The following is a 72,089-nucleotide window of genomic DNA, read 5'->3' on the forward strand; positions in this document are numbered from 1 at the left end:
TTATACGGTGTCAAAAGAACCTTTAAAGAAAGTCTACTTCTTTATTTTTTAGGTCAATGATTTTCACTGAGTCTGAGCATTCTTCCAATTGCTTTCACAATCAGGAAATGACGCTTAGAAAAAAATGTTCTATACCTTCAAATACTTTAAATAAAAGTCATTGACAATTTGCATATGAAAGAAAATATTATAAATATTATTTCTAAAGAACTTATACCCTTCATGTTTTAAGAGGAAAGTCAAGTTTTCTTGAAATGATAACTTAGTTTTTTTCACCCAGTGAAATAATAGGAAAACACAGTGACATGATTTCATTCCACTCCTTCTTTAGAACGTAAATAAGGAAACCTACAAGGAATATGAACACTCCACACCACTCCTCTAATGCATACCAGTCAAGAACAAAGAGAAAAAAATCACATTCTGTGGCATTTCTTTCCTGAGAATGAATGAAGCTGAAGATGCTCAGGGCAATGGGGTTCAAAGACTCCTCGGCGCATTGGTTCAACTGATTTTTAAGATTTGTGCCACTAGATGGCGATAGAGATTATAACTGCGCAGTCACTGTGGGCCGTGGGATTTTTTTCTGTGCTCCACTATTGATGCATTTCGTTTATTTAAATTCTTGATTATATAAATATAATTATTGCTCAGGTAACTGCCGGATAGTTTGAGTTTATAGAGTCCTGTATCTATTTCTTCCTGTAACTGAGGTAAATATTATATATTTTTTAAGTGCTGTGTATCTAACAAATTATATACAATGCTTAAATAAAAATACCACATAAAGTTAAGGGCTAAACAGCAACATATGCACCTTTTTTCACATTCTTATAAAATGTCATCTCATGACTTGCTGACCTTCACACGTGAAGAAGGAAGTTTTAGTTTACCCATTTAGAAGAGTCTGACAAACAGCAAGAACCTAATAAATATTTGTCAAGTGAATGAATGTGGCCACTTGGCTCTTGTCTTCTCCTCCATTCTACTTAAGCTAATACTTATCATTTCAAAAATGTGTGTTTGAAATCAGAATGAAATGACCTGAATTTGACAGTTGTAACAGTATCAAATTCAATTATTACACTGAATTGAACATTTGTTGCATCTACTAAAAAATCATTTTTTTCATATGCTTCTTTTAAAAGTTGCCTTGTCATAATCATCAAACACACAGGGAGAAGAAAATAAACTATAGTCCTTCAAGTGTCTAACATCAGATGAAACTGATTCAGGCATGTGATTAGAAATGAGACACAAAGTTAATTCCACATCTGTTTGGCTCTTATGACTTCTTGTGTAACTTGGAAAAGTCACCCAACATTACTTAATAACCATAGAACAAAAAAGGCTTTCTTAATTACGTGAGGGGTGTGTAGAATACTTCTGTCAATGGCTGTACATTTCCCATATTGTCCTCGCCTTTCCAAAGGGTAAGCTGGTTCTCATCTAGTCCTGAATTTTAGAGTGAACTTTTAATATGTGCCCAAATTCCTCTCCCTCCAAGGGAGCCTTCCTCCCAGCCCAGAGACACCAGCACCAGCTGCCATGATCCTCCTCAGAGGTCTGTGTGCCAGCCCCCCTCCCCCAGTTCCCCTCATCCAAGTCCATCTGGCCAGCCCCCCTCTGTAGAAGTCTGAGGTTCATCTCCATAGAGTCCTTCTCTAAATTGCTCATTTTTATGAGTCCAACACTTTCTCTTTGTGCTGGGTTGCTGGGCTGGTTGCTTGCTGCCATTACTAATTCAATAATACTTTTTTTCTTTTTGTAGATATTTCTCTAGTGCTGAGTTGACAGTTCTTTATATTGAATTCTCATTGTCAGCAAAGCTGGCGTGGTTTCTCTTCTCTGAGTAGACACAGAATGATAAACCCTTCTGTTGGCTTGAGTGCTCATAGAATCTTCTGTTAAGATCTTGGTAAATTTCTCAGCCAGGATAATAAGAAGTGAACTAATACTTCGTAAACCTTCATCTTTCTTCTGAAATTAAAAATAAGAGAAACTCCTAGTGACAGGATAGAAAGACACAAAGGCAGATTGCACAAACATGCCAGTTATTTTGGCGGAGTATACACCTTAATTCTACAGTAAATGCATATGGTTACAAATGTTATTACTTAAACTGACTGGAAAGATACAATTCAATGACTTCAAAAAATGGGGAGACACTTTGACCCTGAAACTGGAAGCTTCAGTATCCATAAAGTCTTGAAAGAAAACTGGATATATTTAAGAATTCTATTACAGTGTTCATAAAGTTAGCAGGACCTTGTGTTTCACATAACCTTTTGCTCTCAGAGAAGAAGGAAACCATTTGGACAGTTCATTCTTGTGTAGAAGCACGCCTTTCTCAAAGAGTGGCCTTGGTTTAATTGGGAAGGAGTTTTGTTAGAGGAAAATTAAATTAGCTGGGATTAAGATTCAAGGATAATGATTTCTTATCTATTTTGATAGCTTCTGTTTATCTGTAACATTTCCCAGATAATGGAATGGATAAGGATAGATGGCTCAGTTTTATTTTTTGTTTTGTTTAATGAGATGTCCTAGCTTGCTTTTCTTATTACAGAATGTGTTACCATGGCTACTGCACTTTTGAGGATTCAACTTTTTTCTCATGATGAATATACCTTTATTGAGTTTTTCCCCCCAGATTACAAAAATAATACTTGCTTTAAAAAACAAACAAACAACAACAACAAAAAGAAACCCCTGGGATGCCTGGGTGGCTCAGCGGTTGAGCGTCTGCCTTTCACTAGGGCATGATCCCAGGATCGACTCCTGCATCAGGCTCCCTGCATGGAGCCTACTTCTCCCTCTGCCTCTCTCTCTGTGTCTCTCATGAATAACTAAATAAAATCTTTAAAAAGAAAAAAAAAACACACAATCAAGATAAATCAAACTATATGCAGGAAAGTTAAAATCACTTGAAACCTCACCACCCTATCTCCTCATACATTCACATTAATTTACATACCTTTATGTAAGATTCTATGATAGGAACTATTTTCATACAACTTTGTAAAAGTATTTGGCATTATCTTAAAAAGCTAATGATACTTGTAGCCTGTAACCCAGCAATTCCAACCCTAGGTATATGCATCAAAGAAACTCTTGCTCATGCACCTCTGGATACATGCTCTCGATGCTCCCAAAGAGTGAACAACACATCTGTCCATCGACAGACAAGGAGGTAATAAATTGTAGTATAACCTTAACCAGAATATTATCTAGCAATGAAAATGAATAAACTATTCTGTTCATTAGCTTGTATGAATCTTGGACTATAATTTTGGAAGGAAAAAAAGCAAGTTGCAAAGAATTGCATATAAATACAATTCCAGGGCAGCCTAGTGGCTCAGTGGTTTAGCGCCACCTTCGGCCCAGGGCCTGATCCTGGAGACCTGGGATCAAGTCCCACATCCGGCTCCCTGCATGGAGCCTGCTTCTCCCTCTGCCTGTGTCTCTGTCTCTGTCTCTCTCTCTCTATGTCTCTTATGAATAAACAAATAAAGTCTTTAATTAATAAATAAATAAAACTCCATTTTTATGAAGATGATAAGTAAGTAAAACTTCCTTTTGTCAAGGAATATGTGGTTTATCTAGCAGCAAAAGCAACAGTGATAAAGCACCATAATCCATTCCCTTTTTGTTACTCTACCTTTCCCCATGCCCTCTAGTCTCATATTTTCACTACTACCAAACATCCTGGTGTATGTGCAGCCATGAAAATGAGCTATTTGGCTCTCCCTTCAAAAAGAACTCACCATTCACCTGAAAGGAATGTTAGCTGATGGCCTCCCGTGATTAGGGCCTTCACCTTCAGGTGTTGAGTTGGTGCTATACTTTTCTGGGGGTAGACCTCGGCCGATGGCTGCCCAGTTGTGCCCAATGGGGGACTTCTCCGTGGGCAGTCTTTGCTCCAGAACTTCCCACTAGGTTGGCCAAGACTTTGCCGTAGCTGAAGCATAATCTATGGCTTATTGTATGCTATTTGCCTCTCTCCTTTTATCTTTCACAGATGCTAGTCATCGCCCTGTACTTCTTGCACTCTTAAGGCCATCTGAACATCTGCTTCCCAGAGGACCCATTTGAAACACCTACTTTCTCCGACTGACCTAATTATATACAAATGAACACATGAGAAGATTTAGCATTGTTCACTTCACAAAACTGTGATAATATCACATATAATTTCATTCATTTTGCTTTTGTTACTTAAGATAGCATGGCTCTGGTTCCCAGTCCATCGAGATCTAACTCGTTATTTTAATAGCTATAGGTTTGTCAGTTTCCCCAGTGACGAGAATATTTTTTTTTAATCTTTTTTTTAGCATTTCAGAAAATGCTGCAGTGAACACAGTTGTGCATGCATTCTTATGTACTAGACGTTTTTATTTCAATGTGATAGATTTTCAAAAGAAGGATTCAGGAGCTACAAATATGTGTAGTTTGAATTTGAATAAACATTGACAGATCACATTCCAAAAGGCCGGAAACAGTGCACATCTATATCAGCCAAGTGACAGGACACTCTTTCTCTGCACCCTTGCCACTAGCAGGTATAATCACGCTCATATATTTTTTTTAGGTTTGGGGTTATAAAGCAGTGTCACTGTTAACTATATTTCAATTCTCTAACTGTTGGAATAATTGTGCATTTATTTACCAAGTGTTTATCATTGGTTTGTACTTGCTCTTCTACAGACTGCCTTTTTATATCACCAGCCTATTTTTCCTATGATTTGTTTCTTATTAATTTGTAAGAGCTCTTTGAAGAGTATGTAGTATAATTATATGGATTTCAAATGTATATACAGTCAAATATGTTCATCTTTTCTTTTATTGCTCCTTGGGTTTCCTACTTAAAATTTCTACATTTAGGGATGCCTGGGTGGCTCAGTGGTTGAGTGTCTGCCTTTGGCTCAGGTCATGATTCCAGGGTCCTGGGATTGTATCCCGAATCGGGCTCCCTGCCTGGAGCCTGCTTTTCCCTCTGCCTACGTCTCTGCCATTCTCTCTGAGTCTCTCATGAATAAATAAATAAAGTCTTTAAAATAAAATAAAATTTCTGCGTTTAATCCAACTGGGATTGATTTGGCTACATGATGTGAGGTTGAAGTTTAATTTGTCATTTCTCAGATGCATTAATCAATTTCGCATGAGCATATCTTAAAAGCACTATGTCCCTCCCCCTATTATTTTAAATATGACTTTTGTCATTATCAAATGCTTGCATATATAGTGATACATCTGGGAGATTCCCAGTCTATTCTATTTTATATGTTATTTTGATTATAGTGGCTTTGGAGTAGGTTTTATTGTTTGAGAAATCACATTCTGAAACATTGGTTGTTTTTTTTTTGTGTGTTTTTTTTTTTAATATCTTTTCTGGTGTTAATATTTATTTTGTTACATGAATTTGTATCATTCAATATGATTTTATAATTTTCTTCATACACGTGCTTTCCCTTTCTTTTCAAAAATTTTATAGTATTTTACTGATTTTTGCCCCTAATATGCATAGAGTGTTTTCCTCACTCTATTTCTAGTTGGCTATTTCTATTGATTGTCATAAATTTATTTTCTAATTAGCTCTCTAATTTCCTTAGTAATCATGTTAATTTTTAATAAAATCTCTTTTGCTTTGCAGATAAGAAGAAATCATTATACATATTTTTTAAAATAACATTTTAGTCTAGTCTAGTTGCTTTTTTGAATTAATTAAAAAATTAATTAAATCGCTAGAATTCTCAAGCGATGGTAAATAGCAGCAATACAGGCATCTCTGTCTTATTTTTTAACAGTGATAGATTTAATGCTTCATTAATCAGAATGGTGGCCATTAGTGTTTGAAGTCTGAGAGTATTAGCTTCTTTTATATGTTATTTAAATGTTTATTTCCAATAGCTGCTGAATTTCCTCAAATCTCTCTTTAAGATCTATGTGATATGGTTTTGTTTTCTCTTTAGTTAGTCTACTTAGATAATAAATGGAGAAATTTTTCTGATAGTGTACTGTCCAAGTATTCCTGAAACCCATCCTATTTTTTGTTAGTGTATTATTTTTGATATCTCAGTTTCTTATAATGAAGGGGGCTAGCTTTTCTAATTTTTCTTCTATTAAGGAGTTAACATTAAAATTATTCTGAAAAGCACAACACTCATTTAGTTTTGGTATTATTTTCATGTTCCTTAAAGAACAATTTTACTTTAAGTCTCTTCTCAGGCCTCTAGTCTCTTCATGTGTTTTACACATTTGGGGAATCAATTTCAATAATTTTCATTTTTCTAAGAAAGCATGCATTTTCTATAAATTTTCAGATTTTATATCACAGAATTACATACCATTTATTTCCTTTTATTTCATCTCTTCACACCTACATACCTTCTTTATCATACTTACTGGTGAATATTTTTACTCCTTTTTATCTATGAATCATATTTACTTTACATATTTTCAATAGTTTTTAGATATTAAAATTTGAAAAATATATATATTTCAATACTTAGTCCCACCATTTGTTTATTTATTCTGCTATATTTCTTATTTTCTATTTTTAAAATTTCATTCTATATCTTTTCTCATCACCGTTCCATTTTCATTGATGTCTGTGTTCTTCCAAATTCTTTTTTTTTTTACTTTAATTCTAGTGTAGTTAATACACAGTGTTATATTAGTTTCAAGTGTACAATATGGTGATTCAACAGTCCCATATACCTGATGCTTATCATGACAGGTGCATCCTTAATCTCCATCACCTATTTCCGCTGTAACCCCACCAACCTCACCTCTGGTAACCATTAGTTTGTTCTCTACAGTTAAGAGCCTGTCTTTTGGTTTGTCTCTGTTTTTCTTTGTTTGTTTTGTTCCTTGAAGTCCACACATGAGTGAAATCACATGGTATTTGTCTTTCTCTGACTGACTTATTTCACTTGCCATTGTACCCTCTAGATCCATCCATAGTGCTGCAAATGGCAAGATTTCATTCGTTTTTATGGTTATGTATTCTTCCAACTTCTTACGATGAGTTTAACATAATTAATGACAATATATATTGGAACCAGACTTCATTAGTTTTAAAGACTGGTGCCACCCCCTTGCTAGCTGTGTATATTCATCAAGCTGTTTAACCATTCTGTGCCTTCGTTTCCTCATCTAAAGAATAAGGATAATAATATTTACCTCATAAGATTTTTGTGAGAATTAAATAACTTGGCACAAATAAAGGACACAAAACATTATCTAGCATACACTACACATTCTGAAGTACAGAGTTTTTTTCTTTATTATCTTCTTTTGATAATAAAGGCATTTCAGAACATATGTTTTCTAACTAGTTATACTTTGGTTATGTCTCAATCGATGTGAAGTATTCTTTTTATAGCCCTTTATATGTCGATTTTCATGTTAACTTTGTTTTCAAGTAACTCAAAGGTCATTTGGTATGTTTAATAATTTTAGTTATTCAGTTTTTGGCCCTTTTAAAAAAGATTCTATTTATTTATTTGACAGAGAGAAAGAGAGAGAGAACAAGCAGAGGGAGCAGCAGGCAGGAGGAGAGGGAGAAGCAGGCTCCCCACTGAGCAGGGAGCCCGACTGGGGACTTGATCCCAGGAGTCTAAGATAGTGAACTGAGCCAAAAGCAGACACTTAACCAACTGAGCCACACAGGTGCCCCATTTTTGGGGCTTTTTTTAATGTTTAGAGACTCAGAAGATTCAGGATTATAACATTGATTTTTTTTCAGTTTTGGGTGATCAACTATATGATTAATTTTTTTTAAGTAGGTAGGCTCCATGCCCAGTGTGGAGCCCAACATGGGCCTGAACTCATGACCTGAGATCAAGACCTGAGCTAAGATCAAGAGTCAGACACTAAACTGACTGAGCCACCCAGGATCCCCTATATGGTAAATTTTTATAAATGTCCCAAACTTATGAAAAAATTGCACATGCACTACCTGTAAATATTTGCTCTATCATGAAATCAATTTTCTTTCATGAAATCAATTTTTGATTGTGTTACTTACTTCCTGCTCAAGGACTTACTAATTCTTAAAGTAGTATTTATAATATCTCAACATAGTTCTACTTTTTGTTAGTCTTCTTAAGTTTCTAATATTTTTTGTTTTGCATATGTAGCTGCCCTATTCATTGGCTTATAATCTTTGTATCTTACTCAGTAATTGTGCCTTTTATCTTACATAATAGTCCTTTATCCTGTTAGTTCTTTGAATCTTAAATTCTCCTTCTTTATTTTAATATCATAAGACTACATTCCTCATACTTTTGTTGGTCTTGGGGCTACAGTGCTAAAATGAGTATCTCTACTTTTCATAAAAGAATATTTTCTTAGGGGTCCTGGGTGGCTCAGTTGATTGGGCATCCAGTTTTTGGTTTTGGCTCAGGTCATGATCTCAGGTCCTGGGATCAAGACCTGTGATAGACACCACGCTGGGCAGGGAATCTGCTTGAAGATTTCTCTCCCTCTCCCTCTCCTCTACCCCTCCACCCCATCCATGGGCTCTCTCTCTCTCTCTCTCTCTCTCTGTTTTAAAGATTTTATTTATTTATTCATGAGAGACACAGAGAGAGAGAGAGCAGAGATAAAGGCAGAGGGAAAAGTAGGCTCCTTCTGGGGAGCCTGATGCAGGACTTGATTCCAGGACCCTGGGATCATGTCTGAGCCAAACGCAGAAGCTCAACCATTTGGCCGCCCAGGTGCCCCCCACCCATAGGCTATTTCTCTCTAAAATAAGTTAATAGATCTTTTAAGAAAGAGAATATTTTCTTCCTTTCTTAAGTCTTATATGAACTGCTATTTGTTTTTGAAGTCCAGAAATTTTACCAGGTATATACCAGGTCTCATTTCATCAGCTTGTGTGGAAGTAATTCAGTCCTTTAATTATGAAGACCTTTTCTTCCACTCCCAGTAAATTTCTTTTATTATTTAATTATTACCTTTCTTCCTTCTGTTTCTTTATCTCTATTTGGAGTTTTTACTAATTGCATATAAGAATTCCTGGAGTTGTATTGCAAATTACTTTTGGTTTGCCTCATGATTTCAAAATCTTTGCAGTTTTGTTTTGTGTTTAATAGTATTTATTACTCCAGGTCTTCCTACCTAATGTATCTGGGCTCAACAGTATCTTCTGTCCATTACTGATATCTCTCCTGAGTCATAAAATTGAAAAATTATTTGTTTTTGTTCCCAGAAGATTATTATGTCTTATAAGTGAATCCTTTTACATCATTTTATTTATTTATTTAGTTAGTTCATTAAAGTTGCCATCTCTTTCCTGCAGTAGTTCTTTTTGGCTAGAAGCCAGCTATTCAGGACAGCAGACCCATCACCCTCTCTCTGACTTTTGAGTTCATCTCACTTTATTGTTATTTTACCATTTACTCAAGGATGACTCATCCTTAAGACTCGGCCTTAAATAGATATTTGGTATCTACCAGAAACTTAGGCCAAAAATCACATTTATTGGTTAAATATATTGGTTAAATATAAGAAGAGTTCCTATAAAAGTCTTAAGCTAGGCAAAGTGCCTACTATCTTGGTCATGGTGTAATGTAAAACTTGGAAAAAATAGAGGTTCATTACCCTTAAAAAAAATGGCCAATGTAATAAAACAAGAAAGAAATTAAATACAATGATTAGAAAGGAAAGGACAAAACTGGCATTATTTGCAGATGATATCATCTGTCCAGAAAATCTAAGAGTATAAGTGAAAATATTATTAGAACTCACAAGGGAATTTATCAAAGTCAAATGTACAATAAATCTACAAATCTCAAATACTTTTCATAAGTAGTAATAAGTGTTCTAAATTGTCTAGAAACAACCCTACCAAGAGATAAGTGTGATATATATATATAAGAAAATACTACAAAAGGGAAAATAATGCATGAGCATATAAAGAAATATTCAAAACTCTTAGAGGAGAGAATTCAATATTCTAAATATTTCAACTCTCCACAGATTATTCCTTAAATTCAATGCAATAATAAATGAAATCCACATTTGAATTCTTATATGAATTTTTATATGAACTGAAGAAAATATATTTAAATTTCACCTTGAAGAGGAAAAACAAATAAATATATAGACAAAAGAATAGCCAATACACTTTTTATTAAAAAAAATAATGAATAACTTGCTCAGCCTGATAACAGAATTTATTCTAAATCTACTGAATTAAGGAGTGTGGAAATAATTTCAGAAAATATAATTGAGTCAGGTAGGCTGAATAGACCAAAAACAGACCTTTGTTCAATGGAAAAGTCAGTATACGATAAAGGTGACATTTTAAATTGAAAGGATTAATTGTTCAGCAAAAGGCACTGAGATTGCGAATTCTGCACTTGGCAGAAAAATAGATTCCAGTTAACTACTTCAAATTTGTTGCAAATCAGGTTCCCCAGGAAATAGTTTTTGAGACAGAGATTGGTTGACAGGAAGTTCACTGGGGACTTGTTCAGTAGATCAACACCAGAGGAGGATGTGAAGGAAGTATCAATGGGCAGAGGGACAAGCTGGGTTACAATCTAGTCTCAGTGGCTTCAGCCTATCTAAAGGGGAACTCTGAAGCTAGGGTATCCTTTAGAGCTGTCAGCCTTGGGGTCAGGGAACTGGCATGTTCTAGTCCCACATGGGTTAGTCATTGAATGTGGGCTGCCCCTGGGGAAAGAGATGTAACCTTGAGCGAGGCAGCTCTTCCTATCTGAGGGCAATTTTCCAGAGAGGCTTGACATCACAACAATATCCACAAAATGAATTCCAGATGCATCTAAAAACCAGTTGTAGGAAACTAAAATATGGACTGTGAGTTTAAAAAGAAGTGAACATATTTACAATCTTAGGATAAGAAGGCCCTTCTAATAATAGATGAATATGATGACTAGAGTTGAGAAGGTCTATAAACATATTATAACATAAAGAATGTCAAACACATTGTAGCATAAAGAAAGCCAAGACAGTAAAAAAAAAAAAAAAAATACCTGCAACATGTGTTAACCAATCCTTGATGTTTAGAACATTAAAAAAGTAACTTTATTAACTTTCTACAAATTATTTAAGTGGGAGAACCTTCAACAGGGCCCCATGGCTTTTCTGTGCTAAGTTGATGTGAAGTCAAAAACATATCTTCATTTCAATCCAAGATATTAATCAACACTTCAAACTTCATTCTAAGATAAAATTTCTCCTCCTTCTCTCCAACACTGTGCTGCATTAGCAGGCCCCTAGCCTTTAGGGAAGGGCATGTGGATGGCTTCTATCCATTTTTTATCTCTTTCCACCTCCTACCCTCTTGATAGCTGTGAGTTTAGACTCACAGCTGGCATTTAAAGGTAAGAAGAAAGAAGGAGAGGTAAAGGAATAAAGCAGAAAGATTCCTGCTTAGCAGGGGATGGCCTTTGTCACATATGACTTCTTGTCCTATGGGCCTGGCTAATGTTTGAAGGTGACCTTCATGAGGAATATAGTAAGGTGAGGCATCTGGATGGCTCAGTGGTTGAGCATCTGCTTTTGGCTCAAGTCGTGATCCCAGGGTCCTGAGATTGAGCTCAGCTTCAGGATCCCAGCAAGGAGCCTGCTTTTCCCTCTGCCTATATCTCTTCCCCTCTCTCTGTGTGTCTCTCATGGGTAAATAAATAAAATTTTTAATTAAAAAAAAAAAAGAACTTAGTAGGGTCTTTAGAGACCTAGATGATCCATCTCAACCCCAGCCATAGCATTCCTGCCTCTCCAGGTCGTGCTTCTAGTAACTGTTGACTTTCACTGTTGGAGTTCCCACTTTTTCCTAGATGGTTTGAGGGCACAGTTAGGGAAGACAACCACATTCCTGGACCCACTGTGAGACAAGGTGAGGACCGGGGAGATAGTTACTTCCCAAATTCAGCCCTTTATCCTCTTTCACTAATCTGTCACCTTCCTTACATCTTGAACAAGAGACCAGTCCGCTTTTCTCCAACCTCATGGAAAACATTGCTCACTAGATGTGAACAAGGAGAGGAGTACTCCAGTTAACCTGGGACAAGAAACAGGGCAGGGATGGCATTCACATTGGGCAGAAGGCTCTCTTCAGAAATCCTTTGCAAGGGACGCCTGGGTGGCTCAGCAGTTGAGTGTCTGCCTTCAGCTCAGGGCGTGATCCCGAGATCTAGAATCGAGTCCCACATCAGGCTCCCTTTGAGGAGCCTGCTCCTCCCTCTGCCTGCATCTCTGCCTCTGTCTCTCTCTGCCTCTCTCACGAATAAATAAATAAAATCTTAAAAAATATCCCTTGCAAATCCCTGCTCCTCTTTTCCACCCCTGGTGGATAAACTTGTTCATTTGAGTTCTTTTTAATGGTCAAATACATCCTTTTTGAAAACATGTCATCACCATATATAACAAAAAAGTGATTCATATCTAGAACATTTAAAGAACTTCTATATGGGATCCCTGGGTGGCGCAGCGGTTTGGCGCCTGCCTTTGGCCCAGGGTGCGATCCTGGAGACCCGGGATCAAATCCCACGTCGGGCTCCGGGTGCATGGAGCCTGCTTCTCCCTCTGCCTGTGTCTCTGCCTCTCTCTCTCTCTCTCTCTCTGTGACTATCATAAATAAATTAAAATAAAAAAATAAAGAACTTCTATAAATCAATATGTTCAATTCACAGGAAACAAATATGAAAGGATAATTAAAGTTTGATGCTTAAACTCATTGATAATCACAATAGACTTTAAGTCAAGTGACATTGGGATGATGGTAAGAGGATCAAGCATCTAGTTTGGCAAAGACGTGGGGAGGTGGATGTTCTCATGCATTGCAAGTGGGAATGTGAATTGATAATTTAACAAGGACTATTAAAATGTTGAAAGGTAATTTGGCTATAAAATTAAAATTTTAAACCCTTACACTTTTCAATCCAGCAATTCTACCAGAAGTAACTATATTAAGTTTTCCAGTGATGAGTGAAAATGGATCATCAGGGACCAGGAAAAATATGCACAGTGGTAAAATAGAGATTTATTTTTGTACACATCTGATTTGTGACTATCAAAGTTATATCTGCAGCATATGCCTTACTGGAATTTTTACAAGAATATATTCCTATTTTTATAAGAATATATTGTGCACTTAAAATATTTTTAAGAGATCATTCCAGCTTATTATCGTTTTGTAATAACTTAGTTCCACAAATACATTTTTTTCATAAGATATAAAATGATGTCACCAATACACTTTCTTTTGTTCTTTTCCAGGCTACTAAGCTTCAGAGAAAATAAGCAACACTTTCTTTTTTTTTTTCAACCCTTCCTAAACAGCCATTTTATTGCAAAGGGAATGATTAAAAATTGACAGAATTAGAAGGGCAACACATACCTTGCAGCCCCATTTTGCCAGTTTCATCAGGTCATCTCTTAAAATTATAAACATCAGATAAAATTCTAATTTTCACAATCCAAATTGTTTCCACGGCCTTGAAATTAAAATCATTTTATTTCCATAGTCAGTCTATATTAAAATTTTCTTTTAATTAAGGCATCTGCCGAGCTCATTTCCCCTGTCTTGGGGCTATTTTCTAAGAAATGAGGGGGTTCTCAACAACGGTCTTTCTACTGCAGAACTCTGTTCAATGTGTTTCTGAAGCTGATAGGATCTGAGTGTTCACAGGACCGCAGATCAGATCAGGCTGTCTCTGGTATTTAGGGGCGATTGTGAGACAATTTGGATGGGTTGCAGATGGACAACGGAAACACAAAAGAGACAGGGCAGCAATGTTGGACGCGAGCATTCAGAAGGAGAGCAAAACCATGCTGCAGAGATGAGGAGGGTGTCAGATGAAACAGACACACAGGAAGAAGCTGAGAGGGAGATAGGGAGCAGTTGCTTAGGGTTCATAAGGGTTTTTCTGGCTTTGGGAACCATCATTACAAGTAATAACACTTACTGAGCATTTACTGTAGGCTGGACACTATTCCAACCACTTTGCATATGAAACCCTATTTCTTTGGATTCCTATGACAGTCAGATGACTAAATACTCTTACTGACCCTATATGTGAAGAGAGTTTAACTCCTTATGGTCTCGGATCTAGTGATGAGAGGAGAAACAACTACACCCAGATGGGAGGACTCCAGGGCTGACATTTGCTCGCTCTTTCTCTCTCTCTCTTTTATTTTTATTTTTTTAAGATTTTATTTATTTACTCATGAGAGACCCACACACAGAGAGGCAGAGATGTAGTCAGAGGGAGAATCAGGATCCTTACGGGGAGCCCGATGTGGGACTCAATCCCAGGACCCAGGGATCATGACCTGAGCCGAAGGCAGATGCCCAACCTCTAAGCCATCCAGGTATCCCAGCCCTTTTAATCTTTTTTTTTTTTTTAACTTTCCTTCTTTTTTTTTTTCCAACAAGTTTTTGTTTTGAGATGTCTCTCTTTGTCCCAAATATTTTCTTTAGAGCTATTTTTGGCTTCAAGAATACAATCAAGATCTTAGATTGCATTCAGTTGTCAGGTTTCATTACTCTCCTTTATTCTAATTTAGTTTCTGATTATTGTTGTTGTTGTTGATTTTGCTGTGGTTTGGGTTTTGGCTTTTTGTCCCATGCCTGTTTATAGCTATCGACTGTTGCATAGCAAACTACCCTATGACTTGGTGACAATGCTTTTAAGCAACCACCATTTTACTATGATCACAGCTATTATTATATATCACAGATCCAGTAGGTCAGAAAAAAACAGACAGGACACAGTGTTTGCGTTTGCTCTATGATGCCTAATGCCTCAGCGCTTAAATGGCTGGCATGATCTGAAGACTTCTTTACTCTTGTATCTGTTGCCTAAGCTGGGATGACTCTGAGGGCAGACTCAGCTGTGATTATCAACTGGAACACCTATACATGGCCATCTCATGTGGCTTAGGTTTCCTCACAATATGGCACCTCAAGCTCCATGACCAGGGGTTCTGGTACTACATGGTAGAAGCTGCCAGGCCTTTATTGGCCTTGCCTCAGAAGTCACACAGTGTCACTTTTGCTCTCCCATACAGATCAAAGCAGTCACAGAAGAGGGGATGCAAACCATCCACCTTTTCAGGGGAATAAGGTCAAGGAATTTACACCGTGTTTTAAAACCACAGAATAGCATTGATCTCTTTGGAGAGTCCAGGCCAGTTAAGTAACATTTCTCACCATCATGTCATATTGTGGCTTTTATGAATTATCCTGTTAGCTTTATAATTTTTTTTCCTAACTCTGGTTTGAAGGAGATTTCTGTTAGTTAAAACTAGAAGATCTCTGCATAGTAAAGAAATATTTCATAAATATATAATATAAATTTTAATTATAAAATTCATAAATTTCATAAATTTTAATTATATTGAGTTGTGTTATGTTGGTTATAAGCAGGCAAGTCTTCAAAAAAAGTGTCCCTTATTGTTGCAGAAAAAGGCTATGATGTTCATTTCCTCTTACATCACCAAGTCAAAGCAACATGTAACACCTGTAATTCAGAAGGAACATTGGGTTAAAGCACCTCATAGCAGGCATCTCAGCGTATTTCAGGAAGAAAAACAAGAGTATGTGCTGCTCTTCTAACAAACGTTAGAAGGAAATATCATTTTCACCAAAAACAATTTGTTTTAAAGATTTTATTTATTCATGAGACACACACACACACACAGAGAGAGAGAGAGAGGCAGAGAGGCAGAGACACAGGCAGAGGAAAAGCAGACTCCATGCACGGAGCCCGTGTGGGACTCCATCCAGATCTCCAGGATCAGGCTCTGGGCTAAAGGCGGCGCTAAACCTCTGAGCTACCTGGGGTTCCCATACCAAAAACAATTTTTAAAATAAAGTTTATTGATAGATGGTTTATATACAGTAAAATTCCCCCTTTTTTGGCATGTTATACTATGAGTTTTCACAAACTAGAGCGTGTAGGTATAGAAATGTAACCTCCACCACAATTAAGATAGAGAACAACTCCATTACTTTAAGTTAATTCTCTATGTCTTTAGAGTCAATGCTCTTCACCCATGACTAGGCTTGGCAACTACTGATCTCATTTTTCCCCTCTAGTTTGAAATTTCTCAGATCATATACATAGAATCAGACAAATTGCAATGCATTTGAGATTCATCCATGTTGCTTCATTTATTAGTAGCTCATTTTTTATTTCTGAGTAGTATCCCACTATAAGAATATACTACAATTTCTTTAATCCATTCACCCAATGAGGGAAATTTGGGTTGATTTCAACACACATTTTTAAAATAGCAAAAAAGGTTAACAGTGTATCTTCCCATAGAATCTTTATTTTAACTAACTTCATATTTTCAGATCATCTTGAGTTTCTTACTAGTAAAAGTTAGAAATCATCAATCTGATGGGAATCCTACAATTTTGGGGGAGGAGAGCAGTAGTCTCTTTGTAATCAATCAATCATTTTCCCACTGTATTCTTTCTGATTTGATGCAATTGCTCCTGTTTCTCAACCAGTATGTTTATGGAGAGAGTTCAAGTGGATTATGTTCCAATGGGGAACAGCTGGCTTCATAGCAATGGGATGACGAAAGGATTATCCAAGTGTATAACTTGGGAAAGTTGGGCCAGGAGCTGGGTTAGAGGATAGAACACCCTCTTTGGATGACTTAGGGCTTAGCTCCTCAATGATGCTGTCCATTTAGGCAATCGTGGGCTTCCTGCAGAATGGAGAGTGAATAGGCCAGGGCAATGAGAGGCTCCGTGGAGAATGAACTTGGATATTTCTGCTTTTTTCCATTATCTAGTTCCTTCTCAGCAATAACTCAGAGCAAGTCACTTCACATGCTGTGCAAGATTTCAATAGGTTAGAAACTAATTTTAAATCCATTAAAAACGAGCCCATATCAGCATTGTCTCCATGACCCCTTGCCTTTAAAACAACTGAGAACAATGCTGCCTCACTGATTTTCTCATGCTATTGTTTCATTTGCATAAAACAGGTGTGCTGCCAAACGTTTCACTGCCAACTCAACAGAATGCACCCGTACAGTTCTCTAATTTCATTGTCAGTGCAGTAATCTTTTCTCCTTTGTTAAGAGGCTCTCAAAATCACTGTAAGTAATGCCAATGCATACTGAATTTAAGTCAAATAATGCATTTGCCTTTCCTGCTAACTTTGAATCCTAAAAAAAAAAAAAGCAAGATCAGAAAGGAGATGGGTCCTGGTGTGAGTCACTCATTTCTAAATTTCTCTGGTTTTGTGACAGCCAGTATTTCTAAAAAAAGAAGAAAAATAGTACTAAAAGCAAAGTTCTCCATCATGCTTGAAGCCTCAACCTACATGTTTTTGTTATTTATTTCCGGTCCCTTTCATTTTATAATAGTCCTTTCCTTTGAGGAGTTTCCATCGAAAAAAGAAAACGAGTATCATCTTAGATTTACTTGCCAGCCATCTGTCTTCCTTTTCCCCTCCCAGCTACTCCCCAGTGGTGCTACTCTCTTAGTAACTAGTATTCTGGTTGTACACGACTAGACACCTGCAGAGTTATGTACAGATATTTCAACCAGGATCATAAAATACACCCTTATTTGTCTACATGGTTCATTTGTGCACAGTGACTGGAATTGAAAACAGATTGCATGGGGCACATAGGTGGCTCAGTGGTTGAATGTCTGCCTTTGGCCCAGGGCATGATCCTGGGATCCTGGGATCGAGTCCCGCATCGGGTTCCCTGCATGGAGCCTGCTTCTCCCTCTGTCTCTGTCTCTGTCTCTGTCTCTGTCTCTCTGTGTCTCTCATGAATAAATAAATAAAATCTTTTTTTTAAAAAAAGAAAACAGATTACATTATGTTCATCACCTGTTAAGCTGGTAGGTATAAATAAAGGCATATATTAATCTATATAAATAATTATGTAAACAAATATCTATGCTTATGAAGTGTATATCTAATAAATACATATGTATATACAGGTATATACATACATGTGTATATGACTTTTAAAATGAAAGAAGGGGGATCCCTGGGTGGCGCAGCGGTTTGGCGCCTGCCTTTGGCCCAGGGCGCGATCCTGGAGACCCGGGATCGAATCCCATGTCGGGCTCCCGGTGCATGGAGCCTGCTTCTCCCTCTGCCTGTGTCTCTGCTTCTCTCTCTCTCTCACTGTGTGCCTATCATAAATAATAAATAAAATTTAAAAAAAAAATAAAATAAAAAAAAATAAATAAAATGAAAGAAGGCTCATGGAACTGCCATGATTGAAGCCCAGTGGCATTGAAGCTCCTGGCGATACCTGCCCCAGCTCCTGTGCTGCTTTGAATACATCCCCTGCCCTTCTTCCGTTGCCTTTCCCTTCCAGCCCCACAGGCCTCTTAGTCTCTTAAACCCACAAAAGGACTCTTGCATCTTGATCTTTGTCTTGGATGTTCCCCTGGCCCCAGAACATTCTTCACCTGATGGGAGCAAGCCTGAGAAGCTCTTATCTTGCACATCACAGACACAGAATGACCATTGTTGCCTGCTTGACATTGCTACCCAGTGCTTCCAATTCTCTTACGTTCTTTGCTTCTCCTTTGTGTCTAAGTTGCATACAGTCTCTCTTTCTGCAGCAGAGGGTGGGTGCCTCTCCTTCCCTGGGTCCCTCTCCAGCAGGTGGCTCCCACTCTAAGCACACAAGCCTGTCTGCCTGCAGACTTCCTCTGGCCACAGGGGCACACTCAGCCTGCAGGAGTGAGCAGGCCAAAGCGCCAGTGAGTTCACATTCCAGGAACAGCCCTCCAATGATGACTGATAGTTGATGAACCCTCTGGTGAGATAATTCTGAGATGTACTTTGTAAATGTCCCTGTAATTCAGAGTGACGCTGAACCCCAATTGCCTATAGCACTACCAGCTCTTTTTTTTTTTTTTTTTTACTACCAGCTCTTTAACACACTTGTATTATCTTCCCTCTCTTCCCTACTTCCTTTCCCCTCTCTACTTCCCATCATCTCCCAATAAACCGTTTGTGCCCATATACTTGTTTCGGGGTCTGTTTCTAAAAGAATCCAACCTAAGACTCTCTCTCAACTAGAATGTAAGCTCCACTAAAAGCAGAAAACATCTGACCTATTCATCATTATACACCATTTCCCCTAGTGCTGGGCACATGTTAAGCACATGATAGATATTTGTTGAATGGGTAATGTATGCATGTATATGTGGTAGGATATAATTTGGATATCTTAAGAGGTCCTGCCTCTGAACCTGAGACCTGCCCATCTTGCAGTATAGGAAAGCTCTTTATTGCTTTGGGGTCCAAGTATCAAAGTGATAACACAAAAGCACAGGGAGAAAGTGAAATGAGGATGTGGGACTTTTGGGGTTTTAAAGTGATGTGTAAAACTACGTCTCAAAGTTGAGGATTTAATTTTTGAAAGGATTTTCTGAGAGAGAAGAGACCATCCAGAACTTCACATTATGAGAGAAGTCCTGCATTAAATCACAGGGAGTAAGGACGGTGGGTCAGGGGATCCTAAGACTCTCCCACTTGGCAGTATTTTCAATGTAGCAGATAAGGGGACAATCAGATGTCCTGGAGGTTGTGGATGGCTTTGATAAAGCCAATCAAAAATAGCTGTCATACAGCTTTGTATATATTTTAAACAATTTTTTTAAGCATTGCAGTTATTACCATGAACTAAAGAGAACAAAACCCCTGCCCTGATAGAACTTATGTATGAGTGGACAGAGGCAGTTCAATGAGCAAATTTCTTAAATGGCACAGATAAGATTATTAATGGTGAAAATAAAGATAAGGGGGTAGAGAGAAATGCTGCCATTTTATAGGTGGAGGTGATGGTGGGCCTCTCTGATGAGATGACATTTGAGCAGAGGCAGGAAGGAAATGAGGAAGCAAGCTCTGTGGATATCTCTGGAGGGAGACCATTTGAAGCAGATGAAATAGTTTAGGGGAGAAACCACAGGGAAGAGTGTGCTTGGCAAGTTTGAGCAGCTGTAGGGAGACTGAGGCTGAGCAGGGTGAGGGAGGGACCAAAGACCTGGCAAGGACCCTCTGGTAAGCAGTATGAATGCTCCACATTTCCAAATCATCTTTTTTTTTTTTAATGATTTTATTGATTTATTCATGAGAGACACACAGAGAGGCAGAGACATAGGTAGAGGGAGAAGCAGGCTCCCCGCAAGAAGCCCAATGCAGGACTTGATCCCAGAATGCCGGGATCTCAACCTGAGCCAAAGGCAGACATTCAGCCACTGAACCCCCAAATCACCTTTATGTGACTTCAAGTCAATTACTCTGACAATTGTTTATTAACTGAGGAGCTGCTCTGTGATGAAGTTGCTTCCTGGTCACAGGATGGCTGCTGTCCTCCAGCTTCAGGCCACAATGTTAGGCAAAACAGCAAACATTTACTTTTATATGGAAATTTTCTATTGAAGAACAACGTGCGCATTGAAAAGTACAAAAATCCTAAGTGTGCAACTTGATGAATTTTCACAAACTGAACACTTCCATGTAACCAACATCCAGATCAGAAAATCAAACGTTAGCTTCCCTGGGGGACCCATTGTTCTAACTTCTTTTTTTTTTTTTTAAGATTTTTTATTTATTCATTCATGAAGGAGAGAGAGAGGCAGAGACACAGGCAGAGGGAGAAGCAGGCTCCAAGCTGGGAGCCCAATGTGGGACTTGATCCTGGGACTCCAGGATCACACCCTGGGCCAAAAGCAGGCGCTAAACTGCTGAGCCACCCAGTTGCTCTAACTTCTATCACCATATAGTGTTTGCCTTTTTTTGAACTTTACATAAAAAAATCAAATAGTAGGTATTCTTCAGCACCTGACATCTATTGCTCAACATCAAGGTTGTAAGATACAACTGGGTTGCATGTAGTTGTATTTTCCTTATTCTCCTTGCTGTGTGTGAATTATTTTAGGTGAATATACTATAATTTATTTATCCATTCTGATACTGACGGACTTCAGTATTTTTCAGTTTGAGCTACAAATAGTGCTGTTATGAATGTCCTTGTCACTGTCTTCTAGTGCATAATTTTTGAGAGCATTTAACTAGGAGTCAACTGCTGGTTTAAGAATATGTATCTTTTTAGCTTTAGTAGATTCTGCCAAATAGCTTTCCAGCGTGACTGATCAATTTTTTTTCTCCCTTCAGCAGTGTATTAGAATTTCAGTTGGTCTATTTAAGGAAACTGATATTGTCAGTCTTTTTCTTTGTGGCCATTCTAAGAAGTACTGGATAGTAGTTTTAACTTACATCCCCTTGATAATTAATGAAGTTTAGCACTTTATATTTTTGCTGGGAATTAAATGTTTATATTTTAAAAGCAGCTCATGGATATAAAGTATACTGCTTTCAAAAGTAGTTATGGGAATTATAAATGAAGATAAAAATAGTACCTACATCACAGGGTGGGAAATAATTGCACGAAAGGATCTATGTATAAACATTCAATAGGATGCCTGACAGAGAGTAAAAGCACAATTAATATTCTGTACTATTATCATTATTATTTTATGTGATAAATAAAGGCAGCCTGAAAATGTGATGATCTTTGCTACTAAATATTCCATTTGAAGACAAAATCCAGTGCCACTGCCGAGTGAAAATGAAGAAAAGATGAATCACTTTCACAGAGCGAATATGAAAAAAAGGGCCCTGGGACAGAAATAAACTAATCAAAGTAACTTCAGAGGCTGCACTATTTTTGCTTCAATGATAAATACAGTCAAACATCAAAGGGAGGGTCAAAACAATGACATTAAAAGGCTTCATCTTTAACAGCTTGTATGTACTTTAGGTTTGATCTTTGACACATTTCATTGAGCTAAATATTTTCATCTTTGGCCTGTAAATTAATGTTCTTTGAAGATCTACAAAATGCATTTGCTTATATTTGGCACAAATCATCCAGGCTTATTTTCACAATTGTCACCATTTAGTATCTGTTGAATCATTGAGGGGAGTCTGGACTGAATTAGGGGCCAATCTAATGCATAGGTAGAACAAACAGAAAGCAATGTGGTGGAATATGAATATCGAACTAGCATCTGATCTTAATCTTAAAGTATGAGTAGTATTTTTGGAGTCAAAGGCAAGAAGGACATGTCAAACCATTAAAATAATAGCAACAAAAGAACTGACAAAATATTACATGCAATGTTCAGAGGATCACAAGGTCTGGAGACCCAGATATGCAATTGGTCAGCAAAGAAGTGTTTGCTGCATAGATGATGATGGATCTTGACAATCATGTTCCAAATGATTTGGTTCTTCAAACTTTAAGGACTTGTGAGATGACTCTGAGTTGAGAAATGACAAGCCTGTATTCTGGGAACATAATTTAGGAAGTTTGAGAAGAATGAATGAAGTGACATTAGGTTTGGGAGTAACCAAACGCCAATGGCTTTTGCAGAGAAGTGTTCATATATGAAGAGACACTTAACAGAGGTGATGACAGAGAAAAGGTGAAAGAGGAGATTCATCTGAAATATATCTTTGAAACAAGCTCTATTACCCAATGACCTGAAGAGGATTAAAGAGAATGGTCTAAGTTGACATTGAGAAATCTGGGTTTGTATTTTCTAACTCTCTGAAGTCTTCATGGGACTGGATAGAGGCCAAATTTGGAAAGAAGATAGTTGAGTTTAGCTTGGGAGTTTTGATGCTGATAGTTTTATTCCTTTGTATGTGTTAATATAATGGTATTAATGGTATTAATATAATATATTAATGGTATTAAAACTCATGGAAAATTAAAAATAGAAGCATTTGTGGGGAAAAGGAAACTAAAGGAGGCAGAAGAAAAGAAAAAAATAACATCTATAGAGTAAATTTATGAAACAAACAATTTTGGACAATGAAGTGATAAATTGAAATTCTATATACATGACATGATTTATGACAGAAGTCTAAAACATAACAGATTTTTCTACAAGTACATAGATTCTCTTGCTTGATATATCCAGTCCAACCTAATGTGAATGGGGAGTCATCACACCATAATGAGAGTAAGTAAGAGAAATCACAGTAATTAGCACCCATGTTTTTAATATTCTTAAAATTAGAGAAGAAATCTTCCAGATGAGTTGTCTATTTAAATTATTTTTCTACCAATATTTTATGTTGATATAATTCATTTATTCTAAATATTTTTTTAAAATTTCTTATTATATTTCAAACATAAACACTGGGATATTAATGGTGAATGAAATTAACCCAAAATCTCAGCCTTCTAGAAACCTTTAATGATTGCCAGTAGGTAATCCCCCCCAAAAAAAATTCACAGCAACTTCCATATTAATTTACTTTCTTCCTCTCTCCATCAAAAGCAACAAGAATCAAACATACTCATGATTGTAATGTACAACCTACATTACTTGGCAGTTGCATCGGGCCTAGTGACATCTGTCTAATAGAAATAAGTGGATATTGTGATTTCAGCGCAACTATGCTTATTGTAAAATGCTAAATAAACATTTAATGTGCCTCTTAATTCAGTAAGTGAAGCCAGTATTTTATGAATAGATATTAATCCATGTTCATAACCGTTCTAATTTTTCATATCATGAGAGCTTTTGACATTACACAGTTCATTTTCCCAGAAAGGACAGTGAGTCCTTAAAATAATCATTTAACTAACCTCTGAGTGAACTAGCTCTGCTGTCACTATGAAAATTTGGATGTACTCATTGTATTAATAGGCTTTGGCTCATTTCTGCTTTACTTCCATCTTCTAAGAATGGATCCTGTTCTCAGTGGTCTACATTGTGATAAAAGATAAAAGGCATCTTTTAAATAAGCCCTACTGTTGCTTTTAACTATTATTCTCCTTAGAATTTGATTCTGGAATCCCACATAGTTAAGTCATAAAACAGAAGGCATTGGGGCACTTCATCATTGTGAGAAACTGTCTTATATAATGTTGGCCACACTGTTAAAACTGGTTGATATTTTATCTTAGTCCCAGAAAAGTTCCCAGGATTTGAAAGGAAATACGTGTTTTTCCTCAATTGTCAGTAAACATTAAAATGTTTGCTACTGACATGTTAGTAAATACTTATTTTAAAATCATATTAGACGTATTTTATCCTACTTGAACTATGGCCTCTGTGTATTATAAATCTTGCTTTGAAAATTCATTCTTATTGTTATTTTCTGCTGCTTCGAAGAATACAGTTCAAGACATGGATGTACAAGTTGTCTAAAATACTAAAATTTCACTGGAATAAAGCAAAACACTTCAAAATAGCCATCTGGAAGAAATTCAGAATTTAGGAAGATATTCTCACCTTGAATGAACATCATTTTTATTCAATAAGCTTTATTCCATTGTATTTATAGATTTTATAGATGCCTCAAAATATGTTTCTTCTAAGGAAATATGAAAAATATTTATATATCTAAATATCTATAGGAATTCCTGAGAAAGTTTTTTTTTAATAAAACTATGTAAAGTGTGGGGGGGGTGGCAGGGAATGAATAGATTTTCTTTTTTTCCAACACTGAGTAGCTTCTCTTTAAAAGTTTCCAGTAGGGGAAATCACAAAATAAAATTATAAATAAGGTAGCTTACTAAAATTATTATGCATGAAAAACTTCCTCTGTAGTGTGTTCCAAGATGAAAGGAATTTATATCCACATTTCAGTGTTAGTCATACATTCACTACATAATCTGTTCCATTTCATTATGTATTTGACAATCTTCAGATTAGGTCTTTAATCTTTTTATACACTATACCTCCAAGATTTTATTTGGAGTATTGGTTTACTTTTTCAAAATATAGGATTTGGTTTGTATGCACTTTTATTTTTAACACTATACCATATATATCTTTAGAGGCTTACCATGTCTGTATGTGATAGTTGCATGAAAAAGGTTGCATGGTCTTGATTAAAAGAATGGCAGGCAGAAGTTCTCTCTTACGCTACTGAAGTTCAAAGTTTATTTCTCACTTTACTGGAGTTCTGAATTTATTTCTCACTTTACTGAAGACTGCAAGATATAAACAAAAATCTTTTGAAAAATAAACCATGAAGAGCACCATGAAGATGAGCAGCACTGCGATATTTCTCTGAGCAAAAGTCAATCGACTTTTGTAGTCAATACGACTAGAAATTCCACGGTCTTTAAAAACAAGTTGATTGCATGTGTTGTTTAAAGTATCTGAAAAATAATGAGGCATGTACTCTTTGCCATTGCCTTTGGATTTTAGGAGTGAATTAAAACCATCCTAGTCATGTAAACAATCACGTTAGTTGACTGAAGCTCCTGGGAAGGTGTTCCATAGTTTATGGCTTCTGCTATTTCAAGGCTGCAAGACGTAGGTCAGTAACAATCCAGTTGCTTGTTTCCACAAAGAGAAAATCATACGCTTGGCTGGGCGTGGGACGTGGGTGGGTGGGGAAGTCTTTTTTCACTTTTCTTCTGAAAGCTCTAATGTCACATTTTCAACTGCATCACAATAGAAACTTTCAGGCTTGCTTTTTACCAGAGTGTGGAATCTGAAGCAAGAAAGCCATAAAATGATATCATAACTAAAGAAAATGAAAGATATTCTTCTATTGGAATGTAAAATTTTAGAAGAAATAAATTTAGAAGAGGAAACCAACATTTTTGGTTTTTAGCTGGCTGCCTAAACAGGTAAAATTCAGCCAGTGGTTGAAATGCATTATTTTGGAAGATTTATTTATTTGTTTGTTTGTTTGTTTGTTTATCTTGAGATTATTTTATTTATTTGAGAAAGAGAGAGAGCTCGAGCTGAGGGAAGAGGCAGAGGGAGAGAAAGAAGCAGGATCCCTGCTCAGGGGCATGGGGCAGGGGCTGCTCAGCAGGGAGCCAAACACAGAGCTCCATCCCAGGAGCCCTGGATTACGACCTGAGCTGAAGGCAGATGCTTAACTGACTGAGCCACCCAAGCACCCCTAGAAGCTTTAAATAAATGATGTGCAGCTCAAAAATATATGTATGCATTCTTAATTTTTTTTATTGGAGTTCAATTTGCCAACATATAGCATAACACCCAGTGCTCATCCCATCAAGTGCCCCCCTCAGTGGCATTCTTAATTTTTGAAAATGCTTTTATTTTTCATAGAAAAATTTAGAGTGCTACTATTTATTATTCATTTTATATTGGCTTCCTTATTTACTAAGGACTCTGATTCTTTTTTAAAAAATTAAGGACAAGTAAATCTGTAATCATTATATGTTAAACTTTGGGAATCAACTATTTCCTTGATTTTTAGTAAGATAAGCAAAATGTTTTTGGATTTTCACTAAGTGTTACATACTGGGATGTAAAAGTATATTTCAAAATGTGAAAAAATGGGGACCCCTGGGCGGCAGAGTCAGCTAAGTATCTCCCTTCAGTTCAGGTTATGATTCCAGGGTCCTGGGATCGAGCCCCACATCTGGCTCCCTGCTCAACAGAGAGCCTGCTTCTCCCTCTCCCTTCGCCTCTCCCCCTCCCTCTGCTCATGCGCTCTCACTCTCTCCTTCAAATAAACAAATATAATCTTTTTAAAAATGTGAAAACATGGGTGCATACATACAGAGAAAATATTACAAAGTGGGACCAGGACATGTTTATTGGAAATAACTGGTGCAGACAGAAAGTACTAGGTGACTTTGAAGGAGAGATTTCTTGAGGTCAGGCAGTCAAGGAAGGTTTTATGGAAAGTTAGAAAAACAACGTAATTGAAAAGAAAACAAATAATTAAGATACGTTGTGATAATTCTTTGTGATAGAGGTACATGCATGTAGAGTTTTGGCTTGACTAATCAGAGAAGTCTTGCAGGATTAAATTTTTAGTGAACCACATTACTTCTCATTTGTACTTATTCCAGGACATCATAAGACACAATTGTTTGGATGATAGAGTGGATATTATCAGTACTCTCTCTTTACCCCTTAGGTCCTCCCACTTCTGAGACTACTAGTCTACTTTCGACTGCAAGTTATATGCTTCACTGTGCTGGAAAGCTTTCTCTGAAGTTGCCAATACCTTTTTACTCACTGTCAAGCACATGGTGGCTGGCAATGACAGGGGATTACCCTTTGGGATAAGCCCTTAGCCGATGACTAAGGGAACGAGTGTATATAAAGATAACTCTTAGTGTGTTCCACATGATCTCCCTCAGAGTCCCCCAGCAAGACTGAGCTCCAAAAAACTCACAGTGGTAACTTACCTTCTTGCTAGCACACCCTTAATTGGTTTCTTTCTCTTCCTTGTCTCACTTCCCCACTCGCCTATGGGTACTTTCTGAATCACCTGCCAAATAAGCTTCTTACTCTCAAATCTTTGAGAGTCTGCTGATGCAGGAACCCAACTGAAGATAGCTGGGATACATTTAATTTAGTTAGCATTAGCCAATGGAGTCACATTTGAGTAGCATTGAAAATAATGTGTGTACACATAAGTGGTAGGAATGACTAGAGAACAGCCTACTAAAATGCAAAAGCCTTGCTGAGTCACAGTTTTATCAATGTTCTCTCAGCTTAGGGCTCTGCTTTACTTCATGAATATAGCAAAATGTTTTACTTTATGGTCAGTGATACTCCATTTTAGCTCACTCTTGTAAAATCCAAGCCCACTAAGAGTGATATATTTTTTAAGATTTTATTTATTTATTTGACAGAGAGAGAGAGAGAGAGGGAGAGCACAAGCATGGGGAGTGGCAGGCAGAGGGAGAGGGAGAAGCAGAATCCCCACTGAGCAGGGAGCCCAATTCACAGCTCAATCCCAGGACCGTGAGAGCATAGCCTGAGGTGAAGGCAGACACTTAACTGACTGAGCCACCCAGGCACACCTACAAGTGATTTTTAAATGTAAAAAGACATATACTGAAAAAACATGATTTCCTTTGTATTGCTTTTGTTGTCCAGGCATTATCAAGCTGAGGGTAGGATGTGATGGCTGAAGATCTACTCGATAATTGGTGATGAGGGGCACCTGGTGGCTCAGTCGGTTAAGTATCCAGCTGTTCATTTCAGCTCAGGTCATCGTCTGAGGGTCGTGGGATCAAGCTCAACACGGAGTCTGCTTATCCATCTCCTTCTGTTCCTCCCCACACCCTATTTCTCAAATAAATAAAATCTTTAAAAAAATTTTAAAAATTGCTGATGAGAGAGAGCTCTTAGTGTGAGTGAAAGGCCATTTTCCATATATTTGACTCCTTTTGTAGTTTCTCTTTCAGGCAGTGAACTTCTAGGGAAGCACGAATTTGATTTTACAGGAATTTTCTCAGATTCCAATTAGTAACACTATGTTATACACACACACACACACACACACACATATATATATACATATATATATAACTTTTATAACTTTTGTGAAATGATAGTAATTCCCTCATCTCATGTTAAAATTAGGAGAAAGGAAACAGAATCAAAGATAGAAGTTATTACAGGGGCAGATATGAAAAGGCATAGTTGATGGTCATAGTTAAGTATAATCTATGAATTCAAGATTATGTAACTGATAGAAAACAGACTTTTAGCCCAAGAATTAAGCTCATCCAATTATATTCCTAAATTACATTTACTTACTGAATAAAGCTCCCATTCATTTCAAGTCACTTTACAACCAGCACTTTGCAGAACCCTTTATACAAGCAACATAAAAGTAATATGTAATGAACAGACCTACTAAGTGCTAGAAAACAGACTGCTCACTAAAATGACTAGATGATAAGAAAGTAGGACTGCGGATGCTTGGATGACTCAGTAGGTTAAGTGTCTGTCTGCCTTTGACTCAGATCATGATCCCAGGGTCCTGGGATTGAATTCCAGGTTGGGCTCCCCGCACATCAGGGAGTCTGCTTCTCCCTCTGCCCCTCCCCAATGCTCATAACCTCTTTTTCTCACTCTTTCAAATAAATAAATGAAATCTTTAAAAAAGAAAGAAAGAAAATATGACTCCTGTCATCAAAGGAGGGAGTAAAAAGATGATCCATAAAAAGTGCAATGACTTCCTTCCTATCCCTGGAACATCAAGTGTATTGCTATCAAAAATTAGATTAGTGTCTTCCTTAGCTGTAAAATGTAATGCCTACCCCAAATCAAATTGTGAGAACAATTTGCAAATATTAGTGATTCATATATAGCATAACCTAATAAAACAAAATTACCTTGTGAAGTAAGCAGTGTCTGTGAGAGGTCCAATTTTTAAAGTTGTTATCAGAAGTTTCATTTTAGAGAAAATTGAAGAAGTTAATAAAGTTGCCCCAAATATCAAAGTGGATCTAGAAGCTGCCTTTTTCCATTAGGGCTATAGGTAAGGAGAAACAGGACCCAGGACAAATGTGACATAAGATTTGATAATTTAAAAAAGATATTGGGAACATGAACTGCTGTACTCATAGGCTGCTGCAAGTCTTTTGTTGGTTTTTTTTTTTTAAGATTTTATTTATTTAGTCATGAAAGACACAGAGAGAGAGAGGCAGAAACATAGGCAGAGGGAGAAGCAGGCTCCATGCAGGGAGCCCGATGTGGAACTTGATACTGGGACTGTGGGATCACGTCCTGGGCCAAAGGCAGGCACTCAACCGCTGAGCCACCCAGGCATCCCTGCTGCAAGTCTTTTGAACAGAGGAGAAACCAGTCTTAATTCCATTAGATTATTAATAATTTATATGCCATTCTCAAATTTATGAAGAGAATAAAAATTTGAAGCAGACGTTGTTATTAGTCTTTGAAATTTTAAGAAGCATTTTTACTTCATTCATCATATCTTTGTCCTATGGGCAATCTCATATGCTTAGTGGGAAGCACAAACAAATGAGGGAAATCTCATTCCAGAAATGTTCTGCTCAGTTCTTTTTCAACCTGTCATTACTTAAGGTCAATTCTTGAAAGGAAAATGTCATCTGATCTTATGGGAGTTTTTACACTAATGAATTGACTGTGACAATATTTAATGAGTCATCAAAAGGGACAGTAGCTCATACTTTTTATTTAGTTCTCTTCTTTTTCTTCTTCCTTTGTTTACTTGGCTGTATCTTTGAAAGATAAGTAAGGGAAGAAACACAAGCCATGAAGGCATTGAAAATCTTTTAGTGATGTTATTCAGTCCCTATAAAGAGCAATAGACTGTAGTCATGTGCCACATCCACTGATTAAGCTATAACAAAAATTTAATTAATTCAGGTAACTGTCTCTAGTAGTAGCTAGATGGTCACCAAAGAGTGAAAAATATTAAGGTCTTTAAAATAGAAATGATTTCATAGGCCTTCTCTCTTGTGCTTTCTTTTCCCCTAGTGACAGGAAAACTAGTCACAAAGGTCCTTATAGGGCAGCCTGGGTGGCTCAGCGGTTTAGCGCCACCTTCGGCCCCAGGGTGTGATCCTGAGACCCAGGATCAAGCCCCATGTCTGGCTCCCTGCATGGAGCCTGCTTCTCCCTCTGCCTGTGTCTCTGCCTCTCTCTCTCTGTGTCTCTCATGAATAAATAAAATCTTTAAAACAAAACAAAACAAAACAAAAACGGTCCTTATATTTCTGTCCTGATCAAGAATATTTCTCAGATTAAGCCATGGTATCAACAAATGACAGAGGGCTAAAAAACTGAGCACTGATACTGAATCCTATTAGTTAATGATACTCGACATATTACATGGTGTCTTAAATTGTCTTCTCCAGAAGCAACCCTAAGACCAGTGTACATATGCAAATGATTTATTAAGTAGGCGTTCCCAGGGGAAGCTAGTAAGAAGGTGGTAGAAACAGAATAAAGAAAGGGAGAAAGCTAAGCAATGGTATGATTTCAGGTGAAGTCTTGTCCTTGATCTGATCCCATGAGGAGCTCTGGAGTGAGTCACAAATTAGAGTTTTTTCCCTGCTTAAGACAAAGGGAGTGGTTCTTATTATACTCGTAGGCCTGTCAGTCATTGCTACGGATTGCCTCTAGGGAAACATGAAAACCCAGTTACTTCTGACTCTCCAAGAACCCAGTGAAATAGTCTAGCAGTGGTCCTTTGAGGAAAATTATAGGTATGAGTTGTTGGAGCAAAACACATAAATCAGAGGCATGGGCGCCCAGAACCACTATAGGCAATCTGAGGGTTTACAGATGTTCGAACAACAACACTCCTATTACATATACTAGTGTGTAATTCTAGCATACTGGACATGATAAAACTTGCCTCTATGTCCATTCATTATTTGAGGTTAGTTGTGCTACATTGACCAGCTGTCTTTATTAAATAAGAAAACCTATTTGACTTAACTGGATTTGGACTATGCTCCCTGATCAAGATAAAATGGCATAAAATGAACTTTCTGCAAAAGTATACTGCTATTAATACTGAACATCAGGGGATCCCTGGGTGGCACAGCGGTTTAGCGCCTGCCTTTGGCCCGGGGTGCGATCCTGGAGACCCGGGATCGAATCCCACGTCGGGTTCCCGGTGCATGGAGCCTGCTTCTCCCTCTGCCTGTGTCTCTGCCTATCTCCCTCTCTCTCTCTCTCTCTCTCTCTGTGACTATCATAAATAAATTTAAAAAAAAATACTGAACATCAGGATTTTATGCCTAGGCTAAAACAAAGCAAATTGACAATTTTGCACTCATTGCTGGGGTGTCCCCCCTGGCACCAAAAATAGGACTTCATAAAGGTCAAAGGAACCCTTTTATATCTTTTCTAAAGTTTTCTGTTCCCACTAACTCAGCAATTCCCTACATTCTCAACAGGACACTGTTTAGGAAAAAGAAAGTTTTGGAGTCAAACTGGATTGGGAAACAGAATTAAGTACATGTTTTTACCCCAGGACTTTTTCACACTGTTAATGTATGTTGTAAATCCCTAAGATGGGTAAAGCTAAATACAAAATTATTGTACTAAAGTGATTCTGTAACCTGTATTGTGTGGGGCATCTTTAAAGCCTAATATCCAAGGGCACATTTTGGTAAATTCTGTTATGAATGCTCAAAATAGAAAATGTACAGACCCTTTTGGCTTTTGATTATAGATGCAAATATTTTAAACAAAGTGTATTCAAATTGAATCAGTGTATTAAAAAATGATAATATGTCATGACCAAGATGAATGCAAGCTATGACAATATATAAATATATTTAATCAGATTAAGAGAAAAATATATAGTCATTTTGATAGTTGTAGAATAAGCACTCACAAAATATATACCCACTCATGATTTTAAAGAAAACATTCATAGGGATGCCTGGGTGGCTTAGTCGGTCAAGCACCTGCCTTCAGGTTATAGGTCATGATCTCAGGGTCTTGGGATCAAGCGCCACATTCAGCTCCCTGCTCAGCAAGAAGCCTGCTTCTCCCTCTCCCTCTGCCATTCTCCCTGCTTGTGCTCTCTGGCTTTCTCTCTGTCAAATAAATTAAATATCTATTTTAAAAAAACTCATTAAAGAAGGAGTGGAAGGAAAATTTAAGTTTTGTCAATTAAAAATAAACCTAGACCAAACATCATCCTAAATGGAGGAACATGTGAATACCCTCTTTAAAATTAATTATAAACATCTCTACTATCATTACTTTCACCTGAATCGTAATAGCCAGTGCAGTAAGAAAAAAGAAAATTATTTTTGAGGAAGAATTTCTCAATAATCATGACATGATTTTCTCATTCATGTTTGCTTTCTGTATTCTTAGAAAGCACTTTCATTATATTTTATATTAAAATAAAAATTGTGTTAAAGCTTAAAAACAACTATAGGTTAAGATCTTTTAGATATTGGATCAGGCAGAGGAAACCACTGGAAATTAAGAACATAGGATTCAGGATAATGCTTATCCACAGTGATGAGATGTAAGAGTGCGGTGGGAAGGGATCATATTTAGAGAGGTTATTATCAAAATTTTAGCTTTTGTTTTGGCTAGTTAGCTGATGAATACATGACACAGTTTTTAAATAAGTTAAATAAATAATATAGCCACAAAAGTAGGCTATTCTTTAGAGTGTCACAACTCAGTTCTGTACAAATAAGGTCCTAATACAAAAAATAAATAATTTTTTTTGTTTTTAGTATATTTATGCTTTATAATTCAGAATATATGAGCAGAAGAAACATTGTAACATAATAGCTATGTGCATGGACCTCATAGTCTGAGAGACATGGGTTTATATTCTTATTTTACTGCTTAAATCTAATGGACCCTGTGCAAATAGTTTTAAAGTCTCAGTTCCCTCTTCTGTTAAAAGAGTAACAACCCTTTGAATTGATTTGAGATTTTTAGGTAAAGGACATGAGATCACTGATGCCAGTGATTCACAAATATTTCACAAACATTTTCCAAATAGAAAAAAAGAATGAATAGATATTTCTGGGTAGACACAAAAATCAATCTCCAACAAGCATAAACTTTCTTTGAACACTGGTCTATTGTCTCAAAAATTTTATGCTAATCTTTTCAAATTTTAGGTTCTCTTTATAAAATGTTTCAAATCACTTATCATTAGTGAGAATGGGGAAAAATAAAACTGGACAGAAGACCCAAAGAGAACTCAATTTGTCAGAGTGTGTGTAGGTGTGTGTGTGTGTGTGTGTGTGTGTGTGCACAGGCACGCAAGCGAGTGTGTATATTGCAGCAAGATGATCCCAGGCTTGTCTCTGGGCATGAGGAACCAAAAGCTGAGATAAGGAATCAAAAGCTGAGATGAGGAAATGTGACTTATCAAGAATGAGTGCACCTTCTGGAAAGATGGACAAATCTTTAGCATATCTAAGGTCAGGCTTGTCCACTTGGGCCTTGATGTTTGATGGGAATCTCACAAACTCTCAGAGGGCTGAAAAGGGAGAGTGGTATTAGTTTTCCTTGTCTCTCTCTGACAAATAGGGGAAAAGGTTTTGGAATTTATTTTTTTTTAAAGATTTATTTATTTATTTTAGAGAGAGAGAGAGCAGGGAGAGGGGCAGAAGGAGAGCAGAGCCTGACACAGGGCTCAATCTCATGACCCTGAGATCACAATCTGAGCCAAAATCAAGAGCCCAGCATTAACTGACTGAGCCACCCAGGCACCCCTGTTTTGGAGTTTCTAAGAGGCAGATTCATGCAGCTAATCACTTTTGCAGTGACAAGACCTTTGGAGAAAAGCACTGGCTGTTATGGAGGCCTTAGCTAAGAGATCCTGAGCACAGAAAGAGATAGGCCTTTGCAGGGCCAAGAGAATCCCAACACAGCATGGCCTAACAGAATCAACAAGGAAAAAAAGATCTCACAAATGGGTGCATTTTTTCATCAAGGTGAAACAGTAGGAAGAGCCAAATTAGAGTTTAAGACATTAAGATTTTTGTCTATGAAGTAGTAGAAGTCTGAGATTCACAGGTCTGGAATGCTCAGATATAGGAGGCAGCATGAAGACACAAAAATTTGATACTGGCTCTCCATTAGAGAAGGCCTAAACAAATTCTAATTTAATTTTAGCAATAAATTAAAGTGATACTCCTTGCATTCACATTTTCATGGAACAATTCTTATCTGTTTCTGCCAAGTTAATAGGAGAGATTATGTTAAATCAGTAGTTTCATACCAGAAAATTGGGCCAAACTGAAGAGATTTAATACCTTAAACAGGCAATGTCTCTTTCCCATTTTTGTAACCCAATATTGTAAGAACCCAGACTTACCCAAATAGAGGATTGGAACCAATTATAAGTATATTTATTAAATATATGATTCAAAGTGGTAACAAAAACTACTAGGTACCTAGTAAAACCTTTGAAAAAAAACTGTGAAAAAAAAAACTGTGTAAGCTGTTTTTGGAGAAAATTTGTTTTAAGAAATGATTAAAGAACCAAAAGAAAGGCCTGATTAAATGGTGAGATATATCATATTCTGGATGAAAGAACTCAATATAAAAGATGTTTGTTCTCTCCTTTCTAGCCAAGGAAGAGAATGCAGTCAATTCCAATAAAATAGTAAACAAAATGTATCAAAGAATTTGACAAACTCATTCTAAAACTTGTATAGAAGAGGAAAAGTATAGGAATAACCAAGACCTTTTTTTTCCAAGACCATTTTTAAAACAAAGAAAGATAACATGCCTGTTTATTATCAAGATTCATAATAAAGCTGTAATAATTAAAAGAATGTTTTAAAAATAATATAGTAATGATGCCTAAATAAATAGATCAATAGGATAAAACAAAAGAAAATAAAATCATGCATGAGGCATTAATATAAGGAAATAAAAAGGATGTGAAATTTGTGAGGGAAGGATGATATTTGGTTTTCTATATGGAAAAAAGTAATCCATAATTCACATTATAAGAAGACACAACAAAACCAGGTAAAGACTAGCTTTAAAAAAAAAAGGTAAAACTATAAGATAAGAATATAGCCTTTACTACCTGAAAATTTGGAATGATTTTCAATAAAGAGATAAAAATATAAAACCATAAACAGATGTTGTTATCAATAGTAATGATTGACACATTGAATTGCACCATAATTAAAAGCTTAAAACAACAACCACTTGTTATTTCCCATGGGTGTACGGTTCACCTTAGTGGTTCTGCTGATCTTGCTCAGTTTCATTCCTGTGTCTGCTGTCAATTTCTGGGTTGACTGGGGACCGCATGATCTATCATAGCTTCAGTGGGACAATTCAGATCCAGGCCACATACCTCATGCTTCCGTGTGGGCTCATCCAAATACATTCTTGTGGTAGTGGCAGGGGCCCAGGAAAGAAAGTGAAAATACCCAAGTGCTTTTTCAAAGCTCTGCTGGGGTCAAAAATACCACCTGAGCAAAGCCAGAATCAGTGTAAGAAAGCACTCCCAAGGTGTGTGCCTGCCAGGAAGTGTGGAAAATTTGGGACATTACAGAACTCATCTACCATACATGCTTAAATACTGTCACAATTTTTCTTGTAGCTCTTTTGATAAGATTTACTAACATGGTCAATTTTTAAAACTATCATATGGTTATTAAATTGGTAACTCAATATTTTTTTAAAGATAACATTTATTTATTCATGAGAGACACAGAGAGAGGCAGAGACATAGGCAGAGGAAGAAGCAGACTCCCTGTGCGGAGCCGTATGCAGGACTCCATCCCAGGACTCCAGGATCACAACCTGAGCCAAAGGCAGATGCTCAACCATTGAGCCACCCAGGTGCCCTGGTAACTTGATATTACTTATGGAACAACTACATTCTTCAATCAGTCTTCAGACTGTTGTATTTTATTCCCCAGTTGTCAATAATACACGTTCTGAAGGTGAGTTTATTCCTCTTTTCAGCTCTATGAGAGACCAGAAATCTCTGCTCATAACTATAGAACAGAGAGCAATCCAGCACATTTGGCCTCACAGTGTTGGAGGGGTGCTGCTGGCTACCAATAGAAGCTGCTGTCTCCTAATTGTGATATAACCATGGGTGGTAGGGTGATAGCTTGACTGGTACTAGATTTTGCTCAAGGTAGAACTGAGTTCAGGAGGGAGTTGGTGTTCTCTTAGGTTCTTACCCAAACACTCTTTCCCAGTACCATTAGCCCCAGAGTGATGGAGAGACAGATGTGCTACTGGCTGCTCTTTGGTGGACACTGAGATTGCCATGGAACAGAGTTTCTAGGGTCCACCATGGCTTCAGCTGATCGTCTCTGCAGAAAGATGTTCCATAGGCAAGTGAGATGCTATCCACACTGGTGAAAGGATCCTTGCTGGTTGGGGAGAAACTTGCCAACGAGAGATTGCTGTTCTGCTGCTACCATTAAAACCATAGCTGAAAACATTCTTGTCTTGGCAAGATCAGTTGAGAAGAGACAAATTCTGGCTATTAGAATTCTCAGTGACTAGTCCTTTCTGTTTATGCACAGTGGCTTCTCCAGTTTGAGGAAGACTCAATTCTATTGTTTAAAATAATTCAGCCCAGAATCATAGATTCCCCCCACCCCCACCCAATCCCCTGCTACATTCTAATATTGGAGCTGAACTTTGAATCCATGTCTCTGCAGACTTGTAACTTCCAACTTTTCTGTAGCCCTTCTTTGCTACTAGGTCTTAGGGGTTGTCACTGTGGTTCAGATTTGTGAATGAATCTCTGTAATTTTGAACCTCACTTAGTAGGAAATGTTTGGATTCCTTCCTCCTAGGAGATCCAGTGCTCCCTATACAAATCTGTTCACCTTCTCCATCTGTGATTAGCTCTGAGAAACCAAGTGATTCCCTTCTTGCAGCACCTTCCTTTGAGTATTAAAAATTTGCCTAAACAACCAATATTTAAAACACACTTTTATTTTCTTTAAGATTTATTTATTTATTTATGATAGACATAGAGAGAGAGAGGCAGAGACACAGGAGGAAGGAGAAGCAGGCTCCATGGGAGCCTGATGTGGGACTTGATCCCAGGACTCCAGGATTGCGCCCTGGGCCAAAGGCAGGTGCTAAACCGCTGAGCCACCCAGGGATCCCCTAAAACACACTTTTAAAAAACCATTGTTATCACCCCGGGTTTGGATTGGCAGAGAAAAGCAAATGGCAGGTTCAGTGAAGGTTAGATAACCTGCAGAGCACTGAAAAGGTTTGATTTAGGTTGCAAAATTAGCCCCATTGTAGATATGGTCCCATGTTTCCACAAATAAATCTGAAGTTTATCCTACATTCACTAAAAAAACCAGACACAGCACATAATAATACATATACATGATTGCATATGAATAATGCATATTCAACATTAATGGTAACCAGTTCTTTGCTCAGTACCCACCTCATGCCAGGCACAGTGCCAAGTACTGGGGACAGGAAGGCAAACATGACAAGACTGTTGTTCTTGACCTCCTGTACAATTTTAGGCAGGAAAGGCTGTAGAATAAAAAAAAAGTGAATTCCACCATGAGTATATTGTTTCTAATTTTACACAAATATAAACACACATTGTTCATTATCAGAGCTCAGAGTAAGAACATGGGTAATTTGTGTGCAATTCACAAAACTAACAGTCTGTAGACCTGCGGGGATTTTTTAAAATAAAAGTTTCAGAGTGGAATTTATCAGAAGCAGGCCTATTGCATACTTGGAAGAGATAACCAAGGTTAGTCAGTTCCTGGCTTTTTCTTTTGATATTACTCAGATGACTGTGATTTTGCCAAAGCTATAAATAGCCGAGAGGCCTTGAAACACATTTTCTTTATCGTGTAGTGTAAGTTTTATGTCTTCTACTTTGGTAAACTTTATAAATACCAACTAGAAGCAGCCATTTTGGAGAAAGGGCATGTACTCAAGCTTAGAAAAGATGCCTGCCTCTTTAGTCTTCATTGATTGGGCCTTTTCTAAGTTATATTTCTGGAAATTCTCCAGATGCCTAATTATTAATTAATGGAGTGTCCTTTCAATTGATGTCTACATTCAAACTAAAATGATTATTATATAATCTCTTCCCCTTTTATCCCCTTAATGATTTTACTTTGAGCCAAACTTGGGAACTATAGAAACAATTAGGCATTAGCACATCCTTTCACTTTCAAGAATTTTGAATATAGGGCGATACCAATTTCTATATTTCAGATTCAGACCTAAAGTAAAAAAGACAGAGGCAGAGTAAGAGAGAAATCAAAAGAGAAGGAGAGAGAAGGAAGGTATTTCCTATCTAGATTCCAAAGGTAGAAAGAGATTTAATTTTTTGGTAATATTATTAGAAATCACTTTTCTTCCCACTCACTAAAGTGGCCATTGATATATGGAAAGAATCCATTATCATTATTTTAAAGAATTGAAGCACAGCAGTATATTTAAAAGCATATACCTAACATATTTAGAAAATATGAAACATTACAAAAGAATGCAAGTCATAAAGCAATATTTAAGAAATTGATTTCAAACATCTAAGGACTTGAGAACTAGTATCAACCAGTTCCCAACAATTGATAATACACTTGACAAAAAATGATTAAAACAAACAAACAAACAAACAAACAAGACTGAGGTTACCCAACCATGGGCAACTATCCTGGTTAGGTTAGGAGGAGCAGTAACTTTTCAGATGCTAAATAGTAGATCTGGCCTAAGTTTTTAGAGGGATTCAATATTTCATGCAAAAGCTTTTAAAATGCATATGATAATTTCCAGAATGAAAATAAAGCTTATCACTGATTGTTTTTATTTTTATTCTGGCAAACGATAAGAATACTGGGAACTAAGTCATTACCCAGGATAAATTTTTGTCATTGAAAGACATTCTTTTATTATACAAAGATGTAAAAATAGATCTTCAACTGAAAAAATGGTGTTCTAGGTTCCATTTTTGAAAATTATCAATTTTTTTGTTAATTACCAGGCAGTGTGTGTTCTGCTGGAGGACACTGGTTATGAACTTCTTTTGACTCTCAGAGAAGTCAAGCAGCTGCATTCCTGTGTCTGTCTAGCCCCAGGAGACCACTGACTGAAGTCAGAATCATGAACAGAGAGTTATCAAGAGCCTTAAACACTAGGGGAAGAAAAAAATCTAGTGTCATGAGCATACATATCTTTCCTGCTTTCTGGAAATGACTGTCTAATCTCCCATAGGCAAAGCCTGGGAGGAAAATGAGCAATAGGGATTTTTAAATTTGTTTAGTAGGAGTAACACTTCCAATTAATTTATTCATTTATATTCCCCTATGGCTTTTAATTTAATTTAATTTTTTTTGTCATGTGGATTAATACATGAATTCCATTGCCAGATTTTGTGATTAGAATAGCAAATAAAACAAAAGCTCTTTTGAATAGTGTATTGGAAAAAATTTCAGTTTTCCTTTCTATATGCCTCCTGTACTTTAACACGGCTGACACTTCACTTCTGACAGTTCTGGTCAACAAATGCATGGAGGTCTTTCCACATACCAAGCAATTCTCCACAACATCAGCCAGGTGTCCTACAATTTAACTCCATTATGATACTATCTACCTGGACATAAGGGCTCGGTCCCAAGACTGCTCCCACCATACTGCGGATGCCAATCATAAGTAGTAGGTTCCCAAGGTTACCCACAACTTCCATCTGATTTTGCTACAAATAGGAGGTTCCCAAGACCCCCTCATCAGGTTTGATTAATTTGCTAGACTGGCTCACAGAACTCAGGGAAACACTAATGTTTATGAGCTTATTAAAGGATATGATAAAGGATACAAATGAATATCCAGATGAAGAGATACATAAAGCAAGATCTGGGAGGATCCCAAGCGCGGGAGCTTCTGTCCCTGTGGAGTTGGGATGTGTTACCCTCCCAGTACATAATGTGTTCACCAACCTGGAAGCTCTCCAAACACCATACTATTGGAATTTCAAGGAAGCATCCTCATATAGGCATAATCAATTATTAATTCTATATCCAGCCGTTCTTTCTTCTCAAGAGAATGAGAGGTAGGGATGAAAATTTAAAGCTTCTAAGCATGGCATTTCCTTTCTGGTGACCAGCCCTCATCCAGGACCATCCAGAAGCCCACCCAGAGGTGCTTCATTAAAACAAAAGGCATTCCTATCATCTAGGAACTTACGAGGATTTTAGGAGCCCTGTGTTAGGAACCAGGCTCAAAGGCCAAATATTAGAACAAAATATGCTCTTAGTGCTCCTATCACTTAGGAATTTACAAGGTTTTAGGAGCTCTGTGTGCCCTCAGAAACTGAGGGCAGAGACCAATATAAATATTACATATAGAGTAGTATATATGGTTATTATTATTATTATTATTATTATTATTATTATAAAGCACAATATCAATCCAATCCCAGCTCCTTCCCAGTGTATCCGGACATCTCTTTTGCTATGTGTATATATGAGTGTATGTGTGTATGGGTGTGTGTGTATGCATTCATGCACTTACAAAAGTATAGGTAACAAGTGTAGTTTAACATATTTTCATACAGTTATTGGCCATTTGCATTTCGTATTCTCTAAATTTCCTAAGAGAAATATATAATTGGAAATATGTGGGGATCTTTGGTATAAGAATGATTTCATATGGTTGTATTACTGTTGTATGGGACACATAGAAATGTTTTAGAGATTTTTCCTTGTTAGAACATACAGAACAACTAATTTCTTTTTAACTGTCGTATTTAGTTCTTTCATAGGAGAGATTTAACCAGTTTTATTTAACCATCCCTTAAATGTACCTCTCTGCACAACTGTCATGTTTTTTCAACAAAACCAGAAGCAGAATTATTTGGTTAAAGGGGACACAAATTTTAATTTTTAGGAAACCCTGCCAAGTTCTCCTCCAAATGGCTGTACTACATTATTCTCACCAGTCATGCATGAAAGTTAATGTATCTCCCACCCTTGCCAACACTTCGGGTGAACAAACATTTCAATTTTTGCCAAGTCGATACAAATCATTGCATCAAATTTGTTTGAATTTTCAGTGCCCTGGGTAATGAGTACAATTGAACATATCTTCTATATAGTTATTGGTCAGTTCCACTTCCTGCCTTGGAATTCTATGTTTATGAAAGAAGAAATGCAGTGGTTTTGTTGAAGGTTATTATAGTGTTTATCTTTTAGCTATAGGTTATAAAAGTATTTTCTTGATGAATTAAAAAAGTTATTTACATGTCCTGGATATCTATTGAATTTGTGTTATGATTTTCTCTATTTTATTATTTGTCTTTTAACTTTAATAATGATATATTTTATAATTATTTTAATAGTTAATTTTAAAACTGTAGGTTAAAATTTATTGAATTTTTTCTCACTAACATTTTAAGGACTTTCCCAAAGTCACAGACATATTCCTTCATTTTTTTCAGATTTTGTTGATATTATTTAGATTTTAATCCATCTGGAATTAATTTTGTGAGTTGTGAGTGGGAAGTTGGAAAATCTGTAAATCTGTTGTCCCAGTATCATTTAATGAATATTTAATTACCTCACTGATAGGAGATACCACCTAATTTATATATGGAATTCTCATAGATATGTATGTGCTTTCATTTCTTTAGTTTGTCACTCTTAAATGTAAAAATTATGCCACTTATGGGTCACCTGGCTGGTCAGTCAGAAAACCATGGGACTCATGATCTTGGGGTTGTGAGTTAAGCCCCACGTTGGCTGTAGAGATTATTAAAAAAATAAACCTAAAAAAATAAAAATAATGTCACTTATAAATATCAGGAATTTATATTTGGCAACAGTGAATTATGATCTTCATTTATCTAACAACGTTTATTGAGGACCTATAATGTGCCAGTCCCATTATTCTAGGCTCTGGGAGAAAGCATTGAACCAAACAGGAAGTCCCTGCACTCATGGCTATTAAGTTCTGTACTGAGCATGGGAGTGGGGTGTGCACTGGAGAACACTGTATGACAAATAGGTATGATACAGCTGATCTGTAAGATGTCAAGCTTAAAAATATTTGATCTTCTCTAATGTAGTGTTAAGGAGTGTAGATCCACATTAGCTACACCAAAGACTGCATAAGGTATTTTTGTTTTGTTTTGTATGTTTATTTTAACTGACCTATTTTTTTTAAGATTTTATTTATTTATTCATGAGAGACACACACAGAGAGAAAGACAGAGACACAGGCAGAGACAGGCAGAGGGAGAAGCAGGCTCCATGCAGGGAGCCAGATGTGGGACTCCATCCTGGGGCTCCAGGATCATGCCCTGGGCTGAAAGAAGGCGCTAAACCACTGAGCCACCCAGGCTGCCCTAACTGACCTATTTCTAAACTTTGCATCAAAGACCATCAATACGTGAAACTCTGAAACTACAGAAAAAATATAGTTTTTTTCCCCTTAAAAAAATTTCAAGCATATGTAGGGAAATGAGACATAAACAATCAAAAAGGTATGTTATAAATTGACAAAGAGCAATAATAAATGAGAGGCTTTGGGATGGTACACCATTAAGTTTCAAATTAATAGGATAAGCCACAAAAACCATGGCAGTTTGAGGGTTGGTGACATAGAAAGATTCATAGTGAGACTCTGAATGTAGCTAAGAGGATGCAAATAAGTAGACACAGAGGGAAGGGCTTTCTCGATCAGGGCGGTTTCTCATTTCCTTAGGTCAATTTTACTGAAATGGAACAAAGGAGCATATGTCATTGCAGAATAGGCTGAAAAAGCACATAGAGAGAGCTCTAAGAGGACTAAAAGCTTTTGATTGTGTATATGGGGTCTCCCAATTGGATGTCAGCCACCACCAATGTGGGGTGACCACATCCTGTGGAGGGTGGTGGTCCGGGAGGTGAAAGGATTCATCCAAGACAGAACAAAGAAGATAGAAGTTTATTGAATACACTGCAATGGCGCAGTGGGCAGGACAGCAAAGCACACACTGTCTGCCATGAAGCTGTGGGGTAGGGGTGTAGTTAAAGGAGGGTAGGCAAGGATGTATGGGGATATATGGAATTTCCCTTTTTTGGCACCTGTGTCCAGGTGTAAGTAGCCTATTGGTCAGCTAGGGCTTTTGGATGTTTTGAGGTGGGTCACCCACCTAATGGGCCTGTTGTACTCAACCAGGGGAAGGGGGGCACTGTGGGCCCTTCTACCTCACTCAGGTTTCCATTGTTCCAGTTAATTACCTGAAAGTGGCCTCAGCAATCTATGTAACGAGAGAAAGCAAAAAGAAACTTGTAAGCAAAAGAAGGATATGGTCAATGTGTGGTTTCAAAAAACTGATGCTCCTGGAAACCGCGATGGCAGGACTGCCCTAGACAAAAACCCGTCTTCCTTCCCTCAGTGTTCCCTTGTGGGGTTTCCTCTTCTCCCCAACATACTCAGGGTCACTGTGCAGACCTTTTCTCCTGTGGTAGTCCCTTTTGTGTTCTGGATACTTCTGAAATACTAAATATTCTTCTCTACCCTTCAATCCCCAAAGAAAAATTAAATAGCCTTTACCACATGTGTATTGAATCTAAAGATGATTTATATTCCTGGATTATCACAGCTGCTCTGGTACATAACTTCCCTGTGAAATACATTTGCATTTCACATAATTTGCTGGAGGGGATCGGGAGATGGAATGCCCTTTACTAGAAAGTATATGAAAATATAAGATTCTGGGGCAACATAGGAAAAGCTATGCTTTGTCTCAGGAGAGTTTCAGGTTCATGTTCTAGGCTCTGAAATGCCTCCCAGTGGTCCTCTTTCATTATGGGTTTCCATGCCTTATGTAATTACCCTATTCTTGAATGTAGGCTGGACTTAATAACTTGCTTCCAGAAAATAGGATATGTCAAAGGTGATAGGATATCACTTCCAAGATATGTTAGAGAAGACTGGCTTTCATTTTGCTTGTTCTGACTCTCTCCCGCTCACTTTAATGCAAGCCAAGGCCATGTTCTAAACTGCCCTAGAGAGATGCCATGTGACAACTCAAGGAGAACTCAGCTCAGCTACTGAATTCTGGCATTCAGTTCCTGTGAGGAACTGAATCCTGCCAAGAATCATATGGGCAAACTCTCCCCCAGTGGAGTCTTGAGTTGACTCCAGCCTAACACCATTGCAGCAGCTCTGGGAGAAATCTTGAGACAGAAGACCCCAGCTAAATCACACCCAGTTTTCTGATCTACAGAATCTGATGGGGGAACAGGGCTAGCTGAGGACAAAGCACAAGCCTGGGGCAGCACATTGACAAGTCCTTGAAACAGGCAGAGGGACATTCCTCTACGGACTCAACTGCCTTGATGTTCATATTTTGCTAAGGGCAAAAGGCAATCTTAGCCTGACCTCCAGGATCCTGTAAGTCTATGTTAACATATAAAAATTCCTTTAGAAATTTCCTTTATCTCTAAACACCCAAGATACATGTTGGCAATCATGCCCCAAGCACATGGCCCACGGATATACATCGGAAGGATCTCATGACTAAGGTTTTATTAGACAGTAATAAGTGACCTTTCCCAACAATGGCTAGCCCCCTCAAGGTCCTGGAAACCCTGGTTCCAAAATTCCTTAGAGAGTATGCTACCCCCAAACCCCTCCCAACTCCCAGGTATACAATCAGCCCACCCCTCACAGGCCCTGGGCAGTCACTCTTCCTGCCCACGGGTCCTGTCTCCATGCTTTAATAAAACCACCATTTTGCACCAAAGATGTCTCAAGAATTCTTTCTTGGTCGTCGGCTCCAGACCTCACCCCACCAAACCTCACCTATATTCCAAAACTTCATCAGAATCTGTGAGGTAATCACGTTGGTTGTTTTAAGCCACTAAATTTTGGGTAATTTGTTACATTGCATAAATAACTAATATAGGCCACCTCTCAACAGAATGTGCTGTGGGTATTATAAGGAATCATAGAATCTTAGAATTGGGAGAGATTTGACAATCAACTAGGACCATGTCCCATTAGATGTTTGAGACTTTCATGGTATTCCTGCTAGTGATAGTTAAGTCACACTTGAACTCCTCCCATATTCTCAACATTTTAATACAGCTAATTTTCAGTTGTGTTTGGCAATTCCTCCTGTAATAGTCACTGGATAATGATGAATTTTCATGTTTCTGTGACCAGCTATCATTTATATTGATTTCTCATTTGGGATAAGGAAAATTATGTTACTGGTTAAGACTGTTTAAAAAAGAAAAAGCATATTATCTCTTGAAAGATCTCAGATTTGGTCTGAGGTATCTTTCTGTAGTCAAGTTCCACATATAAAACCTATCATCTCAGAAAATTTAAATGGAACATGGGCACACAGTCGTGCTCAGAAACTGTAACAAAGAGTGAAAAATAAATTATCACCAGAGTTGTATTAAATACCCAACGACTATTTTTTGAAGATAAAACACATGACATTGTACAGACACGTCAGTGATTTGGCTTCTTTAGGAAGGAAGTCCATATAATGATAATCCAACTCATAAAATACTTTATGAATGTCTCTTCATTAATAACAAGCCTGGCACAGCTGCATTGCATCTTGAGCCTCCCAGCATTTCCCAAAGACATCACTAACAAATTGAAGTCATACACCCCAAAGTGGTGAAGCAATGCATTCAATGGCAGCTGTGAAAGACTTTAAAGATAATTTAGCAGGCGATGGAAAAAAAAAAAAGAAAAGAAAAGAAAGCTGCATTCCTGCATGATTTATGCAACTGAAGCTATTGAGAGCCCGCTCTTCTCCCCCTGGGACTCACCCCTGCACGGTGAAGGCTGCTTATTGCAAACATCTGCTACTCTGCCCATGAGCTTGAATTCTGGCCCATGCCCTGAGCAGACCGGAAATGCCAGAGGAAGGATAATGTTCTAGACGCAAACTCCAACCAATGTTGGAACAGATGTTGAACCATAGAGACACAACCTCTCTTGACACTCTGTTGGCATAACCTTAATGCATGTTCTACGTTCCCTCTCAGAGTTTGCCAGCCAAACTTAAGCAGCAGCTGATCACATTGGTAACTTGCTTGATAATGTAACCTGTAGCACCTGATTTCTCTTTTCTAGGTTATTTCCCTACTCCACCACTAGTGCTTCTTTTTTAAAAAAATTCAATTAATTAACATATAGTATATTGTTAGCTTCAGAGATAGAGTTCAGTGATTCATCAGTCTTATATAACACCCAGTGCTCATTCCATCGTGTGCCCTCCTTAATGTCCATCACCCAGTGATCCCATCCTCCCACCCCCTTCCCCTCCAGCAACTGTCAGTTTGTTTCCTATGATTAAGAGTCTCTTTCTATGATTAAGAGTTATCTGATTTGGTCTTGTTTTATTTTTCCCTCCCTACCCCTATGCACCTCTGTTTTGTTTCTTAAATTCCATGAGTATAATCATACAATGATTGCCTTACTCTGACTGACTTATTTTGCTTAGCATAATACCTTCTAGTTCCATCCACATCATTGCAAATGGTAAGATTTCACTTTTTAAAGATTTTATCTTATTTATTTATTCATGAGAGACACACAGAGAGAGGCAGAGACATAGGCAGAGGTAGTAGCAGGTTTCTCAAGGGGAGCCTGATGTGGGACTTGATCCCAGGATCCTGGGACCATACCCTGAGCTGAAGGCATGGTCAACCACTGAGCCACCAAGGCATCCCAGATTTCATTTTTTTGATGGTTGAGTAATATTCCATTATGTACATATACCACATCTTTACCCATTCATCTGTCGATGGACATCTGGCCTCTTTCCATAAATTTGGCTATTGTAGACATTGCTGTTATAAATATTGGGATGAAAGTGCCCCTTTGGATCACTGCATTTATATCTTTGGGGTAAATCCTGAGATCACTTTTAACAACTATCAGTGTCTTGGGGGTTACCCAAAGTATCTGGACCCGAATCCATGTTCTCAATTCAGTTGCTAGTTGTGTTCAAATGTCTGAGAAATCCAACGTCAGACAACTTATTTGGCGGTTGCATATTTAAATCAGGTTTTATACTCTGAAAGAATCTGGGGGAGTTTTATATCCACTGAAATGCTTAACAGTAGAGCACACAAAATCCAGTAAATTTTCTAGATTTAGGAACCAAAACCAGACCTGGGGCATCATCTTAATGTATCTTATCTACTCTTGTTACATTTTCTTTTCCCAATCTACAATTTTGAGGTTATGCCAGCAGACCACCTACATTTATTATAACAGAGTTTTCCAACATGTTCTCCAAACTTTCATGAAATAGAAGGTAAAACATAGTATTCCTCAACCCAAGAAAAGACTATGGATTCATCGAGAAATTCATAATACAATAATAATAGTAACTTACCGAGTACTTATTATGGATCAGGATATGTGCTAAGTCTTTCATATGACTTTACCTATCCTTTGTTCAAAATAACCTTAAAATTTAAGTGTTGTTTTCATTGTCCTTTTTGTTTTTTTATAACAAGTTGATTATCGACATAAAAATGCACATAGTTATAATATTCTTTTTATAATTCTGGATCTATGTATACACCCATGAAACCATTGCCACAATCCAAAGAGTGAGATATCCATGACCCCCTGAAGTTTCTTCATGAGTTTTTATAATCCTTATCCATTCCTTACCTCTTCTCCCCTTGCCTTCCTCAGAAAACTGTCACTATAGATGAATTTGCTTTTCCTAGAATCCTACATAAATGAAATAATACATTTACTCTTTTAGTCTGGTTTCTTTCACTCATAATTATTTTGAGATACATCCATATTGTTGTGTACATCTATAATTCCCTTTTACTGTTAACTTTGTTCCATTGTATTGACATTCTACAATTTGTTTATCTATTCATATGTTGAAAGACATTTGGGTTCTTTCCAGCTTTTGACCATTACAAATGTGAACATTCATGTACAATATCTTGTATGGACATATGCTTTCATTTCTCTTGGGTAAATACTTAGGAGTGGAATCCAGTCATTCCACTCCTAAGTATTTGTCCAAAAGTGTATGTCACATTTTAAGAAATAGCCATTAAAACACTTAAATTCTACCAGCAAAGGATGAGAATTCCAGTTTTCACACATCCTTATCAGCATTTGGTACAGTTAGACTTTTTATTTTTAGCAATTCTTACAAGTATGGCACTATCTCATAAGCTTTAATTTGCATTTCTCTAATGACTAATGATAGTGAGCATCTAATTCATATGCTTATTCATCCTCTGTATATCTTCTTTGGTGAAGTGTCTGTTCAAATAATTTGCCCATTTTTATTTGGTTTGGTGTTTACTTTTTATTTGAGTTTGAGAGTTATTTACTTATTCTGGATACAAATCCTTTATCAGATATACGTGACTGGGAAATATTTTCTGACAGTCTGTGGTTCATCTTTTCATTCCCTTAACACTGTCTTTTGAACAAAATAATTCTTACTTTTGACGAGGACTAATTTATCAATGTTTCTTTTATGAATCATGCTTTAGGTATCTTATGTAAAAACTCTTTGCCTAATCCAAAATCACAAAGATTTTTTTTCCGAGAATTTATAATGCTTTAAGTTTACCATTGGTAACTACAGTTCATTTTGTGTTAAATAAATTACATATATATTAAGGGAATGCATCAAAGTTTATTTTCTGCTTGCATATCTAATTGAACCAGCACCATTCATTAAAAAGACTATCCTTCCTCCATTGACTTGTGTTTGCATTTATTCCTAAAATCATTTGTCAATGTATGTGTGAGGCTATTTAAGTAGGGTGATTGTGTTGTTCAAATCTTCTATGTTGCTTTTGGCTTTCTGTCTACTGCTTCTACCATTGTTTGAAAGAGATATAGAGAAAACTTTGACTGTAATTGTGGATGAATCATTTTCTCCCTACCGTTCTATTAGTTTTTACTCATGTATATTCAAACATTTGTTACTGGGTGCATAAACAATTAAGGTTATTATGTCCTCTTGATAGATTGACTCCTTTACCATTGTAAATGATATTTTTTCCTGTAATATTATTCACTCTAAAATCTCCTTTGTCTGATATTAATATAGATTCTCCAGTTTTCTTTTGCTTAGGATTAGCATGGCATACTCCTTGTCATCCTTCTACTTTAAACTTGTTATTTCGAATTAAATTATATTTTGTTTCCTGTATGCAACATATAGTTGAGTCTTGATTTTTTTCAATCTAAGACTCTGTGTTTACACTAGAGTTTTTAAATAATTTGCAATTAATGTGGTGATTGGGATGCTTTGTTATAGGACTATCACCTTGCTATCCATTTTCCATTTGTCTCTTCTGTTCTTTGTTCTTTACCCCCCCCCCTTCATTTGGTGAAATTGAGCATTTATTTATTTTTTTACTCATTTTATCTACTTTGTTGGCTTATCATTTATAATTTTTGGCTTTATTTGCTTAGTAATCCCTTTCTGGTTTATAGCAGGAATCTTCAAAGTGTATCATACTGCTATCAATCGTTATTATGCCACTTAGAGATTTTAAGAATTGTAAAATACTATGTTTTAATTTCTGAAATCCCAGATTTTATGATTGTTGCCATACATGTTTACTTATACATGTTATAAACTTGACATTACGTTGTAATTATTTTTGTCTAAATAGTAAATTATATTTTTAAGAAATCTCAAAAGAAAGACAAATAAAAGATCCTTATTTATTTACACATGTAGTTACTATTTCTAGTGCTCTTTATTCCTTTGTGTAGATCTATATTTCTGTCTGGCATCATTTTTCATTTATTCAAAGGAGTTCCATTAAGATTGCATATAGTGTGAGTCTGTTGGATAGAGGTGAATTCTTTCAGCTTTTGTATATCTAAAAAATGGGGCTTCTTTATCAGTTTATGTCTTCTGTATATATAAAAGTATGTACTAATCTAGTCTATATATTTCCCAATCCACAAAAGACTGATAAAACCAGAAGTGACATCTTACAATCTTTTCTAGCACTATGATTCTATCTAATGAATTCTAGCCATTTCTCATAGATTGCAGTAGCTGGCAGGTAATACTCTGCATTTGGCAGCTGAGAAAATGATGTTTATTGCAAACCTTGAAGTGGGAAAACATACTGAAATAGTTCCCCTTCTTCCTCCATATCTGCTTCTACACTGCTAGAGAGCTTAGCCTAGCACCTGGTCTAGAGTAGGTGCCTAATAAATTGGCACCTTACGTTTCTATGAATGAAAACTTTTGGAGGATAAAAATATTATTATGGGAGGGAATAATGTGGAATTTGAGAGAAAGGAGAAGAAAGAATGAGAGAGGACAGTGTGGCATGGCACTTAGAATAATTTTCATCCCCTCAGGAAGAGGAAGATGGGTAGGAGGTGCAGAGAAACAATGAAGAACATTAGCAATCACATTTTCATTCAGATCAAGGTCAAGTTAACAATTCACCCAGAGGCTCTAAAAATGACAAAGTGCTCATTAAGCACAGTTTACCACTATTTCAGTTGACACTTGGAACAAGGAGGGTTTTGAGGCTACTGAATCAAGAAAAGAAAGGCAAACCTGACAGTTTCAACAGTATTGGGGGATAAAGGAGAGTGGAAATATATGTTAAAGGTAAATATTTGAGGATAAATAAGTCAGGCTTGGAAGACAAATGTCTCCCCCTCTATAATGTTTCCTCATCTTTGGTAATTCCATGCTGACTCTAGTGGCTTTATTCTAATTTGCTTACTAATACTTCAAACTTAAAAACGGTATTTTGCCTATTTAATGTCATTGAAACAGAATTGACTCTATAAAAAGCTACAAATATTCAACAGACTATTCACATGCTTCATCAGACAATTTTAGACAGTGAATATAAACCTCCTATTACTTTATCCTATCAAAAGAAAAAAAAAACACCCTACCTTCCAATCTCCCATATAATTGCCTCTCATGAAATGATTCAGTTGAGATGTGCTCTTTTCTTTTGCAATTTACTAGTAGTTTTGTGTCCAAACTCACCATACTGAATTGACTTTTCACTCACCTCTGTAGTTCCCTGTGTTTTTTCTTCACTGTTCCGACAATAGACATGATTTTTGCAGTTGATGGGTTGTTATCTGCAACTTTCAGGAGACACGGTTCCTTAGACATTCTTCATATTTCATCACAGGCCACAGCAGTGTACATTTAGGAATGACTAGAAAGAAGTGAGGATCCACTTGCGCAGGATATTTCTGTGGTTGCAAAAATTATGCTGGAGAAATTACATTTTTCCTCCTCCTTCTTATCATTTAATAGCATGCTTTGAAGTGCATAAACCTTCAGGGGAGATATGCTCTCTTTCCAATGGGGTTGCTGACCCCTTTCATCAAACCCTCCTGGACCCTTGCTCTAGATTCAGTTTTTTTCCCCCATACATGTATTTAGCTTTGAATTGGAAAATAAATGGCATCCAGGGCTGAGTGACTTAGCAAACAAATGATGCATGGAAATTGCATAGCCATCTACTCTCTTGAATTGTCTTACAAAATTGGTTTAATGAGATGGAGAGGACAATTAACTTTTCCCAATGATCATTTCTCTGATTCAACATTCAGTTGCTGAGTGTCAAAGAGAGCTCCACAAATCATTCATGGGTCAGCAATTAAATGCCGTGACCAGGGTTTTAATGATCTCACTTTCTCTTTCTAAGATGAATTTTGATGTTCATTTAATATGCCTTCTTCCATTTCAAAACATTAGGCCTGTGGGAAGTGCCTCTCCCTTGCTACAAAAACACAGGGGAAAATATCTTTTCAAAATCTGAGAGCTTTGGAGAACTTTATCTTTATCTAGACCAAGAAAACCACAGCCTAAGCATATGGTATTGAGATTAAGAGAAACTGGATCTGAATTTTGGTTCTTCCCTACCTAGCTGTGGGATATTAGGCAAATTGCCTAGTCTCTGGTCCTTTCCTGTAAAATGAGAATAGTATTAGCTATTATTTTACAAAGTTGTAATGAGGGTCAAATGGATTAACATATGTAAACTGCCTGACACTAAGTATCCATTCCTTGTTTTCATGTCAAAACACAATATTGTGAGTTTGAACCTCCTTAACTGCTAGAGGTAGAGGAATCAGGAAAGTGTCAATATTTATCTGCCAGGAATCATGGCTTGCAGTGATGTGTAGGCCAATTTAATATTATAAGTAATCATGTTCTCTCTCAGCAGATTTTTTTCCCCAAGAAACTTGCATAATTCATCTTAGTATTTCTCAACCCATCACAGTCCTAAAGGCAACTAACTGCTGTGAGACATGTAGGAAAACTTAATGGCTTATCCAGAGCCCAGCAGATACTTTGACTCTGCCAACCTTCTCTAGAGGCATGCTCTGATTTAGTTTGTGGATGCCCTGAAACAACACCTTCTCCTCCAAATCTATAATATCCAACATTTTGTTCCCTGAGTGTTCATTAGCAAAAATAATTATGCATACCATCTTTAAAATAACAGTTACAAATGGTATGGATGCACTCCTATATTAATGCAATTCACACATTTTAAAACATAGACCAAAACGAATAGAAATACAAGTTCTAGTATTTTCTTGCCAGGTTCCCAAAGATTATCTTGTACATATCATGGTGTGCCTTCCCTTTGAGACTGGATATTTTTCCTGTTGAAACTTGCGTGATGGTAGGGAATGAAGGAGGCAGAGCAGCTCATGCTAGAGACTAGCGTTGCTTTGTTTTGGCCATATTTGTGGTGTGACAGATTCTCCTGATCTCATTTTACAGGCAGTTGAGTCAGGTTCCTTTACTTTGCCAACAAGGACTGGAGGAAACTGGACTCCTGGCTGAGTGCCAGCGAAGGCTTTTGCTAGCTTAATGCTTTCATAACCAAACATTACATTATGTCCTTTGAGACTTACAAAATTGGCTTGAATCCCACCCTGAGCCCAGTGCAAATTTTCTTGCCCTCTCTAAGATTTCCATAAGTTCCAGGGATGGCATACATCTCACAGCTACCTTTCCTCTCTACTTCCTTATTCTTGAAACATTCTCTATCTTGTTTATTCTGGCCATCCTGCAAGAGGTTCTCTCTTCTCTATTTGTGCCTGCCCAAGGGAAGGGCATGAAGCTCTAGCGTGGTGTCAATAATTAAAACAGCTAAGGAGAGGTGTTACATCACAGCATAGAAGAGCAGATATTTACAATTAAATATTACTACCCTGACATTCTTACATTCTCCAGTCCTCATCTGTCTCTGTGCTGAATTTCCTTTTAGATGTCCCTGAGCTTCCATGTTAGTGATATGGCAATCTCTCTCAAGATTCTGTACCCATCACCCACTATCTTTGGCAATTTTTTCAAAGAAGTGAATTCCAGCACAAGGGGGGGCCAACAACAGGCTGATGTGACAGTACTTCATACAACAGTTGCTGATTCTTGGACCACCACCTTGATCATTGATGTGTCACAAGCAATTTCGAAGTGTGATGCAAGTAATTTTTTTACTCTCATGCTGTAAGTAATTTTTATTACTCATGGAAAAGAGGTTTAATGTTACTCCCATGATAATCATTCTTACTTCTTTGAGTTATCATATAAATTCTAGAGCTGGAGAGGAAAGGGTAGAGTTGCAACAAGTGTGCTGGGAACTGTGCCTAAAATTGGTACATCCAGGAGAGTGAGTCCCATACATGAACATCAACCATTATTAAGACTTCATCAGGGAAATCTCATGTCTCACTTATGAAGATGAATCAATCTCCAATGTGGGGTCCATTCCATACCTGAAGGAATGAGCAAGATGAGTCAGTGTGACAAAAAAATATTGCAACTTATGTTGATGTTTATTTCAATCTCATGCTTTTAAATTTATCTCTTGAGTGTGCGTAAATGTGCTCCTACAGAATTTTAGAGCATAGCCATAAGTTCTTTGACACTTGTCTCATAAAGAGGTAGGTCCTTGTCTTCTCCATTTCAACCTAAATTTATTTGCATCAATAGAGTGTGGCAGAAGGAAAACTATGTGACTTCCCAAGTTGTCACAAAAGGCCATTCAGCTCTCAACTTGTTTGCTGAAACAGTTGCCCTTGGAACCTTGACCCACTATATAAGAAGTCCAATACCTGGAGTCCACCATGCTGTGAAGGAGCCCAACCTACAAGACACCATGATCTTTCAAAAGTCCTAGTTGAGCGCAGCCTTGTCACCAGAAAGGGTGATTAAAGGGTGATTAAAGTAGCCTTTAGATGATTTCATACTCAGCATATGTTCACACTGCAGATGCTTCTATGCTGTTCATATCTTGTTTTTACCATTTTAGTGGACACATTTTCAAGCCTATTTTTTTCCTCATCTGTAAAATACCTAAATACCTAAGTCTGTAAATACCACACAAGAAAATATGCACAAATTCCTTCACAGTGACAGACACTTGGCAAGTTAGAATTTTCAAAAGATCTTCTCTATTCCTGGTCTTACGAACTTGATAATGTTTTGAGCTATTCTCTGTGAAATGATCTTCTACAATTAGCTGTGACAAGTACAATATGTGATAGAGTACTATGTGTATCTTTTATTTTTATTTTTTAAAAGATTTTATTTATTTATTCGTGAGAGACACACACAGAGAGGCAGAGACATAGGCAGAGGGAGAAGCAGGCTCCTCGTGGGGAGCTTGACATGGGACTTAATCCCAGGACCCTGGGATCATGGTTTGAGCCAAAGGCAGATGCTCAACCACTGAGTCACCCAGGTGCCTCTATGTGTATCTTTTAAACCTGTGTAGTTTTAGTTGCAACCTCATAGACTAATTACAGTATATAAAACATAATAGCTTAGGGGTACCTGGGTGGCTCAGTGGTTGAGCATCTGCCTTTGGCTTGGGTCATGATCCCAGGGTCCTGGGATCAAGTCCTACATCAAACTCCTCATGAGGACCCTGCTTCTCCCTCTGCCTATGTCTCTGTGTCTCTCATGAATAAATAAATATAATCTTAAAAAAATAGAATATATGAGCTCAAGTACCCAGTTATGTCTGTCCTGCTTGGCTTCTGTATTCTAGGCAGCAACTTAACTCTGGGGAAAAGACATGCCTTTTTGATAGACAGCTTTTTCAATAATTCAAATGCTTCCATTCCATTATAACAGGTGACATTTCTGGTGCTCATCAGCTGCTGTCACAGTCATGCTTTAGATATCACACTATCACCCATGAATGGTTTTTTGGATTTCTTTGTAAGAGATTCTATTTCTTTCTTTTTTTAAAGTTTCACTGAAAATGAGAATGAGATAGCCACCATTTAAAATTTGTGTTAAGGAGCACCTGGGTGGTTCAATGGTTGAGCATCTGCCTTTGGCTCAGGTCATGATACTGGGGTCCTGGGATAGAGTCCCACATTGGGCTCCCCAGGGGGAGCCTACTTCTCTCTCTTCCTATGTCTCTGCCTCTCTCTGTGTGTCTCTCATGAATAAATATATCAATATTAAAAAAATAAAATTTGTGTTAATTTCTTATAAAAGTAATATATACATATAAAAACACAAGTTCAAATAAAATAAAACAATACAGATGAAAAGCAATTGCCTCCTTCCTTCTGACTCCCCAGTTCTCAAGGAGAATCTTATTTTTACCAATTTTAACTCTTCTACTAGTTACTTCTGTAATTCTAAGTAATATGTTAATTCTTCTGTTTCTCTTTGTAAACTTTAAACTATGGCATTGATTCAGAAAAGTTAATCAAACATCAATAAAAAACAAATTTTTTAAAAAAGGAAAGTAATTCATCTTATTTCTACCCCTACCCCATTTATTTCTTTCCCTTTTCAACTTCTGTTACTTTTGCTTTAATTTTTAGTCAGTTCCCTGGTTATCTTTGTAATTTCAAATAATACACTTATTCCTAATTCTTATTATTTTCTTGCTCAATTTCCTCACTGTTTTTTGAATTTTCTCTGTATTTAGGTGAGATACATCCTCAAGTAGGATTTTTGGAAAATCTATTTGAATCCTTTCGTGTCAGAAAACATCTTTATTTATCCCTTACACTCACTTGATTGATAATTGGAATGAATATGGAGTTTTTAGCTCAAAGTAATTTTCTTTCTAAACTTGGAAGGTATTGCTATATCATCTTTTGACATCTGTTGTTACTGATGAGAAGTCTGATGTCATTCTCATTCTAATTTCTTAGGCACTCACTTTATTGGTGTTTTTCCTCTTTGAAAGCTTTTAGGCACTTTTTAATTTTTTTTAATTGATTTCAGATATGGATCTTTTTTCCTTCCCAAATATCAGTGAGACTTTTGGGCAGCAGCCTTATGTTTTAATTTGGCAATGGTAAATGTATTGCCATGGCATCTGTGATTATTTCCACCAGTCCCCAGCCCCCCACCCTTAATTTCTGTTTTCTCTTTCTGACACATCTATTATGTGGATGTTATCTCTTTTAGACTTGCCCTTGATGAGTTTAACTATTCTTTAAAATTCTTTAAATTTACTTTACTTTAAATACTTTAAATTTACTATTTAAATACTAAATTCTAAATACTAAATACTAAATTTACTATTTAAATACTTTAAATTTACTATTCTTTTACTTTAAAAGATTTACTATTCTTTTACTTTAAATTAACTATTCTTTAAAAATCCTCTTTATTTTCTTTGTATTTGTGTTTTTAATCTTGGTATTTCATAATTTCTTCCCAACACAGTAGCCAGAGGGTGCCAAGTTTAACCTAAGTCAGAGCATGACATTCTTTCTCAAATCCTAAAGTAGCTCCCCATTTTTATGAGAGTAAAACAAAGTCCATGCAACAGCCAATAAAATCATATGTGATCTGGGGATACCCAGGTGGCTCAGTGGTTGAGCATCTGCCTTCGGCTCAGGTCATGATACTGGGGTCCTGGGATGGAGTCCTTCATTGGGCTCCCCGTGGGAGCCTGCTTCTCCCTCTGTCTATGTCTCTGCTTCTCTCTATGTTTCTCATGAATAAATAAATAAAATCTTTTTAAAAAATCATACATGATCTGCCCCTGGTACTTCCTTGCCTTCATCTTCCACTACACTCATCTTTACTCATTCCAATCCAGCTACACAGCCACTCTGCTCTACCTCTACCCGCCCTGCCACATTCCTGACTTAGAGTCTGTGTGATCTGTTCCTTCTCCCTGGAACTCCCTTCCCAGATACTCTCTCGACCTACTCTCTCATTGGTCTCAAGTCTTTGCTTATATCTTAATTTAACAGGAAAAAGCTGGTCCTGATTGTTCCATTTAAATTCCAAAACCTGTCCCCGTCCCCAAGTACACTTGATGTCTGTTTCCATACTCTCTCATTGTCTAATACTCTGATTTTTCACCTGTCATTATGCTTGTATTTATCATCTGTCCATAGCAGCTAGAAGGTCAGCTCTGAACAGCAGGAGTCTGTGTCTGTTTCCACTAGTATAACCTACACACCTAGTAGTACATACTATTAGAATCACATACATAGTAGGTGTTTAATTAAGATTTAGTGACTGGGGGCACCTGGATGGCTCAGTTGGTTAAGCATTTGCCTTTGGCACAGGTCATGATCCCAGGGTCCTGGGATTGAGCCCTGCGTGGAGCCCTGCATGGAGCCCCACATTGGGCTCTCTGCTCAGCAGGGAGCCTGGTTCTCCCTCTCCCTCTGCTGCTCCCCCTGTTTGTATGCTCTCTCTCTCTCTCTCCTTCTGTCAAATAAATAAATAAAATCTTTTAAAATTTTTTAAAAATAAGTTTCAGTGACTGAATGAGTAACTTTATGTCCTGGAAAATTAAATTATTGGTCTTCTTCCACTTTTCAATTAAACATTGTATTCAGTAATTCTATTTCAAATATACATGAATCCTTTTCTTTTTCTCAAATTGTTTCTTGATCATAGTCTCCTGCTTTTGTTGTACATAGAATCATCTCATATTGCTCTGTGAATGGTAATTAGTATTTCTAAGTTATTTTTTCTTTGAATTTTCTTAAGAGAAAAGGTGAATCCTAATTTCTAATTCATTCAGTCATCTTCATTTTTAGTTATATGGCAATATAAATTTTTTTTTTTTTAATTAATTTTTATTGGTGTTCAATTTACCAACATACAGAAAAACACCCAGTGCTCATCCCATCAAGTGTCCACCTCAGTGCCCGTCACCCCTTCCCCTCCAACACCCGCCCTCCTCCCCTTCCACCACCCCTAGTTCGTTTCCCCGAGTTAGGAGTCTTTATGTTCTGTCTCCCTTCCTGATATTTCCCAACATTTCTTCTCCCTTCCTTTATATTCCCTTTCACCATTATTCATATTCCTCAAATGAATGAGAACATACACTGTGTGTCCCTCTCCGATTGACTTATTTCACTCAGCATAATACCCTCCAGTTCCATCCACGTTGAAGCAAATGGTGGGTATTTGTCGTTTCTAATTGCTGAGTAATATTCCATTGTATACATAAACCACATCTTCTTTATCCATTCATCTTTCGATGGACACCGAGGCTCCTTCCACAGTTTGGCTATTGTGGCCATTGCTGATAGAAACATCGGGGTGCAGGTGTCCCGATGTTTCATTGCATCTGAATCTTTGGGGCAAATCCCCAACAGTGCAATTGCTGGGTCATAGGGCAGGTCTATTTTTAACTCTTTGAGGAACCTCCACACAGTTTTCCAGAGTGGCTGCACCAGTTCACATTCCCACCAACAGTGTAAGAGGGTTCCCTTTTCTCCACATCCTCTCCAACATTTGTGGTTTCCTGCCTTGTTAATTTTCCCCATTCTCACTGGTGTGAGGTGGTATCTCATTGTGGTTTTGATTTGTATTTCCCTGATGGCAAGTGATGCAGAGCATTTTCTCATGTGCATGTAGGCCATGTCCATGTCTTCCTCTGTGAGATTTCTCTTCATGTCTTTTGCCCATTTCATGATTGGATTGTTTGTTTCTTTGGTGTTGAGTTTAATAAGTTCTTTATAGATTTTGGAAACTAGCCCTTTATCTGATATGTCATTTGCAAATATCTTCTCCCATTCTGTAGGTTGTCTTTTAGTTTTGTTGACTGTATCCTTTGCTGTGCAGAAGCTTCTTATCTTGATGAAGTCCCAATAGTTCATTTTTGCTTTTGTTTCTTTTATGGCAATATAAATTAATCAAGATTTGATTGTCAGTGCCAGATACTAAATCAAATTAGTTTAAGCAAAAAAGGGTTTCTTTCTTTTTCTGCTAATGTAATTAAAAAGTTCATGAATATGTCTATCTTAATTCATGGCTGAATTATTAATCTCTCCATCTTTTGGATAAGCTCTCTCCTCATGGTAGACAAGATGTTTATTTTTAGTTTCCTAATCTCAGTTTCCAAGCAGTTGCAAGGTAAGTTTCAGTGAAGATTCTGATTGGTCTACCTTGGGTCACATGACTAATCTTAAATCAAACTTTGTGGCCAGGTGTTTGGAATTCTCAGATTTCTCAGAATTGAGTGTCCTGTTCCCAAGATGGAGAGAGGTAAAAGATGAGCAGCCACACCTGAACTATGTAAGTAAAGATCCCCAAAACAAAGAACAAGATTATTTATTGCTGTAAGAAGAGGAGAAAAACAATGTGCACCAGACATAATTCCTACACATTTTTTTTTAATTTTTTTTTTAGTTTTTATTTATTTATGATAGTCACAGAGAGATAGAGAGAGGCAGAGACACAGGCAGAGGGAGAAGCAGGCTCCATGCACCGGGAGCCCGACGTGGGATTCAATCCCGGGTCTCCAGGATCGCGCCCTGGGCCAAAGGCAGGCGCCAAACCGCTGCACCACCCAGGGATCCCAATTCCTACACATTTTGAAGAAAACAAATGATTCTTATTTTTTGATCAATAGCTTCAGCTAGAAGGTTAGATAAAGATATAGAAGATAATTTATTTTCAAGGAAAGCCACCTGGGTACAACCAGTAAACTATTTTATTAATTGCTTTTTTAAACTAGTTGAAGCAGTATCTTCCAACTCATACCTGGGCAGTTATTTACAGTTGAATGGAATCATTCCATTGTCTTTATGATTTAATTATTGTAGTCTACCCATAAATATCACTTTATATATATATAAGATTAAATTCATAAGATTAGATATTCAAGATATCCATTCTTATTTCTCCAAATTCATGCTAGGCAGAATTTTTCCTAGAGAGGAATACTGCCTAAGTTTCTGATAATGCCAGAAAATAACAAACACTATAATTAATTTACTTTAAAAGAGTAAAGGACAGCCCCGGTGGCTCAGCGGTTTAGCGCCGCCTTCGGCCCAGGGTATGGTCCTGGAGACCCGGTCCCACATCAGGCTCCCTGCATGGAGCCTGCTTCTCCCTCTGCCTGTGTCTCTGCCTCTCTCTCTCTTTGTGTCTCTCATGAATAAATAAATAAAATCTTTAAAATACATAAATAAAACCACTATTTTTAAAAAAATAAAAGTGTAGGGGATCCCTGGGTGGCGCAGCGGTTTGGCGCCTGCCTTTGGCCCAGGGCGCGATCCTGGAGACCCGGGATCGAATCCCACGTCGGGCTCCCGGTGCATGGAGCCTGCTTCTCCCTCTGCCTGTGTCTCTGCCTCTCTCTCTCTCTCTCTCTCTCTCTGTGACTATCATAAATAAAAATAAAAATTAAAAAAAAATAAATAAAAGTGTAAAGAGTAAAGCAGGTAACAATAATAATAGTATAATAATACTTCTAATAATAACTTTCTTGTTGAATATTCTTAAGTATTTCAAAACATTTCACCAATGTCGTTGAATCACTTGTTTTTTTTCATCTCATGAAATCAGCAGGACAGAATACCATTGTGCTTATTTACTAAATGAGAAAAATGAAGGTCACTATAGGTAAACATAACATCTATATAAATCACCACATAAGCTTTTATTATATTGTATTAGTGATCTTTGTTTATGTCTCTACCTCATCTGTTAGGATTATGAGCTACATGAGGATGGATATCTTGTATTATTTATTTTTGTATTCTCAGGTCCTAGCCAGTGCCTGGCATATATCAGATGGCCAAAAAAAAAAAAAAAAAAAAGTTTTCAAAGTAGGATTTAATTGCCTGTGGTCACAAAGCTAAGTCGTATATGGCTGGGATGAAAACCAAGTCTTGTGCTTTCAATACAGCATGTAGACTGCTCATTAAAATGCAATCAATGTGTCACATGTGTTTTTAAATAAATGAACACAATAAACTTGAGTGGGTCCACTCAGATGCTATCCAACAAAGTATGAGTCAGGGGTCCCAGCAGGAAGCCTATGACACACCCTGGGTTATTGAGGAAAGTTAATAAAAGAACTATCATAAAGGCTAGGATGGTGCAGGACCCTGGTAGTAGTAATTATTACAGGGAGCCATTAATACCACTCTTAGACCAAAAGAGGTAGGGATGGACGCCTGGGTGGCTCAGCAGTTGAGCATCTTCCTTTGGCTCAGGGTGTGATCCCAGAGCCCTGGGATTGAGTCCCACATTGGACTTCCTGCATGGAGCCTGTTTCTCCTTCTGTCTATGTCTCTCCCTCTTTCTGTGTGTGTCTCTCATGAATAAATAAATAAAATCTTAAAAAATAAAAGAAAGAAAGAGATAAGGAGAAGTAGTTTCCAGAACCTATGGAGAGAGCTGTAAGGCAACTTGATAGGAACTACTGTCCTCAGTAGATGAAACCAGTTAACTTACAGAGATCCAGCAGGCAGGGAGCCAGGATGATAAATACCCTGACTTCATCTTCCTTCTTTCCTTCCATATGATCCTGTGCACCTCATGTTGAAAGCCAACCAGAAGATGGAGAGCAAGACACTCCTATTAATAAATCTGGCCAGGTTAGCTTCCCAGAAGCCAGGGCAGAGAGAAAAATGTGGAAAGACAGAGAGTGGATCCGGAGGGGTCAACAGAATACAACCAACATGGCGAGTTAGTTATCCCAAGCCATAAGTGATAGAAATGAAAACTCACTTGAGTATTTAGCCTACGCTTGACTGGAGACTGAGGAAGCTAATGTACTTGGACCTGGTGTGCTAACGGGGCTGCTGCCAATCTTTGGAAGAGTAACTTGTTCTTGTCAAGAAGCATAAACAGATGGGGTCCATGGTTTAACTCACCACTTACTCTGCGTGCAGCTGTCGGTTGTGGCTATCATCCTGGGTTCCAGAGAGTTGCAGGCTGTAATTGTATCCAAATTCCTTCAGAGAACAACTGGCATACTATCTGCACAGTAAGTACAGACTCAATCTATCCACACTGTTAATATCAAAGGATACTCTTCATTAATTGAATATGACAGTTCATTTACCCCTCCTTTTTTAGAGAACAAAATACTGATTCAAAGATTGTTCTATGAACTCCAAACAACACACATAACAGAAGCCAATGAATCAGTTTGGTCTATTTCTTCATGAATAGATTCTTCTTTATAGTGTGTCTGAGTGAGTCCTAACTTGTAGTCTCTACATGGCTCACTCAACACTAGTCTTACTTGACATGGCTTTTTCTCTAGGGCCATGATGATCTCAGTTGTGTTAGTGTGCAACTTGTAATATGCAGAATATTAAGGAAATGACCTGAATAAATCTCTTTCAAGCAAAGGGTCAGACTCAAGCTTCTGGTATTGGTGTCTAAAAACTGGGATAAACCACATCTGGTTCCATCATTGTATGACCCTGGTGAACTCATTTTCTAAACTTTAGTATTTCCATCTATGGAAAGCGATGTTTAACTTCCCTTCCTGCATTATCAGGGTTTTGAAGTTCCACCTAATTATAAGTTATTATAACCACATAATATATAGTTATCGAACATAAATATTAATATGAAATATTTGAAATGGTTTACATTTGCCTTTTGTTCCTACAGAATAGTTCATGGGGCTCATGAAGTAGCATGTCTTAATTAGACTAGAAGAAAGGTATTTCAACCTATCATGAAAAATTGAGTGAAAATGGAAAAGTCAACTTATTGGTTTTTAAGTTCCAGATTTCCTATGTGAGAAATGGCGATGATAGGAACACTTACCTCTTGAAATGTCTCTGGAAATATAATAATATAAAAGAATGTACATTTAAAAAAAATCAAGTGTCATAAAAATGAAAGCTATTCCTTAGTTTAGTGTAGATGATGAGTCATAACATTTAATACGTCAATTTATTTTCATATTACATAAATAGTGTTTTGTTACTCTTGACTAATATGAGAGTCAGAATTCTAGGCTATGAAAATGGAATTTTTTAGGATTTCTAAAAAGAACATAGAAAAGTCATGACCTGAATGATTTTGGTCAAGTGGAAGCAAACTCTTGATTTGCAAAGAGAAAGAATACTAAAGAATTGATTTTTACAAAGTCTATTATGAGTTTAGTAAGATTCTAGATTAATAGCTAGGGATATCCATGCTCATATCTTTTATGTCTTCCTGCAACAATGTTGTTATAAACTATCCCTAAACCTAGTGGTTTAAAACAGCAGACATTTTTATGGCTTATGGCTATGTGGGTCAGCTGGACAAGTCTTCTGGTATTAGCTGGATACACCCATACATTTGTAATCAGTTATGGGTGGGGAGGCAGCTCTGTTGACCTTGGCTGGACTCTTTCACATATTTGGGGATAGGCTGGCTCTAAGCTGGTCTAGGATGGGTTTCAACTGGAATAAGTAAGTTCTTCATTGATTTCTCACATCCGGGGCTTATCTCATGGTGGTTAAGGTTTAGCCTCAGAATTGGCATATTGCCACTTCTGTACCATTTTTTCTGGACACACTAAGTCACAAAAGCAGGCCAGATTTGAAAAGTAGATAAAGACTCCATGGCTAGATGGGAGAAACTGCAAAATGACATTGCAAAAAGTATAGATAAAGACATTGTTACACCAGCATGCTACTATAATAAGCAGCTTGCATACAGAAAGCTGTATTTGTACTTAGAGGGGTCTGCAAGGTACACCAACTATTTTTATAAATATAAGAGTTTGGCTGGCATGTATTCTCTAGTATCTGAAACATCCCAGTTGTGCTACTTAAGCAAACAAATCAGATGCATTAAATGATGGTGTGATACCCTTCTCAGCCACCCTTACAACAAGATAATTCCTATACTGCTATTATTTTACATATTGGATTTAATTTATAGAATCGATGTAAGTCATTTTCTGAAGTTTTTCATCTAGCTTGTATTTTTTGAGTGAGGAAAGCTATTTTTACTTAATCATATTTGAAAATGGGGGTGTTAATACAAAGGACAACTAATTATATAGCACATTTACTCATATCATTAGATACCAAAAAGTATGTGTGTGGCAGAGTGGAAGGAGAAGGTTACAATTCTTTGCTTCTATAGACTACTTCTTCATTTATTTTTACTTATTTTTTTTTAAGGATTTTGTTTATTTATTTTAGAGAAAGAGAACACAAGTAGGGGATTCTGCAAAGGGAGAAGGAGATGCAGGCTTTCTGTGGAGCAGGGAGCTCAATGGGGAGCTGGATTCCAGGACCCTGGGATCATGACTTGAGCAGAAGGCAGACACTTAACCAACTGAGCCACCCAGGTGTCCCTAGACTACTTTGGTCATTTAAGCACAGAGCTTCAAAGAGGAATTTACACTAATGACAGTAACATTTTTTGCTTGGCCTTTGTTAATAAAAGTTTTTTGTTAGTATAAATGTTGAATGTGGAGGGGACACCTGGGTGGCACAGTCAGTTAAGCAATTGACTCTTGAATTTGGTTCAGGTCATGATCTCATGGTCCTGAGATTGAACATGTTGGGCTCTTTGCTGAGCATGGAGCCTGCTTGAGACCTTGTCTCTCTCCCCTTCTGCCCCTCCTCACCACTCTCTCTCTCAAATAAATAAATAAATCTTTAAAAAATATTGAATATGGAGAAAACAAAATTAAAAGGTGTTATTGGGAAAGTAAAACCAGATGATTGCAGTGAAATCCCTCAGAAAATGTAAAATAATACAATTAAGTAATCAGTAGGGAGAGGGCAAAATGCATGAAAGTGGTCACAGGTATAAACTTTCAGTTATAAAAGAAATCAGACATGGGATGTAATCTGCAGCATGGTGATTATGGTTAATAACACTGTATTGTATATTTGAAGGTTCTCATCCTAAGGAAAAAATTGTAACTTTGTGTGGTGATGGATGTTAACTAGACTTGTGATCATTTTGCAATATCAATTATGCCATATCAAGCCATTCTGTTGTACCTCTGAAACATATGTTATATGTCAATAATACCTCAATTAAAAAAACAAACAAACAATAACTAGAGCCCCACTGGTGGCTTTAGATATTTCTGAATACAGCAGAGCATCTCCCTAGCCACGGTGACCTCTCAGAAAGTGTTTGAAATTATAAGTGAGAGTAATGTATTTAGAGTAGGCAACAGCTTTTTAAATAGTCGTGAAGTAGAAAAATTATCTTTCCCACAACGTTTTATTTATTTTTATAAAAGATTTTATTTATTTATTCAAAAGAGACAGACAGAGAGAGGCAGAGACATAGGTAGAGGGAGAAGCAGGCTCCATGCAGGAAGCCCGATGTAGGACTCAATCCCAGGGCCCCCGGAAAATGCCCCAGAGCCAAAGGCAGTTGCTCAATTGCTGAGCCACCCAGGCATCCCTCCCACAACATTTTAGACAGGCTTTAAAATGCCAGTTAACATACAAAGTGAGAGTCACACAGGAAATCCACAGTTACTCCACTAGTTTGCCGTTCTATGAATTCTTGTTTCGAGTTTTCATTCTCTTCAGCCTGTTGAACTGTTTTTGAACCCAGGGGCCTATGCAAATCTATGTGCTACCTGTGGAGATTAAAGTCTTATGCCGCCCATCGGTTTCAGAGTTCTGCTTGGCTCATATTTACCCAACCTCGCTGATTATCTATTGTAAACTTTTGTTCGTGGAATTCATTTATTTATTTAACTGAGACATTTATAACATTGTAAAATAACAATCATTATTAAACATATGTTGGAGAAAGCTGTTTTGGATTCAAATCCTACATTATTCACTATTTGACATTGATAAGGGGGTAGTTCATTTCCCTAAACCTCATTTCCTCACCCTTAAATTGCAGATAATAATGTTACTTATCTCATATAATTATTATAGTTACACATGAGGTCATGTGCATAAAGCAAATATTTCCTAAGCTTTTTCTAAATAATAATAGCTAGAAGTCACACTTGTTTTAAAATATGCCAATATCCTAACCCGTGGGAGAATCTTAGCTGGGAAAACTGACAAATATGAGAGAAAAGGCTAGATATGTTGATATTGAAGTTATGCAAGGAAGCAGCCCAGTCTGATCATTCTACAGTATGAGCCATACTCTGTAAGCACTGCCCATGTATTTAGAGCATTCAATCAGCCATTTTCCTTGCTCCACTCTTTAAAATAAACTAGCAACCAAAGGTCATCACATATCTCTGGGAAGTGTCTGATATGAAACATAGAGGCAAAGCAAGCAGGAGAAAGCAAACAGGTGGGAACAAAGACTAGCCATTAGAAGGAGACTTTGAAAATAAAGTAAATTAACATTATAGAGATAATTGGAAATAAATATAGCAGAGATGCTATAAAAATGATCATTCAGAGAACAAAAAGGAGCTCTTCAAAATTAAAAACATGGTATCAGAGAGGAACACTGAAACAAGGGTTGGAAATTTAGCTACGGAGATGACACAGAAAGTAGGGTAAAAAGACAAAGAAGTAAAGACAGGAAAGAAAAGATAAAAGAAATAATAGTAATGTTCTAGAAGGTCTAATATCCAAAACAGGAGGTGTTCCAGAAAGAGAGAAATTTAAAAAGGGAAGTAATCAATGAAATAATTCTAAAACACTTCCCAGAATCCTGGAGCATTTCCCACAATTTTTGGAATTAAAAGACCTCAATGAATGCTCATGATAATGAATGAAAATAACCCAAAGTCCAAAATTCATGTAAATTCAGATCATTGGGGACAAAAAAGAAAACCCAACAAGTTTCTAGAGAATGTAAAACAAATGGTTTTTATGGAGAATCAAGACAGCAAGTCAGATTTCTCTAAAGTGATGCTGAAAGCAAAAAGACATTGGAAAAGGCCCCCCAAATTCTAAGAGAGAATGATTTCTAAGCAACAATGTTTCTATTGAGCCAAAATGTCAATTAATTGTGAAGGGCAGAGTAAAAACATTTTTATACATGTCAGCTCTCAAATAATTTACGTCCCTAGCACACTGACAGGAAGCTACATAAAGATAAAATCCTTGAAAACAAAGAGGTCAAGCAAAACTGAGGAGACAAGAATTAAAAGTTCCAATGCAGTGATGAGACAAAAGAAATTATCTCTCTGAGGAAGAGAAAGCTCCAGAATATGGTGATCCAGAAGTTGAAGGCAGAGACTCCAGACTGGAGAGTGCAGTAGTCTTGGGGGAAGACTTCTTCAAGAAAAAGAGGTTGGGAGAATATTCCATGTGTTTGCACATATCACAGAAGATTTGAACAACCGGGGCTCTATCTGTTGGAATTAGTGGTAACTACAAAACAATCTGATCAAATGATCAAACAAGGCATTGAGAATAAAAGTATACAGGAATGAAAGGTAATCATGGCGGTTGCATGATTTAGCTATATACACATATGTTGATGTATACATACATACACAATGTATATATACGTTACTATATATGTGCTATAGTTCTATATGTAAATGTGTATGCATTTATATATATTTGCGATGTGTATATCTATGAATAACAATGTAAATATGAAATAAAAGCTAACCAAAATTAAGATAAATCTATATATCTGTGGTGGGATAATGGGGGCAGGAGAGATGGGGAAATGATGTTGACAAAGAGCAAATTCCTCATCTTTCTTACTCAGAAATTGATAGTGAACAGAACGAATCATTAAGTAGTAAGCTAAATATATCATTTAATGAAATGGAACTAAATGCCAAAATAATCAGGTAAAATAATTGAAAAGTACTTACATCTGGAGAGAGGAAAATTGGATAGGGTTGGGACAAGAGGCTGCTTCTCTTTATAAGAAGCTTGTAGATTTATTTGGCACTTAAATACTAAGTGTTTGTATAATTGGATGAATATAAAATCTAAATGTTAAAAACGATGTATCTATGACATTGCTCTTACTGGCTCAATGTTCTGAAAAATGTACACAGATATTTCCTCAATAAACAATTTGAGGGGAGTTTTTAAACATGGGCATGTGCGTGTGCAGGACGGCACACATACACACACAAGCACACACTGATGTCATCACTAACTGAAGCAACTATTTTCTAGACGTGAAACATATTTTTCCTGCGTGAGTACTACAGATATTTCTCTAACTTTTATCTGTAGATTCAATCTCACATTCTTGAGAACCCAAACTTGCCAAGCAACTTTCAGCTAAGGCTGAACAACAAGAAAGCAGTGGCCAACTGTCACTTTCTGCCCCCACCCCCCGGAGTAAAAAATATATATACAGATGTAGGATATACTTTACTACTAAAACTATATGCATCCAGAAAGGGACCAAGATGGGGGCACCTGGGTGGCTCAGTGGCTCAGTCGATTGAGCGAACGCCTTGGGCTCAGGTCCTGATCCCAGGATCCTGAGATTGAACCCCAGGTGTTGGGAATCCCTGCTCAGTTTGTTTGTGCTCCTCTTCTGCTCCCCTTGTTTGTGCTCTCTGTCTCAAATAAATAAATCAATAAAATCTTTAAAAAATCTAAACTAAAAAGGGGCTAAGATGATAATTGCTCTCATCAAAATTTATAAAAGTCTTTGACTAAGTGAGTGATCAAAAATTAAATACATTCAAAGGAGTAATCATGCAAATAGATGATCTCAATATTTAGAAGTTCAAATATCAAATATGAGCAACTTAGAATCAGGTAGTGCCCTTTTTCTGAGTAGCACTGGTCATTGTACCACGAGGACAAAAATCAATTTTCCCAATATTCTGGAATGAGAAAAAGGAAAGGCATTCACAAAATTCACAGATGAATTTTCTGGGTATAGACATTAAATAGCACATTAGCTTTCTTATGTTTTAGTCGTAGCTTTCCACCCTAGCACATAGAAGCATATGCTAACATAGGTAACCAACTGACCAGTATGTTACCCCTGGAGTGTAGAGTCAACATGGATTTTTTTTCCCAACTTCAACAATCCATCAAAACTTAGCATGCTACTCCATGTACAGAGTTGGCTTCAGCTATTCTCATGAAGAATATACATCTCAGGAGACAAGGCTTGTGATATATGATTGGAAGGCAATATGACTATTTTATAACTAAAAGCACTAGACTATCCTCAATGCCAAGATAGCCTTTAATAAGAAGTTAGTCCTCAGGAAGTTGGGACCAGGACTCGAGGACATTGAAGAAGCACTTACTTGACTGTGGTTCTAATCACTACCTAGGTGCTTTCCAACTCCAGTCTGTACACTAATCCCTTGTGGTTTTGGCAAATGCACCTTCTGATATGGCAGATCTAGGATGAGGCCCAAGATTCTGTATCTCTTTTTTTTTTTAATTTTTTTTTAATTTATGATAGTCACAGAAAGAGAGAGAGAGAGAGGCAGAGACACAGGCAGAGGGAGAAGCAGGCTCCATGCACCAGGAGCCTGATGTGGGATTCGATCCCGGGTCTCCAGGATTGCGCCCTGGGCCAAAGGCAGGCGCTAAACCGCTGCGCCACCCAGGGATCCCAAGATTCTGTATCTCTAACAAGCTCCCCAGGAGTGCTCATCCTGCTGGTCTGGGGACCACAGATTGAGTAGCAAGGTGATAAATGATATCATAGTCCTCTGATTTATAAATCACTAGATTTCATATGTTGGCAATAAAAGAGAGAAAACTAATTGTATAGTTTGAAAGATTGCCTATCATACAGTAGCACCTCAACATCTTTTCAGTGACTATCCTTGGACAAATAAGGAGTTGAAGAGAAACCCCAGAGACCATATCTTGGCCATATTTAATGAGAGCTAGCCTATCATCTATATATGATTGGCATATTTATATAATGCTAATGAGAAATGCTATTTCAATAACTGCATTTCTCACATGGTTATAGGAAAGATTAATTTGAATAGTTATGAATGAAATATACAGGAATATATATTTTATTATACATTATCTTTTTTTTTTTTAAGATTTTATTTATTTACCAATGAGAATACACAGAGAGGAGAAAGAGAGAGGCAGAGACACAGGCAGAGGGAGAAGCAGGCTCCATGCAGGGAGCCTGACATGGGACTCTATCCCGGATCTCTAGGATCACCCTGGGCTGAAGGCGGCGCTAAACCGCTGAGCCACCCAGAATGCCCATTATACATTATCCTATGGGGAACATGTACTCTGCAAGATGATTTCCTTAGATTTCTTTTTTATTGTGGAATTTGCTGTTGCCAGGCTATTTTCACTGCTACTGGGTTGTTATGGACCAAAATTTTATATTCACTTACATTCACCTAGACAGATAGTTGCGTGACTTCATATATAAAACATCCTGCTTCAAATCTGTTGTATCATGTGGGCTTACTCTGTATAGTACACTAGTAGAATTAAAGTTACACATTCCATGCCACAGAGAAATAAAGAAATGATATGAGGCAACAAATGCTCAGTTACTTCCTTTCTTTCTTTTTTAAGTAGGCTCCATATCCAGCTTGGAGCCCAATGTAAGGCTTGAACTCACAACCCTGCGATCAAGACCTGAGTTGAGATCAAGATTCTGATGCTTAACCAACTGAGCCACCCAGGTGTCTCTGCTTAGTTACTTTAAAAGAGAATTTCAAGAAATCTTGAGCTTATTTCTTCCTGTACAAGAGTTCACAAATTGTAACCTAAGGCCAAATCCAGGGTGCCACTTGCTTTTGTGGATTGAGTTTTACCGGGGGTGGGGTGGGGAGTGGGAGGTGCACCTGGCTGGCCCAGTTGGTTAAGCTTCTGGCTCTTGGTTCCAGCTCAGGTAATCTCTGGTAATCTCTGGGCTGTGGGATCCAGCCCTTGCTTCATGCTCCACACTTAGCAGGGAGTCTGCTTGAGATTTTTTCCCTCTGCCTGCCCCAGTCACACACCCCCACCTTGGCACTTGCTCAATCCCTCACACACTCTTTCTCAAATAAATACATCTTTTAAAAAATATAAAATTTTACTGGAATACAGGCATATTCTTTCATTTATATACTATCTATAGCTGTTTTCAATCTGCAATGGTGCAGTTGAGCAGTTCTGATAGAAGATAATATGACCAGTAAAACCTGAAATATTTACCCTCCGATCTTTACTTTAAAGGTACCCCCATCTCTGACATATAACCAAAGATGATACTCTTTCTAATAAATTATTTTGCACAGGTAACAGGAGAGATGATTATCTTCCCTTGGTAGGATTAGAATTAGAATGTAGGATGGTTATGAATCTTACATTGTTTCAGCCTTTGTAAGAATCAGTGGCAATATAGTTCAAATAACAGAATATAATTTGTAAGAGTTTGGGGAAGTTCTCTCCATTGTGTTTATTTGAAACTTAATTTTTCTTTTTTAAGCACTCTTTCCAAACCAAAGCGAATACTTGTTTTTAAAGTATATTCATTTTTTTCCTTTGTAGTCAAGAAAACGGGGTGTTTTTGCATCTTCATGTTGAAAAAAATTTTTTACTGCAATTTTAAGTAAATCATTTTCCAAGTTATTTTTCCTTTTTAATTTGTAACATAATCACTGCCATCTGTTGCTTGGCTTAGCTGTTCTCTGCTCTTTGTACATATTTGTATATGGGAGTCTGATATTTAATATGTGCCAATTGAGGTAATATACAGTAGGGAAATGCATATATATTTATGAAATAT

This window comes from Vulpes lagopus, chromosome 18 (assembly GCF_018345385.1).
Source record: "Vulpes lagopus strain Blue_001 chromosome 18, ASM1834538v1, whole genome shotgun sequence".
In the NCBI taxonomy this organism is placed as follows: domain Eukaryota; kingdom Metazoa; phylum Chordata; class Mammalia; order Carnivora; family Canidae; genus Vulpes; species Vulpes lagopus.